Below are 72089 nucleotides of genomic sequence, written 5' to 3' on the forward strand. Positions count from 1 at the left end.
ACATATGCATTTGGATGTGTGCACATGCACATACACAGACTGAGACACAGCCACAAAAAAAGAGAAATGTAAACAGAGTCAGAGAAAGAGAAAGAGAAATATGGAAACAGAGAGCACTGTGAGAACCAGGAGAAATGCATGCACCATTGCTGTCTCAGAGGGCAAGACACACAGACAAGAACAAACAGGCCTGAGCCTGAGAACTTCTAGTCAAGCATTGAGATGAACAGTTTGGGACCAGGCCCCTCAGGCTGCTGCCTGGATCTTCCAGCACTCAGTCCCCTGCCTAGCACGTACAGAGTCTCACCATAAACTCACTGCAATTACAGTCTTGCAAAGCCACCAGCTGTCAAGGGCTTTGCAAATGCACACTGGACACTCACTCTCCCTGACTTTATCCCCGAATTCTTCATACAGACCACAAGTTCTGCTTTTCAATAAATGGAAGCAGATGAGTCCATTTTCCATCTTGCTCCTCAGGAAGGGTCAGGTTCTGGATCTCCTCTATATGGGAGATGAGGTTTAAAAAAGGGTCGTTACAGAGACACAGCTTTCTAGAACCCAAAACCTTGAAAGGATAAGATGAAGGTGACATTGAACACCCAGGAATGGAACAAGAGCGTTTGGAGCGATTCATACCTGTTCTTCATGGATCTCTCTGTCACAAACATCAGGCAATCTCTCAGGTCGTTTCGCTCCTCTGTAATGAGCTGCAGCTCTTAAATCCACCTCTTATTTTGCTTCTTGGCCTGCTTCTTGCTTAGCTCAGTTCCAGGGGATGATGTTTCTCTCCCAGCGTCTGTAGGTAGAACAACACAAGTGAACCTGCATGGGGAGAATGCATAGAGTGTACATAGTCCACAGTGAGGCCGAAACAGGAGAACAAGCCTGGAACCCAGTGTCACTGCTAGGCGATTGGTCTATGCTTAAGAGGCCTCCTCAGTGTATCTCAGTTCTCGCACTACTCTATAGAGACCAAGAGACATAAGCAGCCAGGTGTTCCCTATGCCGGACATCACGTGCCTACATGTACCACAGAGATGGCTTCTCCAGGATTATTATCAGCTGAACAGGGTACAGCTGGTTCAGGACCCTCACCCCTGTGGTTTCAGAACTCAGATGATAAATTCACCATTCACAAAACTTGAGTGATTGGAGACACTCAGATGCCCTACCCTGATATTCTAGGCCAATATCTTTGGATTTAAAATGCATTTCCAGGGAGGACATGGTCAACACACTTATCAATTCCCCTATTTGAAATACCAAACCCCCGAATTGCCAATGGGTTACAGGCTGAATCTTGGTCTACACGTTCCAAATAGTTTTGGTATTTTAGAAAAATGTTTGTAACACACAACCTCTAATATATAAAGCTAACGATGACCCTTCAATTAGAAGAAATCAGAGAAGGTCTAAGAACATAAGGTTATTGCCTGGAGCACAATTCTCCCCCTGTTCCTACTGTCAGATATCCACTGTATTAAAGAAGCAATGATAGTGAAATACATTGCTGCCCTGTCTAAACTCAGAAAAGGTGGACCCTCCATGACTCCTGATGGTGTTTTTATATCAATGTAACATAACAAATGAAGTGAAAAATAAAGACCAGAAGTTCACAGTATAATAGCATTGGCCTTACCATATCCTCCCAGTGGGGATGGGGAAACTAAAATTCTGAAATCCTTGATTTTAAGAAATTGTAATATTCATGGAAATTCAATTCCTTTTCAGATGCTCCAGTTGTTATGGCCCATTGCTAGAAAGGTCAGCTTAAGCCTGCAGCCCCCCTGACAGGAAGCTCAAAATATACTGCCCAGAACTTACTAAACAATCCCCAGAAGTGCTGTCTTTGTCCATCATTACTTTGAGACGAAAGGCCAGACTCTTTCACTCTAGTCTCTCCACAATCAACGTCCCCCCTCCCAAAACGGTTGCGAAGACGGGAAAACATGTTTAGGGTGTAACCGCCAGATTCAGACTGAGAGAAACTAAGGCACTGGTTGTCACTACAACACTGGTGACATAGCAGAGGATGCCAAGAACTCTCTAGGAGACAATAGAATGTCCAAGAAGGGACAGCTGATGTCATGGGGAACAGACTTTGGCTCCCTGCTAATGTTCTCCCTGTACTGAGCATAAGCTGAGGTGCCCTTTCCAGGAGAATTTCCTGGGGAGAGCCACTGAGCATCTCCTGCTTCCAAAGCCAAATTTTCCTCAAGGCTTGATTATAAAACCCTTAGTAATCCCTATGCATCTAAATGAATGTTTCCTTTCATATCTTGCCCAAAAATGTCTCATCCTAACTCAAATTGTCCTCATCCACCAATGTTAGCCATTAAACCTTCCTGAGATTTCACACCAGTTTGAATATGCAGTCAAAAGTTCTCTTTGTCTCATTTTGTACAGGTGCTTTAAATCACATCAAGAAATAGTCTGCATGGTAGTTTACAACATGGGTGTGTATTAGGGGAACACTCATGAAGTCGTGTGCTTAGCAATCGACAATTGCCAAAAAATTCCTTAGCTGAAAGATTTGAAGTCTTTATGGTGCTAGGAAAAGTGTGGAGACCAGTTGGCAGAGGAAAGTGCAATATTTGGAGCATGAGTGAAGGGAACCTTATGCTGCTTGTGGGGTTCTCCTCTCTGTACCAATGTCGCCAAAGGAGCACTGATCACAGGCCTGAGTAAGATACATCATTTGCTTTTATCAGAAAAATAAAATAGTCAAGAGATATAGGGGATGCACATAAATGGCTAAATGGTGCTTATCCATTAAGTGGATAGAGGAAGGTCCCAGCACCTGTACACTGGGAAATGGCCACTCCACCAAACACAAAACCATCTATCATAGTATATAATGAATACTTTATAGAATGCAGACATTAACACTGATAGATCACTTCCGTAGTTCAAATTTTGGGGGCAAATTCATATAGCAACTTATATAGCAAAAAACAAGAAAGAAAGAGAATAGAAAAAGTCAAAAGAAAAACTCAAGCTTCTCTCTCATATGAAGATTGCAGGAAGTGTTATATGGTAGTCAGTTCTGTTTCGGCCATTTTAGATAGAATAGTGCATAGTGACCCTTAATGTGATGGGCCCTATATAAAGCTTTTTGCAATATTGGAATTTTAACAAACCTCATCCAGAACATACAGAAGAGGCAAGGATGTGATCATCATGTCCTTGCTCTCTATCAGGGTATTTTTCTACGTCCTTGATTTTCAGGCATCTAACAGCAACAATCTGAAATAGCTCGTAGACATGGGAAAACGTGGCTAAAACTATAGTTGTGGGTTACACACCTCAACTGTCAAAGGCTAATGCTGTCCTCACAGTCCTTGGAGGCCACTCTTGTAAGCCTATGTATTGGAAAGTGGAAAGAGGTTCATCTGAGCTCAGAGTGAACCTGGCCAACCAGGGAGAGGGCAACATGGGATACTCGAGACCCTGTCTAAAACCAGCACAGAAACCCACACTTCATTCAAAGCATCATCTCTGAATTCTTGATTATTTACCATTCTCTCCCTACCAGTCTTTCCGTTTGGAATGGTAGAAAAAAACTGGAACTGATCTTCCTATTCTCAGGACCTTGATCTCTATTTCCTTAGGTCAATATTAAGAGTGCATACAAATCGATACCACCATCTGAACATCTTAGTATTATCTACTCTGTATATGTAGCATAATACTGTGCCTATGACAGTCTCAAGCTTCCTTGAGTGTTGCTGACCCATCAAGAAGTATGAAGTACTGAGGCCAATCCCCAGGGATTTTTTCAAGGGACTAGAAGAAAGCCATCAGAGATGCTCCACTTCTTTGTCCTTAGATTAAATCAAGTTGACACAATGTGAACCTGGTGTGCTATTTAACCATGCATCTTTCTCCCAACCCCTCTTTTCTGAGTTCAGTCCATGGCAGAATTCATTCCCCACCACCATAGATATTTCTTTGTATATTTCCACAAGAGCCAGGTTTCTTTCTCTTTTCTTAAATAGAATTAGTTGTAGTCAATCAACTGCTGCTCTATGTGAGAAATGATTAGTATCTATTGTATCTTACCACACTGTATTTGTGTATACAAGTACGCTATTGGAAATCCAGCATTACTGAGGGATTGGAAACCAGCACTGTGGCCTTGCCTTTCTGTGCTGAGTCCTGGCTCACAGGCAGCAGGGGGCAGACCTTGAGTTCCTCTTCAGGCACCGAGTGATGTTGAATGGGCACTGAGCAGGCAGAGAAACACAGCTGAGGCAGTTCCTTTCAGTTATCAAACACATCATCTCCTTCCCATCTTAAGGGCTACTGCTGAGGTCTTGCCCCCGTACCTACCTTAATAGCAGCAAATTTGTTACACAGCAGCCAGCTCTTTCCCATTGTTCTGTAATATGCCTCCACATCATGGATGCCAAGAAACAAACTAAGAAAAACAAAAAAATCTGACATTGAACTGTGTGGTGCTGGTCACATACCCTGTTATGTTCTGTATGTTATGAGATTTGTTAATCTTAACAAGTTCCCCAACTATGAGTTTCACGTAGGACCCATTAGAATCCAGGAAAATAAGAACAATTATGTGTAAAATGGCCTGAGTCAGGGCCATAGACAGCAGCATTTCCAGCACTTGTGCATGAGCCCATGTGGATCTTGCAATGAGCTGGGCCATAGCAATGTCCAGTACACAGTTGTGAGCTGTTGCTCTGGTTGAACTGTATTGGTGTGTGCATTCAATGAACTACACCTATTTAAATGAATTCAGTGTTGGTGTGGTTTGAATCAGACCCCTTGACACCAAATCTTCCCTTCAGCAGCATTTAGGAGAAGAAGCTAAGGTCAGGAAAGGTGACATCGTGCCATAAGTTATGTGACAAGAGGGATGGTGAAATGATCCCTTGTGATAAGAATCAAGGTTTCCTCTGTGGTACTTAGGTCTATACTGGCCTTTTGCAACAGCTTCAAGAACCCATTTCTGATTTCCCTTGGGATTCCCTTGATGATGCACTCAGACAGGATTGGAAACAACCAAAATGGTAGTCAGACTTGATTTAAAAAGTGTAGGGAACACTGCAAACTCATGTTTCAGGATACTTGATTACATTATAAGCCTCATGATTTTGTTATTTACTTAAAAGAAAATATATGTCTGGTGGTGTAGGTCAGCACTAACACAGACATTTACCTCTAGAGCTTGTTGGTTTTTATTGACAGAGAAACTGCACAGAATTGCTATAGGGACCTGTGTCTTAGGTCTGTTTCCCTAGTATATCCTCTACATCTCTCATGATGGTGATCCTGTTTCTGGCTAAATGTATGTCTGTTTACTGGGGAATTGAGTTTAGTGACATGCAAATATTATTATTATTTTTTTTTTTGGTTCTTTTTTTCGGAGCTGGGGACCCAACCCAGGGCCTTGCGCTTCCTAGGTAAGCGCTCTACCACTGAGCTAAATCCCCAGCCCCCGATTATTTAAAACTATGTATTAAATTTTGTCATTTTGTTAATTTTTGTGGTTTTTATTGGCTTCTTTTGATTGACTGTCATAGTTTTATTAAATTATTTCCTGTTTCCTCTGGCATTTTATCCTTCCCTTCAAACTAAAGTAATCCTTTTAGGATCCTCTACAGTGCTGTCTTACTGGTTATACACATTGTGTTAAATTTATGTATACTATGCCCTAATCAGCACAGTAGCTGGGCAGCTGCCTGCCCTCCATGGTACGAGATCTACTTTCCAAACAATAACGCTCAACTCTTACTGACTGTGTAGCATCTTGGCTGCTCTTTGTTGCACTTGGACAGCCCTCAGGACCAGGCGCTCCTCTCCCTTAACCATGGCTGCTGTCCTCTTCCTCTCTCCTCTCCATCACACATTCTTCCTTTATTCTTTGGCAGCTTCTTCTTCCTTCTTCCCTCCTCATGATCCTCTCTAGCAAAGCCCTCAAAGCTCACCTCCCCCATCTCTCTGCTGTGCAGTTGTGGGCTGTTGGCTTCTTCATAATCACAGTTAACTGGGAGCAGGGTCAGCTTCTTTGGGGTTAACTAGTCTTGAGTTCCACAAATTAGCATTAAATACAAGCAGAATTAGACCAATACACTACAGGGATTTCTTTAGTTTTGTTTTGGTGTCAGTTTTCTTTTACCTTTTCACTTTCTATTTTATTTTCGGATATTTTTTTATTAATTGGTTATTTTATTTATTTATATTTCAAATGTTTTCCCTCTTTCCAGACTCCCCTCATCAAATCTTACATCCCATTTCTGCTCAGCTTTGCCTATGTGACAGTGCTCCCCCACCCACACATACCCATTCCCACCTCACACCTCTAGGATCTCCTTTTGGTGGGCAACAGGCCTCAGTGTAGTCAATGGCCTCCCACCACATGGATGCCACTTAAGTCACTCCTCTTCTACACAGTTACCTAGAACCATAGACCCATCCTTCTATACACTTTGGCTGGCAGTTTTGTCCCTAGGAGCTGGGGGGTTGGTAACAGAGGGTCTGGTTAGATATTAAAGACCAATAGTTGCTGCTATCTCCTCTTTTTCTGGTTGTAGGTGAAATTATGTTTGTGTGCTTCTCTCTTTTTTTTTTAATTATTGTGAGGTGATTAATTTTTGGTTTTGTTCTTGGGTATAGTTTAGCTCATTTTCTTGGAGTTTTCCTCCTATTGTCCTCGGTTATGCTTTCTTAGAGAAAAAATATTGTTTAAATTTGGATTTGTCATAAAATGCCTTGGTTTCTCCATTCGTGGTGATTGCGAATTATGCTGGGTATAAGAACCTGGGTCTGCATTACATCTGTCCAGGATTTTTGGCTTTTTGAGTCTCCGTTGAGCAGTCTGGTGTAATTCAGATAGGTCTGAATTCATTTGTTACTGGATATTTATACCTTACCCCGTATAATATTCTTTCTTTTATCTGTGCATTTAGTGTTTTAATTATTATGTGAATGGAGGAAATTTTTCTGGTTAAATTAATTTGCGTTCTGTAGGCTTGCTGTACCTTTATGGCCTTTTATTTCTTTACCTTATGGAAGTTTTCTGCTATGATTTGCTGAAGATGTTTACTGGACCTATGAACTGGAAATCTCAATTCTCTTCTATGTCACTTATCCTTATGTTTGGACTTTTAATTGTGTCCTGAAATCCATGGATGTTTGAATTCAAAAAAGCATACATATTTATCTGAGATGGGTGCTTTGTGCTTTGTTAGTGACCTCCTTGACCCCAACTCTTCCATTTAGGAGCACGTTGGATAATGAGACATGGTCAGCAATGGTGACTTCTTGCCATAAAGTATATGAAAATAGGGAGGTGACTTTATGTGCATCAAGTATCAGTAGTCTCCTGGGTAGTTTTGGTCCCCAGGTGGCTGTATGCAACAGTTTCAAAAGCCCAGGATTGATGTTCCTTGGGATTCCCATGGTGATGAACACAGACATGACAGAAAAAGACCAGAATACACAGGATAGTACTTGACTTATGTAATAGAGAGAACATTACTAAGTTATGTTACAAAATATTTGATCACACTGTGATCTCCCTGAATGTATTATTTAATGAAAAACTATTGTGTGGTATAGCATCGCCAGGGCACAGACATTTAATGCAAGAGCTCTTTGTTTACTGTGAACATGGACTTTATTACTGTTCAGCTCACCTACCTCACACCTTTACTGCAAAGCTAAAGGGCACTTAGGTATAGAGCAGATCAAGGCACAACTTGATAGGAAATTAAGATAACTAGGGCAATGGAAAGTCTTTGAGTTGAAGGATTTTTAAGAAAGTGTGCAGAGGGAGCTACAATGCTCTTCTTCTGGGGGAACAGTGAATTAGGAAGGACAGTTGGGAGCTTTACTTGAATTCAGCATCTGATTCCTGAGACTTCATTGGTAAAATTGATGTCTGGAAATTTTGTGTTGTAAAACAACACATTGGCTCTGCAGCTTTTGGCAATGCCCATGGACAGAGAGATCACAGCAGCTGGGGACAATCTGAAAGGAAATCAGGTTTTCTTAAGTCACCTGAGAAGTCCTCAAGGAGAGAGGAAAGAATGGGTAGCACCATAAGAGAAGGCTTTAGGATCTCGTACAGTGCTACTCTAGATGCCTTGAAAATAGAAGCAGAAAATGTAAAACTAAATGACTTCCAGGAATTAGCTCATTTCTGTTTATGATTATTTCATATTGGCACTTTATACTTGATTATTTTTTTTAATTTAAAACAAGATCCTTTGGTTTTAATTCAAGGCTCTCTTGGAATCACAAAACCCTTACAACCCCTGTATGTCGCCTGACATCTAACACTATGGGGCTCGAGATTCTACTTTTAAATGCATCCCCATCGAGAGCTTCCATTTAACCAGCAGGTGTCCATGCCAGGCAGACACTGAGCAGGTTGTATGTTCTGTTAATCTCCACAACAACCCAATTCAGCAGAAACACGTCCATTTTACACCTGAAGAAACCACAGCTCAAAGCAAATGAGTATCAGGGTCCCCTCAGTCTCACGGGCTGTCACTTAGACCCACATCCTTCTTTGTAAAGGGAAGCCATGGGCCTGATGTGGCTGTGCAAGCTGACTCTGCTGAGATGATCAATGCTATTCTTGACCCTGGAAGAATTTAAGACAAGGTGACCCACAGACTCCTGGGATAGATTCTGCCTCTGGTTCCTAAGGTAGGACACAGTATCCCTTGCCATGGGTCTCTACTCACATGAGGAGTCTGCTCCCATGTGTCAGCTTCTATGGCAGTGGTTCAAATCCCTCCTACTGATGCAACCCTTTAATACAGCTCTTCATGCTGTGGTGACCCCCACCACAAAATTATTCCATTACTACTTCATAACTAATATTGCTACTCTTATAAGTTATAATATCTGATATAAATTTGTGAGTGGTTGCACCCCACAGGTTGAGAAACATTGCTTTATATATATATATATATATATATATTTTTTTTTTTGAGAAGCCTTCATCTGAGGAGGACCTGATGCAGGTGTGACAGCAGAGACACCCTGACGTACTGACAAGTTTAGGAGGCCCAAGGCTGCTTGACTTAATGGCAACAGAGATTTCTGGCTGAAGGCACAATCTGAAATCACTGTCCCCAGGACATTTCTTACCTCAGTTTTCCCCCATTACACGGTGTGTCTGCTTGGACATGTCTGTCCAGGAAGCCAGTCCCCGTCGTCTCTGATACAGACAGAATGCTAAAGGTGAGAATGCTTTCCCTCTGTTGGCTCCCAGTCACTACTATAGAAGTGAGTTCAAATCCCCTGTGGGTAAATGTGTGTCTCACATAGTGTGTGAGACTTGAAATTCATCCATTTGAGTTGTCAAAAACCAACTCTCACTTCAGATTTACACCTGACCAACACTTAGTTTCAGGAGAATGAAGAAGCTGGCCAGGCCTGCAGAGTCAGATCCCCTCCCTGCCTGGGACAATCCCACCCATAGCAGACTTCATCTTCACCAGCAGCTGTTATCAGAAAATCTGACCTTAAGGTTCTGAAGTCCACATATGCACAAACCCTAACGTTGTTAGATGGCGGATATGGGGTTTTTCTCCCATTTAAAATCATTCGGGCCTCTTCTCTCCCCTGAGATGCACTCTGTTCTCTCAGGTCTGTTGGTCCTGGAAGGACCTCGGTTCAACTGAAGGCCTGGGAGGGAGCGGGAGGACCTTTTGTTGTAGAATGAGCATTGATCAAGAATGTAGCCCCACACTGACTGGGCAACTAAGCTCCAGAAAATCTTTCCCAGTCACAGACCTGGGTCATGTGGGAGCCTACACTGTTTCATAAGAAGAGCTGGTTGCTTTCTCCTGAAAGAAGCACTTGGGGGTTGATTGTCACTTCTGAACCTTCTGTTCTAAGTCACTTCTCAGAAGGGGCACATTGCTCTGACTTATCCATGGGACCCACACAGCACTGGGAGTGGAGGATCCTATGGAGTTGCAGCTCTGAGCTGGGTGGGGTAGCTCACACTATCTTGAAGAAGCCTGTTTTCACAGCTGACCTGGATCTGAGGAACAGGTGCTTTTAAAGAAGCATGTGAAAGCATCTCCTGCAGGAGAGCTCACTATGCAGGGAAAGTCACACAGGATAGGGAAAAGTGGCTTCCCAACTTCCCCAGGGTACTCAAACCAGGGAGGATTGTTGAATTTGTTGGTTGTCTATTGTTATATCCCCCATTTATTTCTAATTTTGTCAGTTTAGGTATTGTCTCTCTGGTGTATAGTTTGTTTGAGGAAGAGGTTGTCTCTCTGGTGGAACTTCTCAACAAAAAAAAAGAAAAAGGAACCAAAAAAAAAAAAGCAAGCAAGCAAACAAACAAACAAACAAAAAACCAACACACAGCTCGTGGTTCCCTTGACTCTTTGTATTTTTCTCTTTGTTTGTAATTGATTGATTTGATTTGAGCCTTGAATTAATTTCCTGCTGTCAAATCCTACCAGACACTCTATAAGATGAGGCTTTGCCTCACCTTGGTAAAAGTAGCATGTAATAAATGAAGCTTTTGCTGCTCTCTCCAGTGGGGATGACATCACAATCTCACTGCAAACCATGCACACCCGGTTTAGGTTGTATTAACGTAGCCACCATTTCAGTGCTCCCTGCAAGGTGCCATGGGGCAGTAGTAACATGAGTCTGCATGCACCTCGACAGTTTCTACTATGGACCCTTCCCCATACAAACACACACACACACACACACACACACACACACACACACACACACACACACTTTACTGACATGGTGCACATTCTTTGCACACCAAAAATAAAGTGAGCAATAATGAAAACAGATCAATAATGGAATCAATGGAGGGAGCTGTGGGGAAGCTGGGGCTTAGAGTTACTTAAAGGCCCTATGCAGGCTCTCCTTTTGTTGGGGGAGAAATCAAGTGCAATGTCGTTCTTTATTTTTTTTTCTCTAAAGCACAGAGGGCTAGGGTAGATCATAGGGCTTTGAGAATGTTCGGCAAGTACAGTTACACGGAATTAAATCCTAGGGCTGGGACCTATTTAATCTTCTACAAAGTTACAGAGCAGCCTGGATGAAGACTCTCAGCTGAAAATGTGGACATCTCAAGACAGGCACTGGACAATGGCTGACAGACTTGACTGAAGAGTGGTAATGTTTTGCTATCTCATAGGAAAAGAAGGCCCCTCATACCACATTGTACTCTAAGGACAGTTTATTCAGGTTAGGATGACATGAACTATTGACTCATGTCACAGATGTCAGCACAAAGTATCCAAGGTATTGTATGCCAATGGTAGCATTAACAGGACAAAGCACACAGTGTCATGAAGACATAAATCATGAGTATGTGTAGCAAGACCCAGGCCTCTTCCAGGTTCTTAGATAGTAACTGAGAACCTCAAATACAGTAGTGATGTGATAGTGTGGGGTGAATCTAGTTACAACTAGCTTCTATATTGACACAGATGATACTTTTTGTGTCATGTTCAGCTTATAATGAATGACTAGACCTAAGCATGAGAATAACCAAATACTACATTGCTTCTCTAGCTGTTGAGCTTTCAAAGCCCTGGGGTGACAGCAAGTTTTTGTGGACATTCTGGATTGCTCCTTCTGTACTTTAACTCTGCGAGTCACCTCCACTCTCAGTAAGTTAGTTCAATTCCATAAATTGGAAATCAGTCACCTGGAAAAAATACATTCTCAATATGATCCCAGTTTGGCCATGGAAAAAGGGTAGCTTGAACTGCCCAACCTAGGTTCTGGGCCTGCACAGGCCTGCTCTCCAAAAGAAACCTGTGTTCACAGCTATAGGAAGCATTCACTATGTATGCTCTTGAGGTTTCCGCTAAACTGCTTAGATTAAGATACATTTCTTGCTATCAATAGAACACATTATGCCAAGCTGGCTTACAGGATCTAGTTTCTATTCTGTATTTTATCAGATGTGCATAATACATATGGTCATCATTGATAAAAGGTGAAAGATCTGCTCTAATATGAAAACTAAATGGTGCTGGAGGATGATCCTGACCCACAATGAGGAGTGGGAACACCAGAGCTCTGTAGGGATGCCTGGCAAGCTAACACATTGAGCATGTACGGCTCAGTAAGTTCCCTGTGAATACACATCTCCTGAGATCTCTCTATTTAATCATAGGTGATCTTGTCCACCTAATACAGCACCTCCTGTGGAATAACAAAAGCCACCTGCAGGAGCTGTGGTGATGACTCACAGGGTAGAGCATCTGCTGCTCTCTCAGAAGAACCACAAGGACCCTAACATTTGGGTAAAGCATGTCAGTGATTACATCATAAAGTGTGTGTCCGAGAAACAGCCACATTATCCACACAAAAGACACTGTCACACTGGGTACACCTTGGTGACTTTGAATTCACTTATTAGCCCAGGCTCCATGGAACATGCAGAGATCCATCTGTAGCTGTCAGTTCTAGGTCCACAGGAAGGGACAGAACCCTTGAGTAAGAAAGATGGTCTTAAGAGTCAAGAGATAGAATTCAATTTTTATTCATAACAAATACATTTTTACAACAAAACAGGATTAAAATGAATAAAAATATTTAAAAATATTTTAAAGTAAAAATAGTAACAAGAACATATAAATATGAAACAACAAAAAGAAAACTTCAATTAAAATCATAACAAAAATATTTCTAAAAGCATATTCTTAACGAACATTTAGAAGCACAGACGTATTGCTGTTTCTCCTCTAGCACACATAATGAAAGGCGGTCCCCCAAGTTGTCTCTCAAGTGCTGTTTTCTGAAGAAGAAAGTGAGTAAGACCTCAATCAGTCAGGCTGGCTCAGTGTTATATAAATTTAGGGTCTCTAAGAAATGACAAATTAACGCAGAGGATGAATACTCATCCAAAAAATGTTACCATTCAGGATGTTGGTCATCAGGGACTCCTGAGAAAGCAACTTATTCTTCAGGAAGCTCTCTTACTGGGGTGTGTCCAATTCCAGCTCTCTTGCACTTTCTGAGACCTGGGAGAGGAAGGCAGTTTTTCAGACACTGATTTGGTGGGGAAATGCAAGCCAGCTGTCAGAATGCTGCCTTCTACCACCTCAGTTCTATTGGACAGTCGACATGGACCTTTTAACTGATATCATTGTTGCTAACTCTGCAGGCAGGGCAAAATCTCCAGCAAGCCTCACAGTAATGTGGGCTGCCAATCTGGGACCCAGACTTATACCAGTGCAAACCAAGAACAGGGCAATGGGAAGAGACCTCATCGGGTTGCAGGAAGAAAGGAGATGTCCATTTGTCACCAAGGATAAAGCCAATGACAAGTACTAATTTGACACTTGCACTTGGTTCTTATCCCAAAGGTGCTTCCTACACAAGAGGTCACATGACCACAGAGTGTCAATTGTTCAAGAACCAAGAAATTGTTCAAAACTCTACATAGGATCCAATCTATCACATGGATATGCAATAATGAGATATGTTATTCATCTGTCACCATTTCTAGACTGCAGCTTCAAAAAGAGCAGCAAAATATGCTTGCACAATAATTCAGTTTCTGAAAAGTGTTTAACTTCCTAGAATACTTGTGCATAGGCAGAGCAATGAACAATTCCATTACATGAGGTGGTTGGCTGGTTGTGAGTGTAAATTAGAAAGGTGGTAAGAGAAGCAAAGATGTATCAAATTGGCAAATTTTATCAGATATTGTTAAGCTAACACATCTGCTCGTCCCTACCTGATAATGCTGGTTCTGGCCATTGATGGTCTTTATCTTTCTTGTTGAAGTCAACCAAATATTTCTGGTTCAGTGCACACTCAAGATGTCCCTCCTTGTTCTCCTGCTTCAGTGGGACCAACTTCTTCCTACATGTGTTCTCCATCAGGAGCTGGCTGAGCAGGTTTTGGAAATACAGTCTGCATAGTAAGATCATGCTGGCCCTTTCTCCCATTCCTACTCCCAAGTCCCACTAACTCTACCAGGTCCCAGATACCCATGAAGACTTAATAAAATGGATCTTGATACATATAAGGCTGCTGCACAAACCATAAAGAGTTAATTCGGGGAAGAATAAATTGTTTGCTTGGCCTGACACCAATTAGTGTACACACCTCTGAGAAAGAACATGGATCTACAACTATCCATGAAAGCCCAATGCATGGGGCCAACATCAATTAGTAGTGGGCCAACACCTTCAAAGGAGGTCAGTAGAACCAAGAGAAGGTCATGCTAACCATGTGTTCCACCCACTGAGTTTTGTAAAACCTGGTGTGACACCATAGGTCCAGGGCAGCCTAATAAACTTCTGCTGATTTCAATCAGTACTGTTCTCTCTAGAGCCTTCTGAAGATGCCTAGACAATCCTGGGATGAGGAACAGTCTTTTATGGAACTGAAAACTGAGTCCTAATGACCCTGGAACACTGATGGGTAAATAGCACAAGAGATAGAACCAGAGCTGAAGACCGTCCAATCCAGAACAAAGAAAGTCAGAAATGGCCATTCCACAAGTGATAGCCTATCTGACCAGGACTTACCTAGAGAAGGTAATCTCCTTCTTCAGCTTATGGTTGTTCTCATGGACCTCAGTGTTCTCCATCTCTAAGTTGTGCAGAATTGACATGACTGCCTCCTCCATTCTCTCCAGGTCTTCATAATATGGATTTGGCCTGAAGTGTGGCCTGGCCCCAAATGATAGAATACAATGAACATCGGCATTTAGGAATATATGAACTGGGGTGGGTCCTATATTACCCCAGGCTGCTGCCTGGATCTTCCAGCACTCAGTCCCCTGCCTAGCAAGTACAGAGACTCACCATAAACTCACTGCAATTACAATCTTGCAAAGCCACCAGCTATCAAGGGCTTTGCAAATGCACACTGGGAACTCACTCTCCCTGAATTTATCCCTGAATTCTTCATTCAGACCACAAGTTCTGCTTTTAAATAAATGGAAGCAGATGAGTCCATTTTCAATCTCACTCCTCAGGAAGGGTCAGGTTCTGAATCTCCACTATATGGGAGGTGAGGTTTAGCACAGGGTGGTTAGGGAGGCACAGCTTTCTAGAACCCAAAACCTTAACAGGATAAGAAAAAGGTGACCTTGCAGACCCAGGAATGAAACAAGAGCATTTGGAGCGATTCATACCTGTTCTTCATGGATCTCTCTGTCAGAAACCTCAGGCGATCTCTCAGGTCATTTCTCTCCTCGGTAATGAGCCGCAGCTCTTTAAGCAGCCTCTCCTTTTCCTTCATGGCCTGATTCTTGCTTAGGTCAGTGCCAGGGGATGATGTTTCTCTCCCAGCGTCTGTAGGTAGAAGAACACAAGTGAACCTGCATGGGGAGAATGCATAGAGTGTTCATAGACCTCAGTGAGGCCTAAACAGGAGAATAAGCCAGGAACCCAGTGTCACTGCTAGGCGATTGGTCTATGCTTAAGAGGCCTCCTCAGGGGATCTCAGTTCTCCCACTACTCTATAGAGACCAAGAGATGTAAGCAGCCAGGTGTTCCCTATTCCGGACATCACGTGCTTACATGTACCACGGAGATGGCTTCTCCAGGATTATTGTCAGCTGAACAGGGTACAGCTTGGTTTCAGGACCCTCACCCCTGTGGCTTCAGAACTCAGATGATAAATTCACCATCCACAAAACTTGAATGATTGGAGACACTCAGATGTCCTACCCTGATACTCTAAGGCAACAACTTTGGATTTAAAATGCATTTCCAAGGGAGGATATGTTCAATAGACTTATCAGTCTCCCTATGTGAAATACCAAATGCCCCAGAAGTGCGAATAGGTTACAGGCTGAATCTTGGTCTACACGTTCCAAATAGTTTTGGTATTGTAGAAAAATGTTTGTAACATACAACCTCTAATATATAAAGCAAACAATGACCCTGCCAGTTAGAAGAAATCAGAGAAGGTCTAAGAACATAAGGTTATTGCCTGGAGCACAATCTCTCCCTGTTACTACTGTCAGATACCCACTGTATTTAAAGAAGCAATGATAGTGAAATACATTGCTGCCCTGTCTAAACTCAGAAAAGTTGGACCCTCCATGACCACTGATGGTGTTATTATATCAATGTAACAGAGCAAATGAACTGAAAAGTAAAGACCAGAAGTTCATAGTATAATAGCATTGGCCTTACCATATACTCCCAGTGGGGATGGGGAAACTAAAGTTCTGAAATCCTTGACTTTAAGGAATTGTGATATTCATGGAAATTCAATTCCTTTTCAGATGCTCCAGTTGCTGTGGCCCATTGCTAGAAAGGTCAGCTTAAACCTGCAGCCACCCTGGCAGGAAGCTCAAAATACACTGCCCAGAACTTACTCCACATTCCCCAGAAGTGCTGTCTTTGTCCATCATTACTTTGAGACGAAAGGCCAGACTCCTTCACTCTAGTCTCTCCAGAATCGACATTCCCCCTCCCAAAACGCTTGCGAAGACGGGAAAACATGTCTTAGCTTGTAACTGCCAGACTCAGACTGAGAGAAACTAGGGCACTGGTTGTCACTACAACACTGGTGACATCACAGAGGATGCCAGAACTCTCTAGGAGACAATAGAATGTCCAAGAAGGGACAGCAGATGTCATGGGGAGCAGACTTTGCCTTCTTGCTAATGTTCTCCCTGTACTGAGCATAAGCAGAGGTGCCCTTTCCAGGAGCCTTTCCTGGGGCAGAGCCACTGAGCATCTCCTGCTTCCAAAGCCAAATTTTCCTCAAGGCTTGATTATAAAAACCTTAGTAATTCCTATGCATCTAAATGAATGTTTCCTTTCAAATCTTTCCCAAAAAATGTCTCACTAACTCACATTGTCCTCATTCAACAATGTTAGCCATTAAAACTTCCTGAGATTTCATACCAGCTTGAATATGCAGTCAAAAGTTCTCCTGTCTCATTCTGTACAGGTGCTTTATATCACATCAAGAAATAGTCTGCATGTAGGTTACAACATGGGTGTGTATTAGGGGAACACTCATGAAGTCATGTGCTTAGCAATCGACAATTGCCAGAAAATTCCTTAGGAGAAAGAGTTGAAGTCTTTAAGGTGCTAGGAAAAGTGTGGAGACCAGTTGGCAGAGGAAAGTGCAATATTGGAGCCACCAGTGAAGGGAACCTCATGCTGGTGGTGGGGTTCTCCTCTCTGCACCAATGTCGACAAAGGAGCACTGCTCACAGGACTGAGTAAGATATACCACGAGCTTCTATCAGAAAAATAAAATAGTCAAGAGATATAGGGGGTGCACAGAAACGTCTAAAATGAGGCTATAAACATCATTAAGTGGATAGAGCAAGGTCCCTGCACCTGTACGCTGGGAAATGGCCACCACACCAAACACAAAAGCATCTATCATAGTAAAAAATGAATACTTTATAGAATGCACACACTAACATTGATTGATCACATACATAGTTCAAATTTTGGGGGCAAATTCATGGCCTTAACTATCTTTGTCTCAACTTATATAGCAAAAAATAAGAAAGAACGAGAAAAGAAAAAGTCAAAACCAAAAGCTCAAGCTTCTCATATGAGGATTGCAGGAAGTGTTATATGGTAGTCAGTTCTGATTAGACCATTTTAGATAGAACAGTGCATAGTGACCCTTATTGTGATGGGCCCTATATAAAGCTTTCTGCAATATTGGAATTTTAACAAACCTCATCCATAACGTACGGAAGAGGCACCATGAGATCACCATGTGATCACCATGTCCTTACTCTGCATCAGGTTATTTTTCTGCATCCTTGATTGTCAGGCATATAACAGCAACAATCTGAAATAACTGGTAGACATGGAAAAACATGGCTAAAACTATAGTTGTGGGCTACACACCTCAACTGTGAAAGGCTAATGCTGTCTGCACAGTCCTTGGAGGCCACTCTTATAAGCCTATTTATTGCAAAGTGAAAGGAGGTTTATCTGAGCTCAAAGTGATCCTGGCCAGCCAGGTAGAGGGCAACATGTGATACTTGAGACCCTGTTTTAAACCAGCACAGAAATCCACACTTCATTCAAAGCATCATCTACGAATTCTCGATTATTTACCATTCTCTCCCTACCAGTCGTTCTGTTTGGAATGGTAGAAAACAACGGGAACTGATCTTTCTATTCTAAGGACCTTGATCTCTCTTTTTTTAGGTCCACATTAAGAGTGCATACAAATGGACATCACCATCTGAACATCTTAGTATTATCTACTCTGTATATATAGCATAATACTGTGCCTATGACAGTCTCAAGCTTCCTTGAGTGTAGTTGCCCCATCAAGAAGTGTGAAGTTCTGAGTTCAAACCCCAGTGATGCTTTAAAGGGACTAGAAGAAAGCGATCAGAGATACTCCACTTCTTTGTCCTTAGATTAAATCAAGTTGACACAATGTGAACCTGGTGGACTATTTAACCATGCATCTTTCTCCCAACCCCACTTCCACGAGTTCAGTCCATGGCAGAATTCATCCCCCACCATCCTAGATATTTCTGTGTATATTTCTATAAGAGCCAGGTTTCTTTTTTTTAATAGAATTAGTTGTAGTCAATCAACTGCTGCCCTATATGAGAAATGATTAGTATCTATTGCAACTTACCACACTGTATTTGTGTATACAAGTACATTATTGGAAATCCAGCATTACTGAGTAATTGGAAACCAGTGCTGTGGCCTTGCCTTTCTGTGCCTCTTCCTGGCTCACAGGCAGCAGGGGGCAGACCTTGAGTTCCTCTTCAGGGACAGAGTGATGTTGAATGGGCACTGAGCAGGCAGAGAAACACAGCTGAGGCAGCTCCTTTCAGTTATCAAACACATCATCTCCTTCCCATCTTTTTTTTTTATTTTTTTTATTTTTTTATTTTTTTTTTATTAACTTGAGTACTTCTTATATACATTTCAAGTGTTATTCCCTTTCCCGGTTTCCGGGCAAAAATCCCCCTCCCCCCTCCCCTTCCTTATGGGTGTTCCCCTCCCAACCCTCCCCCCATTGCCGCCCTCCCCCCATAGACTAGTTCACTGGGGGTTCAGTCTTAGCAGGACCCAGGGCTTCCCCTTCCACTGGTGCTCTTACCTGGATATTCATTGCTACCTATGGGGTCAGAGTCCAGGTTCAGTCTATGTATAGTCTTTAGGTAGTGGCTTAGTCCCTGGAAGCTCTGGTTGCTTGGCATTGTTGTTCATATGGGGTCTCGAGCCCCTTCAAGCTCTTCCAGTTCTTTCTCTGATTCCTTCAACGGGGGTCCTATTCTCAGTTCAGTGGTTTGCTGCTGGCATTCGCCTCTGTATTTGCTGTATTCTGGCTGTGTCTCTCAGGAGCAATCTACATCCGGCTCCTGTCGGTCTGCACTTCTTTGCTTCATCCATCTTGTCTAATTTGGTGGCTCTATGTGTATGGGCCACATGTGGGGCAGGCTCTGAATGGGTGTTCCTTCAGTCTCTGTTTTAATCTTTGCCTCTCCCTTCCCTGCCAAGGGTATTCTTTTTCCTCATTTAAAGAAGGAGTGAAGCATTCACCTTTTGATCATCCGTCTTGAGTTTCGTTTGTTCTAGGGATCTAGGGTAATTCAAGCATTTGGGCTAATAGCCACTTATCAATGAGTGCATACCACGTATGTTTTTCTGTGATTGGGTTAGCTCACTCAGGATGATATTTTCCAGTTCCAACCATTTGCCTACGAATTTCATAAACTCGTTGTTTTTGATAGCTGAGTAATATTCCATTGTGTAGATGTACCACATTTTCGGTATCCATTCCTCTGTTGAAGGGCATCTGGGTTCTTTCCAGTTTCTGGCTATTATAAATAAGGCTGCGATGAACATAGTGGAGCATGTGTCTCTTTTATATGTTGAGGCATCTTTTGGGTATATGCCCAAGAGAGGTATAGCTGGATCCTCAGGCAGTTCGATGTCCAATTTTCTGAGGAACCTCCTTCCCATCTTAAGGGCTACTGCTGAGGTCTTGCCCCCATACCTACCTTAATAGCAGTGAATTTATTACACAGCAGCCAACTCTTTCCTATTGTTCTGTAATACTTCTCCACATCATGGATGCCAAGAAAAACACTAACAAAGAACAAAAAACTCTGAGGTTGAACTGTGTGGTGCTGGTCACATACCCTGTTATGTTCTGTATGTTATGAGGTTTGTTAATCTTAACAAGTTCCCCAAGTATATTCTTCACATAGGACCCAATAGATTCAAGGAAAATTGGAACAATTATGTGTAAAATGGCCTCAGTCAGGGCCCATAGACTGAAGCATTTGCAACACTTGTGCATGAGCCCATGTGGATTTTGCAACGAGCGGGGCCTAGCAATGTCCAGTACACAGTTGTGAGCTGTTGCTCTGGTTGAACTGTATTGGTGTGTGCATTCAATGAACTACACCTATTTAAATGAATTCAGTGTCCTCTGGTTTGAATCCAGACCCCTTGACACCAGGTCTTCCCTTCTGCAGCACTTGGGAAAAAGGCTAAGTTTAGGAAAGGTGACGTCTTGTCATAAGTTATGTGACAGGAGGGATGGTGAATGATCCCTTGTGATAAGAATCAAGGTTTCCTCTGTGGTATTTAGGTCTATACTGGCCCTGTGCAACAGCTTCAAGAACCCATTTCTGATTTTCCTTGGGATTCCCGTGATGATGCACTCAGACATGATTGGAAACAACCAAAACGGTGGTCAGACTTGATTTATAAAATGTAGGTAACATTGCAAACTTATGTTGTAGGATATTTGATCATATTGTCATCCCCAATATTGCGTTATTTACTTAGAAAAATACCTTCTGGCTGTGTAGTTCAGCACTAGCACCAATATTTAACCCTAGAGCTATTTTTGTTTGTTTGTTTGTTTGTTTTTTGTTTTTGTTTTGGATGAACAAGTACTTTCCTATTTTGTGGCCCAGCCCTAGCTCTTACTTCTTTTCACAGTCATAGAGAGACTTCAAACATATACTCAGACAAAGCCAGGGGAGTGTATAAAAGGGCCTAAGGCAATACCACATAATGACATTGAAAGTGGGCTCTCTTCTTGATCGCACGCCTCCAGCTCTCCTGACATCTACATGAATTATAACTCCTAATGCAGTGTAAATGATGTCTGCGCTATTGCTGAAGGAATCATGAGAATAACAACTGTAAACATTCCACCATGGATAGAATTTGTGGAAAAAGGTGACTGGCAGCCAACAAGAGGGCTCTACAGTTAAAGGGGCTTGCTGTCAAGTCTGATGAGCTTGACTCAATCCCCAGGACCCACGTGGTAAAAGGGAGAGAACCAAGGGCCAAGCTGTCCTCTGGCTTCCACTCATGCGCTTACATGTATGTGAGTATATATGTATATGTCTGTATGTACGTGTGGATATGAATGTGTGTATGCATATGTGTATACGTGTATATGTATATGTGTGTATATGTCTGTCTATATGTGTGTATAGGTGTATTTGTATGTGTGTATATGTATTGTATGTGTGTATATGTGTGTATGTATATGTGTATGTGTGTATGCATGTATGTGTGTATGTGTGTATGTGTGTGTATGTGTGTGTATGTGTGTATGCATGTAGGTGTGTATGTATCTGTGTGTGAGCATGAATGTGTATAGTCATGTATAGGCATGTGTTTTCATGTACGTGTATTCGTGTATATGTACGAATGTATGTGTGTATATGTATGTATGGACACACAAACACACACAATGTTAAAACATAAAAAGCTCCTTGGAGTATTCACCGTGCCTGGATAAGTGGTGACCATGTGGGGGAAACACATGTCCATGTAAGCACACCTGTTCACATACGCTGAGCAATGCCCAGCCTGGTCTTGAGCTCACTACCTGCCCAACGATGAGTTTCTGCCCACCTGGTCTTCTCAGAGCCAGGCGACGATTGTTCCTGCCATTCCAGTTCTGTTCCAGTTTCTCATGCCACAAACCTTCTAGCTTGAATCTCACCTACTGACGCAGGAAGTTAACAGCCTCCAACCCAGTGAAGTAACTAAACTTCTTCCTGATATCCTCAGGCTTGGTGTCCCCCATGAGTCACAGGGAGGAAGGATGGCATGCACCAAGGAGAAGGGCCATGGGCAAGGAAGAAAGGATCATAAGTCAGTCATCCCTGACACCAGCAAAGTGTGTGCTTCAGAGCTGGCTCTGCTCACTCTTGTCCCAGTGGCAGGACTTAAGAGTGGTGCATACCTGTCACCCAGCACTCAGAGACGTCTGAGGCATGAGAACCAGGAGTTCATGGCCATCGTAACTAATGGTGAGATCAAAGCCAGCCTGGGCTGCATGAGACTCAGTCTCAAAGCAGGCAAGGAGGAACTTGCTATATTTGAGCAAGGAAGCTGGAATCCTCCTGGGTTCTAAACATTCACTGCAATACAGAAAGATGCTAGGGCTACTCTGGCAGAAAGTAGGAGACAGAGAAGCTAGGTTAACCCTCCCTAATCTTCTCATGCTGTGTGAGCTATGAGTAGATGGTGCCCTATACACTGTGGACAGGATGGTCTCTCAGACGGTTCAGAAAGCCATGGAGGACTCCAGCAATTCTCCATTTGGGTGTCACTTGAGTCTTATATGTGTGTGTTTACAAGCCAAAATATAAGATCCATAGGTGACTGTGTAAATTCAACATGGCACAGCCATGTGCTGGAATATTATTCAGCCTTACATAGGATTCAGATTCTGACCCTTGAACAGGAATGAGAATGGTAGCCATTCTCCTAAGTCAGACCTCCAGGCAGTGCAAAGACAAACTAACACTGTATGACACCACTGAGGGCTGCAATGTCACCAGTTATATAAAGACAGAAAGCAGGAATGTCTACAGAGCTCCAGGGGTGACATGGAGGGGGGAGGTTGGAGGGTAGGTGTGTAAGTGGGACTGAGCCTCAGAGGAATCAGACATGGCTGCAGAATATGCATGTGGCTGCCTCCCATACCTGTGAGTCCTGCCTCCTCAGAAAGGCAAATACAGCAAAAGAAAGGAACAGAGGGGACAGGCTCTGACCACCTGTAGACACACACAAATGACATAACAGAATGTGCACACTGATGCCTTGCTGCAGGAGTAGTTGAGCATCCAGAAGGGTTGAAAGAGGCTGGAAGGGCTGAGCATGGCACTTAGTTCAAGGACATAGCTTTAGGTCCTGGGGAACCTACGGTGCCCAGGCCCCATTATGCTGATACTGAGGGACATCGCTGACATTCAGGGTGATGGCCGGGCTGGGCTGGGGAATAGGTGTCCACTCTCACCTGCCTCAGCTTGAAGATGCGCTGGGTGAAGTAGGACTGCAACTGCTTGTTGGATTCATTGATGCAAATCTGCTGGAAGCTATTCTGTTCAAAGCCCTCAAATCTGAATATGGCCAAGACAACAATGGGCAAGCACTGGGAGACAAGGTTTGGTTATAGCCGGGGCCTCCTGGGAAGACTAGCCCTCCTGAGAGGAGTTGCAGCAGAGGGGTGTGTTTTCCTGACCTGTTTGGTACCCACTGTTTTTTTGCCAAGGGTCCCTTTATTACTTCTTGATGGAACCAGGCCTGCACATATCCAGTAAGCACTGGGGTGTAACCTAGGCTTGGTGCCCACATGCTGGCATCGCTGAGGGTGAAGCCTAGCCTATCACACTTCCAGACACCGAGTGCAGATGCCTGGGTTCCTATAGAATAGCGGTTCTTACCGTTCCTAAAATTGTGACTCTTTATTTCAGTTCCTCATGTTGTGATCCCAACCATAAACTTATTGGAGAGCTACTTCATGAGTGTAACTTTGTTATTGTGAGGAACTGTAATGTAAATGTCTGGTGTGCAGGAGCTCTGATGTAGAACCCACAGATTGAGAGCAGCTGCTGTAGAGGATCAGAGTCCCCTTCCAGCCCTGGTGTTTGCAGAGATCCCCTGGGTTCCTAGTCTCCATGGCTTTCCCAAGGACAGGGTTTATTCTTGGCCATCTCAGGGCCCGGGACCTCACAGAAACAGCCTCTCCCATGTCCTTCCTGTTGAGGAGAGCGTGGTTGGTCCTCAGCACAGACCAGTCAAACAGGGTGCTGTATAGACACTTGGCCAGGGGTCTCCTGCAGTTATGGCCTCTGGACAGAGGGGTTTCTTCCCTGGGGTGGGGCAACCATGCCAGGTACAGGCAGTGATGCTCAGAGTCAAGACCTAGTTTTGTCTTATTTTCATAGACAAAGTTGCCCAGGCTGGCCTCGAACTTGCCGTGTAGCCAAGGATAATTAAACAACTGATCCTACTGCCTCTACCCCCCATGGCCTGGCATTGCAGATGAGTGTCACCAGAGCTGGTTTGTCTCAGCTCCTATACGGCTCTAAGTCAGGTGCCTCATGTGCAGGAGTGTTATGACTGTGCCATCCCCACACTGCAAACAAGGTTTTCACCTTTCTCCTGCTGAAGTCTGCTTAATCCCACCCTGGACCCAGGACACAGCAGCTGTGGGAGACTCAAAGCCTGGGGCTTCAGCACAGCTGGGTACACAGCATGGCATGCAGCCTACACTGCTGTGAAAAAGCCAAGGAAGTGCTTCTCAGCTCACCCCCTGTAGGAGTGTCTAGTCCATCCTTCTCTCCATGGACGCAGACATCTGCTTCCAACTGCCCGACATGTCCCTCTGGTTTTGACTTTCCTGGATGCCATGTCAATGCCACCACACAGAGTTCTGCCTCTACTGGGGACACACACACAACCTCTCTGGGGGACATCTGAGCCAAGCAGGGATTGGGTGCACTGCAGAGAGGTCAAGTCATGTCGTGAAGTACCTTGTCCCACAAAGGCTCACTGTTCAGGGAGTTGACTGGAAAAGTAAGCTTATGCCCCTGGGCAGGGTTCCCCATAGGGAGTGTCCCACACCCTGCTATCAGGTCTATTCCTGGTGCCATGCAAATTCAATTTGCAAGACCCAATGCTCTGGAAATGTCAAGAGCTAACGGAAATGTACCAGGAAGTGCACATCATAGCAAAGGGACAGGATGGCACAGAGACCTATGCTATGGGTTAAAGGGCACAGAAAGGCCACCTCGAGCACGGGGGTCAGTCACCTCTTTCACAAACAAGGCAAAGGTCAATGCTCTCAGCTCTGGGAGCCTACAGGGCTCTTTGGCTCTTAAGCCCTGCAGCTGCAGCCAGAAGCAGTACTGAACAGGATGTAAATGCTGAGTATGGCGATGTCAATAAAACTTTATTTACAAAACCAAATTGGTGGTAGTGGTGGTGGTGGTGGTGGTGGTGGTGGTGGTGGTGGTGGTGGTGTCGGCGGACTGGTTCATTTCAAAGCACGCTGGAGTGGCATGGCCACTGAGCATCGGGAAACACAGAAAGGAATGCGACCGGACGCAGGGCTCCCAACACCCTAGACGTCGACCTATGGCACTGGAACAGGGTCCCTGAAGGTAAGTCTGGACAGTCATATAAGGTAAGTACAATTTATTACAAGGAAATGGGACAAGATAAATCTTCTCTTCATCTCGCTATGCTTAAGCATCTTTAAGAGTGCAGGGAATTCATGTCTATCAGTCTGGTTTAGAAAAGTGTTTAGAGACAGCAAGAGTAAACTCCATGGTTCCCTGACGAGGGTTCCAGGGATTCTGATATCTGGGTCAAAGTGAAAGTTAAGGTGAAAAAGGCTGTCAGGCAGAGCAAAAAGATTCCAATTTCTGGTCTCTTTGGGCTGTAATTTTTACTGTGTTCAAGGCCATGAATGCAGACAGGGTAATAACGAATACAGAACAAGAAGCTAGAGCTTCATTAAGACAAAACGAAAGTAAAAGTTTTGCCCTCTGCACCATTGCCTGAAGCAGGTTTTTCTAAGTCGTTTCCCGAGGATGGCATGTTGACCATTAGATTCACAAGATGATAATGACGAATTCACCTGCCTTTTCTTTTCCTATAATTAGGCCAGCATCGATTCAAGGTGTGGCCCAACCGACTTATTATAAAGGATGATACTGGTTGGTTGAAAAAGGTAGTAGCTTTCTATGAACCATATATTAAGTTTTTATGTATATTAAAATTAACATTGGAAAGAACAATGGTAGGAGAGGAAGCTGGAGGACAACTGCTGCAAATGCTTGCTTTTAAAAATGCTAATGAAGAGTACAGGAGAGCATTATTACCTATAAAGGAGGCTGGGGATATTAATGCTTATATGAAGGCATGCAAGGGTATCTTTTCTGAAAATGGAAAGATGCATATTTGGCACGTATTGATCCAGATAGAGTTATTAAATTATATGTTTAAATACTCTTGAATATCCTACAGGCGCTTTCGCTCAGGATGTGTTGCCTTTAGAATGGGTTTATATTAAATAAAACTTTAACCAAACATTAACAAATAATGAGGAACAAATTTCTTTAATTATTCAGCAAGGCATACAAAGACCTGTTACTCTGTGGGGATATGATTGTGCTGCTATTGTTTTCCCATTAAGCAAAGATAAAGGGGAATATTTAATGCAGATGTCTGAGGTTTTTCAATTAGCCATGATTTCTTACACTGGAAATATTGAATTTCATCCTCCCCATAGTAAATTGTGGGATTGCTTTAAAATACAAAAAAAAAATTTGATAAATACACTAATTTCTGTTGATCCATTACCATCAGCCTTTACTGTGTTTACAGATGGCTCTAACACCAAGATGGCTTATTGGACCAAAGATAAATTTTGGGGACAAGAATCTTCTTTTGGGTCAGTACAACAAAATGAATTATTAGCGGTAATTAATGTATTCCAGGATTTTACTCATGATGTAAAAATATTATAGCTGAGTCCGCTTATGTTGTAGGAGTAGTACAGAATATTGCGACTGCTGTTGTTTCTACATCTAAGCCTATATTAAATGTTATTCTCACATATTAAAGGACTATTGTTATTATGAAACTCTAGAATATTCATTACACATACTAGATCACATTCAAAATTTCCAGAATCTTTAACACTTGGCAATCCTATGGTAGATCAATTAGTGGCATTTGCTACCCCAGAAGAACACAGTCATAATCATGCCAATACAGGATATTTACATATTAAATATAAGCTTCCCTATTCTCAAGCCAAACAAATTATTGCTAATTGTCCTATGTGTCAGTCTTCACGTATAAAATGTGTTCCATCTCAAATTAATCCCAGAAGGATGCAACTTAATACATCGTGGCAGATGGATGGAACCCATATTTCTGAGTTTGGTCGCCTTTCACATATAGATGTAAGCATAGATAATTTTTCAAAATTTGTGTGGGCTACACCATTGCCAGGAGTACGCACTGCTCATGTTATACAGCATCTATTGGAAACTTTTGCTGTTATGGGACTGCCTTCTAAAATTAAAATTGATAATGGACCAACATATATTTCTTATCAATATAAACAATTTTGTCAACGATATCATATTGTACATATTACTGGTACAGAACACAATACACAAGGACAAGCTTTTGTTGAAAGAATTCACCATACCCTGAAATGACAAATTATAAAATTAAAAAGGGGGAAAAGAGATGGCCTTATGCAACCTGAAGGAGTTTGCAGACCAGTCCCAGAGCTATATTGGCACAAGCATTATACGTTATTAATTTTCTTAATTTACCACAAGGTGAAGTTATATCAAGAGCCGATAGACACTTTGTTGAACTTCCCCCCAGAAGGCATGGAACAGACAGTATGGATAAAAATTGCCCGGGATGCTGAATGGCAGGAAGGGACATCATTGTATATAGGGGAGAGGGTTTTGTCTCATTACAGGATGGGAGACTATTCTGGTTACCTGGGAGATGGATCCAAGCACAGAATAATAAGAACTGCTCCCTACCCTCAAAGGAATCCAGTTAAACCAGCTACATTTTCTCCTGATGGATGTTCTCAGGAGATGAGGAGGTGTCCTCCATTACTGAGGCCCTGGCTCCTCTTAGTGTCCACAAACAACAATGGATAAGGATCCATGTAGTGACAACCCTATTACCTATATGGGGTAAGGTGAAGCGATTAAGCACTGAAAGGAATAATTTTGTCCCCTTCAGGAAAGTCCTTTACTGCTGAGCACTTATTCTTAGCAATGTGTGTTTTACTCATGGTTTCTTCTGCGGCGGCCAATGCCAGTTATCGGGCTTATAATGCTTATCATGATGAAATCCTACTACTTTTCTGTTAGTAAATATATGGATAATGACACAGAACATGATTGGAAGTTAATTCAAGCCTATTTAGAGTGTAATGAAAGTGCTTCAAAAGTAATTAATGCCTTGAAATATGATGTTCGAATGTCTTTTGGTAAACAGCTAGAAGATACTACCCCTATGGAAATAGCGAAATTATTGGCTAATCAATTGACAGGATTAGATCCCAAGGCTTGGCTTCAAAGGATTTTCCATAGCATGGGAGGAGCTAGTTTTGCCATAATCTTATGTACATTATGTATTATGTTGCTTTATTTTTACCTGACTAAACCACTACAAGGACCTTTAGCTACGTTATGTAAAGTGTTACTTTAAAACAAAAGAAAAAAGAAGGAATTGTTAAGACATAGAGATGCAGCTCCAAGGCAGGGTCAAGAAAGACCTGAAGACAGATTCAAGTAGGGGCTGGAATGCCGCCCTGGAGAAGAAAATGTTTTTCTCACTTGGCCTTAAATTATGTTCTGCTGTGTCCCGTTTCTGTGGAAGTGGTTCTAAAGCTCTCTTGGTAATGGTGAGTATATTTTGATTATAATAAGAAAGGTGATTTTTTATATGAATATTTTTAGAAGAAGCTTTTGTTTATTCGTCTTTATTTGTTTAATCTTCCCTCATTGTTCCTGGTATCCTGGGAATAATGATCTTATGGTATCTTGACATAATGAAAATTGTAGTAATGCATATTCTTAGCTTAATAAGGATTAATAAAGCTTGCAACTGCGTACAGTTTCTTCTGCCTTTGCTCTGCACCCCCTGTGTCCTGGGGTATGCGACCATACCCAGGGCCCCAACTCACTAGACATTGACAATGGGTCACCCCACAAAACACAGAAGCATCTACCTTAGTCAAAAATGGACATTTTATTGAATGCATACACTAACACTGATTGATCATATCCATAGCTAAGATACTAGGGGCAGATCCGTGGCCCAAAATACATTCCTCTAAACCTATAAAGTGAAAGAAAGAAAGAAAGAAAGAGAGAAAGAAAGAAAGAAAGAAAGAAAGAAAGAAAGAAAGAAGAAAAAACACAAAAAACTTAAGCTTCTCATAGGAACTTCACAGGAAGTGTTGTCTGGCGGTCAGTTCTGATTAGGCCATTTTAGATGAAACAGTGCATAGTGACCCTTAATGTGATGGGCCCTATATATAGCTTTTTGCAATATTGGAATTTTAACAAACCTCATCCAGAACATACAGCAGAGGCAAGGATGTGATCACCATGTCCTTGCTCTCTATCAGGTTATTTTTCTGTGTCCGTGATTGTCAGGCATAGACAACAACAATCTGAAATAGCTGGTAGACATGGAACAAAGTGGCTAAAACTATAGTTGTGGGTTGCACACCTCAACTGTCAATGGCTAATGCTGTCCTAGAGACCTCGGAGGCCCCTCTTGTAAGACTGTCTATTGGAAAGTGGAAGCACTGACTTCAAAGTGAACCGGGCCAGCCAGGGAGAGGGCAACATGGGTACGTGAGACCCTGTCTAAAACCAGCACAAAAACCAACCCTTCATTCAAAGCATCATCTATTAATTCTTTATTATTTACCACTTTCTCCCTACCAGCCTTTCAGTCTGGAATGGTAGAAAAGGACTGGGAATGTTCCTTCTATTCTAAGGACCTTGATCTCTCTTTCCTTAGGTCCACATTAAGAACACATGCAAATGGGTATCACCATCTGAACAACTTAGTATCATCTACTCAGTATATCTAGCCTAATACTGTGCTATGACAATCTCAAGCTTCCCTGAGTTTCGCTGACCCACCAAGAAGTATGAAGTACTGAGGCCACACCCCAGTGATCCTTTCAAGGGGTTAGAAGAAAGCCGTGAGAGATGCTCCACTTCTTTGTCCTTAGATTAAATCACATTGACACAATGTGGGTGGACTATTTAACCAGACATGTTTCTCCCAACCCCACCTTTCTGAGTTCAGACCATGGCAGAATTCATGCCCCACCACCCTAGATATTGAGTTTAGTGATATGTAATTATTATTTAAACCTATGTATTAAATTTTGTCATTTTGTTAATTTTTGTGGTTTTCACAGTCTTCTTTGATTAACTTTCCTAGTTTTATTAATTTATCCCCTGTGTTCTCTGGTGTTTTGTCCTTCCTTTCAAACTAAAGTATTCCTTTTAGGATCCGCTACAGAGCTGTCTTACTGGTTACTCATATTGTGTTAAATTTATTTTTAGTGTGCATTAGTCAGCACAGTAGCTGTGAAGCTGCCTGACCTCCATGGACCAGATCTACTTTCCAAACAATAAGGCTCAACTCTTACAGGCTATGTAGCATCATGGCTGCTCTTTGTTCCCCTTGGACAGCCCTCAGGACCAGGCTCTCCTCTCCCTTAACCATGGCTGCTGTCCTCTTCCTCTCTCCTCTCCATCACACACGTTCTTCCTTTATTCTATGGCAGCTTCTTCTTCCTTCTTCCCTCCTCATGATCCTCTCTAGCAAAGCCCTCAAAGCTCACCTCCCCCATCTCTCTGCTGTGCAGCTGTTGGCTGTTGGCTTCATTATAATCACAGTTAACTGGGAGCAGGGTCAGTTATTTGGGGTTAACCAGTCTTGAGTTCTACAATTAGCATTAAAATACAAGCAGCATTAGGCCAATACACTACAGGGGTTTTGTTTGTTTGTTTGGTTGGTTTGGTTTAATTTTCATTTACCTTTTTACTTGTTATTTTATTTTTGGCTATTTTTTATTAAACGGTTATTTTATTTATTTACATTTCAACTGTTGTCCTGCTTTCCACACTCCCCTCATCAAACCTTACATCCCTTTTCTGCTCAGCTTTGCCTATGTGACAGTGCTTCCCCACCCACACATATCCATTCCCACCTCACACCTCTAGGATCTCCATTTGGTGGGCAACAGGCCTCACCTGAACCATAGAGCATCCTTGCATACACTTTGGCTGGCAGTTTGGCCTCTGGGAGCTTGGGGATTAGGGAAAGAAGATCTGGTCAGATATTAAAGCCAATGATTGCTGCATTCTCTTCTTTTTCTGGTTATAGGTGAAATTATGTTTGTGTGCTTCTCTTTTTTTAAATTATTGAGAGAAGATTAATTTCTTGGTTTTTCTTGGGTATAGTTTAGTTCATTGTCTTGGAGTTTTCCTCCTATTAGCCTCTGTTGTGCTTTCCTACAGAAAAGAATTCTTTAAATTTGGTTTTGTCATGAAATAACCTGGATCCTTCTTTTAAGGTGATTGAGGATTATGCTGGATATAGGAGCCTGTGTCTACATTACATCTGCCCAAGATTTTCTGACTTTTAGAATCTCTGTTGAGAAGTCTTGTGTAATTCAGATATGTCTGAATTTATTTGTTACTAGATATTTATACCTTACCCCTTTTAATGTTCTTTCTTGATCTGTGCATTTAGCGTCTTAATTATTATGTGAATGGAAGAATTTTTCTGGTACAATTAGTTTGATGTTCTGTAGGCTTGTTTTACCTTTATGGCCTTTTCTTTCTTTACCGTACGGAAGTTTGCTGCTATGATTTGTTGAAGGTGTTTACTGGATCTATGAACTAGAAATCTTAATTCTCTTCTCTATCTATTATCCTTAGGTTTCAACATTTAATTGTGTCCTGAAATTCATGGATGTTTTGGATTCAATAAACCATACATGTTTATCTGAGATGGGTGTTTTGTGCTTTGTGGGATGACCTCCTTGACCCCAGGCTGCATGAAGAATCTCAGCTGACAATGGGGACATAAATTATGAGTATGTGTAGCAAGACCCAGGCCTCTTCCAGGTTCTTAGATATTAACTGAGAACCTCAAATACAGTAGTAATGTGATAGTGTGGTGTGAATCTAGTTACTATTCTCTATTTTGATATAGATGACTCTTTTTGTGTCATGGTCACCTTATAATGACTAGAAGACCTAAGCTTGAGAATGACCAAAGACTACCTTGCTTCTCTAACAGCTGAGCTTTTAAAAGCCCTGGTGTGACAGCAACTGTTGGTGGACACTCTGGATTATTCCTTCTGTACTTTAACTCTCTGTGTCACTTCCACCATCAGTAAGTTAGTTCAATTCCATAAATTGGAAATCCATCACCTGGAAGAAATACTTTTTTTTTAAAGATTTATTTATTTATTTATTTATTTATTTATTTATTTATAGTATACAAGTACACCGTGACTGTCTTCAGACACACCAGAAGAGGGCATCATATCTCATTACAGATGGTTGTGAGCCACCATGTGGTTGCTGGGATTTGAACTCAGGACCTCTGGAAGAGCTGTCAGTGCTCTTAACCACTAAGCCAACTCTTTAGCCCAAGAAATACTTTCTGAATATGATCTGAGATTGGCCATGGAAAAAGGGTAGCTTGAATTGTCCCACCTAGGTTCTGGGCCTGCACAGGCCTGCTCTCCAAAAGAAACCTGTGTTCACAGCTGTTGGCTGGCTAAGAACGATTTCACGAGACGTGATACACAGCCCTCGGACTTCTGCTTCAGTCATCTGCACAATTTCTCCCAGACGATATCCTCATACCGCCAGCAGGCGGGTGATGAAGCTGTCCAGAACACCAGAGCTCTGTAGGGATGCCTGGCAACCTAACACGTTGAGCAGGCAAGCTCAGTAAGTTCCCTGTGAACACACATCTCCTGAGATCTCTCTATTTAATCATAGGTGATCTTGTCCACCTAATACAGCACCTCATGTGGAATAACAAAAGCCACCTGCAGGAGCTGTGGTGATGACTCACAGGTTAGAGCATCTGCTGCTCTCTCAGAAGAACCACATGCCCCTAACAATTGGGTAAAGTATGTCAGTGATTACATCATAAAGTGTTTGTTGGAGACACAGCCACATTATCCACACAAAAAACACTATCACACTGGGTACCCCTTAGTGAGTTTGAATTCACTTATTAGCCCAGGCTCCATGGAACATGCAGAGATCCATCTCTAGCTGTCAGTTCTAGGTCCACAGAACCCTTGAGTAAGAATGATGGTCTTAAGAGTCAAGAGATAGAATTCAATTTTTATTCATAACAAATACTTTTTTATAACACAACAGGATTAAAATGAATAAAAATATTTAAAAATATTTGAAAGTGAAAAATAGTAACAAGAACACATAAATATGAAACAACAAAAAGAAAACTTCAATTAAAATCATAACAAAAAAATTTCTAAACATAAGCATATTCTTAACGAACATGTAGAAGCACAGACGTATTGCTGTTTCTCCTCTAGCACACATAATGAAAGGCGGTCAAACAAGCTGTCTCTCAAGTTGTGTTTTCTGAAGAAGAAAGTGAGTAAGACCTCAATCAGTCAGGCTGGCTTAGTGTTATATAAATTTAGGGTCTCTAAGAAATGACAAATTAACTCTGAGGAAGAATATTCATCCAAAAAATATTGTTACCATTCAGGATGTTTGTCATCAGGGACTCCTGAGAAAGCAACTCATTCTTCAGGAAGCTCTCTTACTGGGGTGTGTCCAATTCCAGCTCTCTTGCACTTTCTGAGACCTGGGAGAGGAACACAGTTTTTAAGACACTGATTTGGTGGGGAAATGCTAGCCAGCTGTCAGAATGCTGCCTTCTACCACCTCAGTTCTATTGGACAGTCGACAAGGACCTTTTAACTGATATCATTGTTGCTAACTCTGCAGGTAGGGCAAAATCCCCGGCAAGCCTAACTGTAATGTAGGCTGCCAATATGGGATCCAGACTTATACCAGTGCAAACCAAGAACAAGGCAATGGGAAGTGACCGCATTGAGTTGCCGGAAGAATGGAGATGTCCATATGTCACCAAGGTTAAAGCCAATGACAAGTACTAATTTGACATTTGCACTTGGTTCTTATCCTGGAAAGGTGCTTCCTACACAAGAAGTCACATTAACACAGAGTGTCATTTGTCAAAGAACCACGAACTTGTTCAAAACTCTGCATAGGATCCAATCTATCACATGGATATGCAATAATGAGGTATGTTATTCATCTGTCACCATTTCTAGATTGCAGCTTCAAAAAGATCAGCAAAATATACTTGCAATATAATTCCATTTCTGAAAAGTGTTTAACTTCCCAGAATACTTGTGCATAGACAGAGCAATGAACAATGCCATTACATGAGGTGGTTGGATGGTTGTGAGTGTAAATTAGAAAGGAGGTAGGAGAGAGCACAGATGTATCAAATTGGCAAATTTTATCAGATATTGTTAAGCTAACACAGCTGCTCGTCCCTACCAGATGATGCTGGGTCTGGACGTTGCTGGTCTTTATCTTTCTTGTTGAAGTCAACCAAATATTTCTGGTTCAGTGCACAATCAAGATGTCCCTCCTTGCTCCGCTGCTTCAGTGGGACCAACTTCTTCTTGCATGTGTTCTCCATCAGGAGCTGGCTGAGCAGGTTTCTGGAAATACAGTCTGTATAGTAAGATCATGCTGCCCCTTTCTCCCATTCCTACTCCCAAGTCCCACTAACTCTACCAGGTCCCAGATACCCATGAAGACTTAATAAAATACATCTTGATACACATAATGCTGCTGCACAAACCACAAAGAGTTAATTCAGGGAAGAATAAATTCTTTGCTTGGCCCGAGCACCAATTAGTGTCCACATCTCTCAAAAAGAACACAGATCTACATCTATCCATTAAAGCCCAATGCATGGGGGCAACATCAATTAGTAGTGGGCCAACACCCTCAAAAGAGGTCAGTAGTACCAAGAGAAGGTCATGCTAACCATGTGGTCCACGCACTGAGTGTTGTAAAACCTGGTGTGACCCCAGAGGTCCAGGTCAGCCTAATAACCTGCTGACTTCAATCAGTGCTGTTCTATCTAGAGCCTTCTGCAGATGCCTAGACAATCCTGGGATGAGGAACACTCTTTTATGGAACTGAAAACTGAGTCCTAATAACCCTGGCACACTGATGTGTAAACAGCACAAGAGATAGAATCATAGCTGAAGACTGTCCAATCCAGAACAAAGAAAGTCAGAAATGGCCATTCCACAAGTGATAGCCTTTCTGACCAGGACTTACCTAGAGAAGGTCATCTCCTTCTTCAGCTTCTGGCTGTTCTCATGGATCTCAGTGTTCTCCATCTCTAAGTTGTGCAGAATTGACATGACCGCCTCCTCCATTCTCTCCAGGCCTTCATAATATGGATTTGGCCTGAAGTGTGGCCTGGCCCCAAATGATAGAATACTATGAACATCAGCATTTAGGAATATATGAACTCAGGGTGGGTCCTGTACTACCCCAGTCCTGGAAGGACACCTTCTGAATTGTACATATTGGGATCTTCTTCAGCTTCAGAAACCTGTTTTTCTGCGTCCAGGACACCAGAATCTCAGCATCCAGATGGAGGGCTCCCTGGCTCCCTTTGTTCAATCAAGAGGAAATCTGCAGTCAAGCCAGTTAAGCTATCACATGCCTAGGCCACACCTCTCCATGCTCCCCCACCCCAACACAGCCAGAAACCTGTGATTTCTTTTCTCCTGTTTTGATAACAGACCATATATCAAAACAAAATTATAATCTGCACAAAGAATAAAAATAAACAGACAAAAGTGGTCACATAGTCAAAGAACTGTGTTGTTGACAGTGGGGCTCCCAGAACAGAGCATTCACATCACCATGAAGGTGTTACAAGTAAATACTCAAGCCAAGACATAGACCACTAGATTCCTATGTGGAGGGAAATAAAAACATTTAAAAGTTGTCCATATGCATTTTGATGTATGCACACACAGACTCACAGACTAAGACACACCCAAAAAAAAGTGAAATGTAAACAGAGTCAGAGAAAGACAAATATGGAAACAGAGAGCACTGTGAGAACTAGGAGAAATGCATGCACCATTGCTGTCTCAGAGGGCAAGACACACAGACAATAACAAACAGGCCTGAGCCTGAGACCTTCTAGTCAAGCACTGAGATGAACAGTTTGGGACCAGGCCCCTCAGGCTGCTGCCTGGATCTTCCAGCACTCAGTCCCCTGCCTAGCAAGTACAGAGCCTCCCCATAAACTGACTGCAATTCCAATCTTGCAAAGCCACCAGCTGTAAAGGGCTTTGCAAATGCACACTGGGCACTCACTCTCCCTGACTTTATTCCTCAATTGTTCATTCAGACTACAAGTTCTGTTTTTCAATAAATGGAAGCAGATGAGTCCAATTTCCATCTCAATCCTCAGGGTCAGGTTCTGAATCTCCTCTATATGGGAGGTGAGGTTTAGCACAGGGTGGTTAGGGAGGCACAGCTTTCTAGAACCCAAAACCTTAATAGGATAAGATGAAGGTGACCTTGCAGACCCAGGAATGAAACAAGAGCCTTTGGAGTGATTCATACCTGTAGTTCTTGGATCTCTCTGTCAGGAACCTCAGGCGATCTCTCAGGTCATTTCTCTCCTCGGTAATGAGCCGCAGCTCTTCAATCAGCCTCTCCTTTTCCTTCTTGGCCTGATTCTTGCTTAGGGCAGTTTCAGGGGATGATGTTTCTCTCCCAGCGTCTGTAGGTAGAAGAACACAAGTGAACCTGCATGGGGAGAATGCATAGAGTGTACATAGACCACAGTTAGGCCTAAACAGGAGAACAAGCCTGGAACCCAGTGTCACTGCTAGGCGATTGGTCTATGCTTAAGAGGCCTCCTCAGTGGATCTCAGTTCTCGCACTACTCTATAGAGACCAAGAGATGTAAGCAGCCAGGTGTGCCCTATGCTGGACATCACGTGCTTACATGGACCATGGAGATGGCTTCTCCAGGAGTATTATCAGCTGAACAGGGTACAGCTTGGTTTCCTCACCCCTGTGGTTTCAGAACTCAGATGATAAATTCACCATCCACAAGACTTGAGTGATTGGAGACACTCAGATGCCCTACCCTGATACTCTAGGCCAACAACTTTGGATTTAAAACGCATTTCCAGGGAGGACATGGTCAACAGACTTATCAATTCCCCTATTTGAAATACCCAATGCCCGAGAAGTACCCATAGGTTACAGGCTGAATCTTGTTCTACACGATCCAAATAGTTTTGGTATTGTAGAAACATGTTTGTAACACACATCTCTAATATATAAAGCTAACAATGACCCTGCAATTAGAAGAAATCAGAGAAGGCCTAAGAACATAAGGTTATTGCCTGGAGCACAATTCTCCCCCTGTTCCTACAGTCAGATATCCACTGTATTTAAAGAAGCAAAGATAGTGTAGTACATTGCAGCCCTGTCTAAACTCAGAAAAGTTGGACTCTCCATGACTCCTCATGGTGTTATTATATCAATGTAACATACCAAATGAATTGAAAAGTAAAGGCCAGAAGTTCACAGTGTAATAGCATTGGCCTTACCATATCCTCCCAGTGGGGACAGAGAATCTAAAGTTCTGAAATCCTTGACTTTCAGGAATTGTGATATTCATGGAAATTCAATTCCTTTTCAGATGCTCCAGTTGCTGTGGCCCATTGCTAGAAAGGTCAGCTTAAGCCTGCAGACCCCTGACAGGAAGCTCAAAATATACTGCCCAGAACTTACTACACATTCCCCAGAAGTGCTGTCTTTGTCCATCATTACTTTGAGATGAAAGGCCAGACTCCTTCACTCTAGTCTCTCCAAAATCAACGTTCCCCCTCCCAAAACGCTTGCGAAGAAGGGAAAACATGTCTTAGGTTGTAACCGCCAGACTCAGTCTGAGAGAAACTAGGGCACTGGTTGTCACTACAACACTGGTGACATCACAGAGGATGCCAGAACTCTCTAGCAGACAATAGAGTGTCATAGAAGGGACGGCTGATGTCATGGGGAGCAGACTTTGCCTTCCTGCTAATGTTCTCCCTGTACTGAGCATAAGCAGAGGTGCCCTTTCCAGGAGACTTTCCTGGGGCAGAGTCACTGAGCATCTCCTGCTTCCAAAGCCAAATTTTCCTCAAGGCTAGATTATAAAAAACCTTAGTAATTCCTATGCATCTAAATGAATGTTTCCTTCCATATCTTGCCCAAAAATGTCTCATCCTAACTCAAATTGTCCTCATTCACCAATATTAGCCATTAAAACTTCCTGAGATTTCACACCAGATTGAATATGCAGTCAAAAGTTCTCCTGTCTCATTCTGTACAGGTGCTTTATATCACATCAAGAAATAGTCTGCATGGTAGGTTACAGCATGTGTGTGTTTTAGGGGAACACTCATGAAGTCATGTGCTTAGCAATCGACAATTGCCAGAAAATTCCTTAGGAGAAAGAGTTGATGTCTTTATGGTGCTAGGAACAGTGTGGAGACCAGTTGGCAGAGGAAAGTGCAATATTGGAGCCACCAATGACGGGAACCTCATGCTGGTGGTGGGGTTCTCCTCTCTGCACCAATGTCGACAAAGGAGCACTGCTCACAAGCCTGAGTAACATATACCATGAGCTTCTGTCAGAAAAATAAAATAGTCAAGAGATATAGGGGGTGGACATAAACGTCTAAAATGAAGCTATAAACATCATTAAATGGATAGAGTAAGGTCCCAGCACCTGTACACTGGGAAATGGCCACCACACCAAAAACAAAAGCATCTATCATAGTAAAAAATGAATACTGTATAGAATTCACACATTAACACTGATTGATCACATCCGTAGTTCAAATTTTTGGGGCAAATTCATGGCCCTACCTATCTTTCTCTCAACTTATATAGCAAAAAATAAGAAAGAAAGAGAAAAAAAAGTCAAAGCAAAAAGCTCAAGCTTCTCATAAGACGACTGCAGGAAGTATTATATGGTAGTCAGGTGTGATTAGACCATTTTAGATAGAACAGTGCACAGTGACCCTTAATGTGATGGGCCCTATATAAAGCTTTTTTCAATATTGGAATGTTAACAAACCTCATCCAGAACGTACAGAAGAGACAAGGATGTGATCACCATGTCCTTGCTCTCTATCTGGTTATTTTTCTGCGTCCTTGATTTCAGACATAGAACAGCAACAATCTGAAATAGCTGGTAGACATGGAAAAAGGTGGCTAAAACTATAGTTGTGGGTTGCACACCTCAACTGTCAAAGGCTAATGCTGTCTTCACAGTCCTTGGAGGCCACTCTTGTAAGCCTATTCATTGGAAAGTGGAAGGAGGTTCATCTAAGCTCAAAGTGAACCTGGCCAGCCATGTAGAGGGCAACATGGGATACTTGAGACCCTGTCTAAAACCAGCACAGAAACCCACCCTTCATTCAAAGCATCATCTGTGAATTCTTGATTATTTACCATTCTCTCCCTACCAGTCTTTCAGTCTGGAATGATAGAAAAGAACTGGAAATGATCTTCCTATTCTCAGGACATTAATCTCTCTTTCCTTAGGTGCACATTAAGAACCCATGCAAATGGGTATGACCATCTGAACAACTTAGTATCATCTACTCAGTATATCTAGCCTAATACTGTGCCTATGGCAATCTCAAGCTTCCCTGAGTGTTGCTGACCCAGCAAGAAGTATGAAGTACTGAGGTCACACCCCAGTGATCCTTTCAAGGGTTTAGAAGAAAGCCATCAGAGAAACTCCACTTCTTTGTCCTTAGATTAAATCACATTGACACAATGTGAACCTGGTGGACTATTTAACCAGACATCTTTCTCCTAACCCCAACTTTCTGAGTTCAGTCCATGGGAACCTGCATGGGGAGAATGCATTGAGTGTACATAGACCACAGTGAGGCCTAAACAGGAGAACAAGCCTGGAACCCAGTGTCACTGCAAGGAATTTGGTCTTTGCTTAAGAGACCTCCTCAGGGGGTTGGGGATTTAGCACTTGCCTAGGAAGTACAAGGCCCTGGGCAAGGCCCTGGGTTCAGTCCCCAGCTCCAGAAAAAAAAGAACCAAAGAGAGAGAGAGAGAGAGAGACAGAGAGAGAGAGAGAGAGAGAGAGACCTCCTCAGTGGATCTCAGTTCTCCCACTACTCTATAGAGACCAAGAGATGTAAGCAGCCAGGTGTTCCCTATGCCTGCCAACACACGCAATAAATGCAGTAAATTTTAATTTCTGTTCAATTGTTCAGTAACTTACTTACACTTGCATATGCTTTGGAAGTGGTGGGGCTTCATGATCAGCATTGCATTTAATAATACATAACCAATCATCCCTCCTAGAATGACTCTGTATATAAAGAAAATTTATTAGAATGGCTTATAGGCTGTGGTACAGCTAATTCAACAAGGAATGGAAGGTCTAAAACGCAGTAGTTGCCCCTGTTGAAGCCAATCCCCCAGCATAGCTGTAGCCATTTTGTTCCATGCCTGCCAGATAGTTCATATTCTTGCTGTAATATGTCTGCCTGTCATGATTGTCTGAAAATAATTTAACTCAGAGCAGGGTCAGGAATGATCACATAACTTGTGTATGTTTTTTTTTTTATTGGTTATTTTGTTTATTTGCATTTCAAATGTTAACCCCCTTTCCAGTTTCCCCTACAATAACCCTGCATTCCACCCCCTTCCCCAGCCTCCTCGAGGGTGCTCCCCCACCCACCCGTTCCCAAACCACTGGGAGGAAGTTGTTTATGTTGTGAGGTTTCTTAATCTTAAATTCCATAAGTATAAGCTTCATGTAGGACCAATAAAATTAAAGGTCAATATGAGGGCTGCAGTGATGGCTCCATGGTTAAGAGCACTGACTGCTCTTCCAGAGGTCCTGAGTTCAAATCCCAGCAACCACATGGTGGCTCACAACCATCTGTAATGAGACCTTATGCCCTCTTCTGGTGTGTCTGAAGACAGCTACAGTATACTTTTATGTAAATAAATAAATCTTTAAACAGATAAAAAGTCAGTATGAACCTTTGTTCTCTAAAATGGCTTGAGTCAGGGCTGACAACCAGACAGCCCTTCCAGCACCTGCCTATGACCTCACAGATTTAGACTTTATAAATTGACATAGAAAAATGTCCAGGGTCCTAGCCTGACAAATTCTCAGCTAGGTCTCTGATGATCAGTCTTAGGGTGGGCATTCAAAAAACCATCCCTCTCTAAGTGAGGTCAGAGTTTGTGTGGTTTATGGGGCAACTCCTGAACCCCAACAGTTTTGTCCATAAGCCTGGATATTTCAGCTGGTCTTCAGTACATGCAGGAATCCTGAAGAAGTAGGCAAATTAATAAAGCAAACTTCCTTCTTCCATGTCCTTGATATGAGCTGCCAGCAGAAGGTGTGGTCCAAACAACAACCTACAGATTGGGTAAAGATCATTACCAATCCTACAACAGACAGAGGGCTTATATCCAAAATATACACAGAACTCAAGAAGTTAGACCACAGGGAGACAAATAACCCTATTAAAAAATGGGGTTCAGAGCTAAACAAAGAATTCACAGCTGAGGAATGCCAAATGGCTGAGAAACACCTAAAGAAATGTTCAAAATCTTTAGTCATAAGGGAAATGCAAATCAAAACAACCCTTAGATTTCACCTCACACCAGTCAGAATGGCTAAGATCAAAAACTCAGGTGACAGCAAATGCTGGCGAGGATGTAGAGAAAGAGGAACACTCCTCCATTGTTGGTGGGATTGCAGACTGGTACAACCATTCTGGAAATCAGTCTAGAGATTCCTCAGAAAATTGGACATTGAACTACCTGAGGACCCAGCTATACCTCTTTTGGGCATATACCCAAAAGATGCCCCAACATATAACAAAGACACGTGCTCCACTATGTTCATAGCAGCCTTATTTATAATAGCCAGAAGGTGGAAAGAACCCAGATGCCCTTCAAAAGAGGAATGGACAGAGAAAATGTGGTACATCTACACAATGGAATATTACTCAGTTATCAAAAACAATGACTTTATGAAATTCATAGGCAAATGGATGGAACTGGAAAATATCATCCTGAGTGAGGTAACCCAATCACAGAAACACACACATGGTATGCACTCACTGATAAGTGGATATTAGCCCAAATGCTCGAATTACCCTAGATGCACAGAACACATGAAACTCAAGAAGGAAGACCAAAACACTCATGCTTCACTCCTTCTTTAAAAGGGGAAGAAGAATACCCTTGGCAGGGAATAGGGAGGCAAAGCTTAGAACAGAGGAAGAAGGAACACCCATTCAGAGCCTGCCCCACATGTGGCCCATACATATACAGCCACCCAATTAGATAAGATGGATGAAGCAAAGAAGTGCAGGCTGACAGGAACCAGATGTAGATCTCTCCTGAGAGACACAGCCAGAATACAGCAAATACAAAGGCGAGTGCCATCATTAAACCACTGAACTGAGAAGGTACCCACGTTGAAGGAATCTTAGAAAGGACTGAAAGAGCTCAAGGGGGTTAAGACCGCATATGAACAACAATTCCAACCAACCAGAGCTTCCAGGGACTAAGCCACTACCCAAAGGCTGACCCTGGGCTCCAACTGCATATGTAGCAATGAATAGCCTAGTAAGAGCACCAGTGAAAGGGGAAGCCCTTGGTCCTGCCAAGACTGAACCCCTAGTGAACGTGATTGTTGAGGGGAGGGCGGTAATGGGGGGAGGATGGGGAGGGGAACACCCATACAGAAGGAGAGGGGGAGGTGTTGGGGTATGTTGGCCCGGAAATCGGGAAGGGGAATAACAATCGAAATGTAAATAAGAAATACTCAAGTTAATAAAGATAAAAAAAAAATAAAGATGGTGTGGTCCAGATTAGAAGTGGGCCTTTCCATCTCAAAAGATCTGAATTAAAGATTTATCTCCTCATCTCAAAGATTTGGATCAGAAGTAGGTCTTCTTGCTTCAAATAATTTAATTAAGAAAAAAAATCCAATGGTGCTCATGCCTTTAGCCTCAGCATCCAGGAGGCAGAGGCAGGTGGATCTCTGAGTTCAAGGCCAGCCTGGACTACAAAATGAATTCCAGGACAGCCAGAGCTACACAGAGAAACCCTGTCTCAAAAAAAAACAAAGAAGAGGAGGAGGACTAAGAGGAGGGGGTTGAAGAGAGGAAAACAGAAAGAAGGAAGGAGACAGAGAGAGAGAGAGAGAGAGAGAGAGAGAGAGAGAGAGAGAGAGAGAGAGATAAATCCCCCTCACAGGGCATCAAGCCATTTGGCATTAGTTAATTCCAGGTACACTCAAGTTGACAACCAAGAACAGCAATCCCATTACCCGTGGTTGTGATCTCACCCTGGTAGGCTCCTGAGTAGGAGGCTGAAGCAGGAGAATTGCCGTAAGTCTGATGCCAGCATGAACTACACACATGTTCCAAGCCAAGCCAATCTCAGCTACAGTTTGAGATTCTGTCTGAAAAATATGAAAGAGAAAGAAAACATAATTTCCTAGAGCAGTGTTTCTCAACCTTCCTATGGCCTCAACCCTTTAGAACAGTTCCTCATGCTGTGGTGACCCCAACTACAAATTATTTTGTCGCTACTTCACAACTGTAAATTTGCTACTGTAATGAATCTTTATTGTAGTGTAAACTGTCTGATAGGAGACCCTGTGTGGGTCACGACCCCCAGGCTGAGGGCCTTTGCCCTAGAGGTGGTCTTGGCCTAGTTTATATAGTTCATATTATAATGGGCTCTCTCAGCGTTTGAAGGTCAAGTATATTCACTTGTAACATCAAAACTTAAAAATTCAGTTGAGCTGCTGGCTGGTACGGTCTGACATCCCCCAGAATAGCTTTGCCATTTTGTTCCATGCCTGCCAGCCATTTCATATTGTTGCTGTAACACGCCTGCTGTCACTGACGAGGAGAAGGGACTTGGCTCAAGGACATGCTGACCACACACCTTGTTTTGTTCTGAATGTTCTGTATGCGGTTTGCTAATCTAGAGAAATTCTACACCTGAAGGAGTGGTTCCCTGAAGTGGACACAGGTGAAAGGCTAAGGCAGATGTGTGAAGGAACGTTTCACTGAAGCAGACGCAGGTAAAAGGATATTCTGCTAAAGCACGCATGTGAAAGGACACGTGATGAAGGGTTCTGCACTAAGGACACACATGCATTGGTCTGCCTTGCATTCTGTAGTTGAGCTGCATTTGTTGGGACTTCATAGAACCACAGCAAAAACCCTTCTGGTGGGCTGCTGTAGTTTCTCGCTGTTTCCTGGGGCTCGGGCTGATGGGCAGAGTGATGTCAGCTGAGACAGACACATGTGCTGACGCAGGACACACACTGAGGCCAGACCCATGGAGGACACGGGATATTGAGAGGGAGTTTGGATGGAGTTATGCTTTCGTATCTTGTTGGTCTGGGGTCTCTGCTGATCTCTGCTCGCCTGAGAGCTGCTCTACTGACTGTGTAGCATCTTGACTGTTTTTGTTTCACTTGGACAGCCCTCAGGAACAGGCTCTCCTCTCCCTTAACCATGGCTGCTGTCCTCTTCCTCTCTCCTCTCCATCACACATGTTCTTCCTTTATTCTTTGGCAATTTCTTCTTCCTTCTTCCCTCCTCATGATCCTCTCTAGCAAAGCCCTCAAAGCTCCCCTCCCCCATCTCTCTGCTGTTGGCTGTTGGTGTTGGCTTCTTTATAATCACAGTTAACTGGGAGCAGGGTCAGTTATTTGGGGTTAACCAGTCTTGAGTTCAACAAATTAGCATTAAAATACAAGCAGCATTAGGCCAATCCACTACAGGGGCTTTTGTTTGTTTGTTTGGTTGGTTTGGTTTAATTTTCATTTACCTTTTTACTTGTTATTTTATTTTTGGCAATTTTTTATTAATCGGTTATTTTATTTATTTACATTTCAACTGTTGTCCTGCTTTCCACACGCCCCTCATCAAACCTTACATCCCATTTCTGCTCAGCTTTGCCTATGTGACAGTGCTCCTGCACCCACACATATCCACACATATCCCCACCTCACACCTCTAGGATCTGCCTTTGGTGGGGCTACAGGCCTCACCTTGAACCATAGAGCATCCTTGCATACACTTTGGCTGGCAGTTTAGCCCCTGGGAGCTTGGGGATTAGGGAAAGAGGATCTGGTCAGATATTAAAGCCAATGATTGCTGCTTTCTCTTCTTTTTCTGGTTATAGGTGAAATTTTGTTTGTGTGCTTATCTTTTTTTAAATTATTGAGAGAAGATTAATTTCTTGGTCTTTCTTGGGTATAGTTTAGTTCACTGTCTTGGAGTTTTCCTCCTATTAGCCTCTGTTGTGCTTTCTTAGAGAAAAGAATTGTTTAAATTTGGTTTTGTCATGAAATATCCTGGTTCCTCCTTTTATGGTGATTGAGGATTATGCTGGATATAGGAGCCTGTGTCTGCATTACATCTGCCCAAGATTTTCTGACTTTTAGAATCTCTGTTGAGAAGTCTGGTGTAATTCAGATATGTCTGAATTTATTTGTTACTAGATATTTATACCTTACCCCTTTTAATGTTCTTTCTTGATCTGTGCATTTACCGTTTTAATTATTATGTGAATGGAGGAATTTTTCTGGTACAATTAGTTTGATGTTCTGTAGGCTTGTTGTACCTTTATGGTCTTTTCTTTCTTTACCTTATGGAAGTTTGCTGCTATGATTTGTTGAAGGTGTTTACTGGATCTATGAACTAGAAATCTTAATTCTCTTCTATATCTATTATCCTTAGGTTTCAACATTTAATTGTGTCCTGAAATTCATGGATGTTTTGGATTCAATAAACCATACATGTTTATCTGAGATGGGTGTTTTGTGCTTTGTGGGATGACCTCCTTGACCCCAGGCTGCATGAAGAATCTCAGCTGACAATGGGGACATAAATTATGAGTATGTGTAGCAAGACCCAGGCCTCTTCCAGGTTCTTAGATATTAACTGAGAACCTCAAATACAGTAGTAATGTGATAGTGTGGTGTGAATCTAGTTACTATTCTCTATTTTGATATAGATGACTCTTTTTGTGTCATGGTCAGCTTATAATGACTAGAAGACCTAAGCTTGAGAATAACCAAAGACTACATTGCTTCTCTAACAGCTGAGCTTTTAAAAGCCCTGGTGTGACAGCAACTGTTGGTGGACACTCTGGATTATTCCTTCTGTACTTTAACTCTCTGTGTCACTTCCACCATCAGTAATTTAGTTCAATTCCATAAATTGGAAGTTCCTCACCTGGAAGAAATACTCTTTTTTTTTTAAAGATTTATTTATTTATTTATTATATACAAGTACACCGTGACTGTCTTCAGACACACCAGAAGAGGGCATCATATCTCATTACAGATGGTTGTGAGCCACCATGTGGTGGCTGGGATTTGAACTCAGGACCTCTGGAAGAGCTGTCAGTGCTCTTAACCACTAAGCCATCTCTTTAGCCCAAGAAATACTTTCTGAATATGATCTGAGATTGGCCATGGAAAAAGGGTAGCTTGAACTGTCCCACCTAGGTTCTGGGCCTGCACAGGCCTGTTCTCCAAAAGAAACCTGTGTTCACAGCTGTTGGCTGGCTAAGAAAGATTTCAGGAGACGTGATACACAGCCCTCGGACTTCTGCTTCAGTCATCTGCACAATTTTTCCCAGACGATATCCTCATACCTCCAGCAGGCGGGTGATGAAGCTGTCCACTCTCAGCTCCCCTTCAGCCATCTTGTGGGCACCAGACTCTCCTCCCTGCAGCAGGAACAAGGGCTTCTCCATGGTGGCTGCAGCAGCAGTGGCAGTTTGACATTCTCACCTAGGAGACCCTATGCCTTTCTACCCCAGTTCCAACTCACCTCAGGCCCGGGCTTTCCCCCTATCCACTTCCCACAGAGCAGGGAGAGCAGCACCCACTAGAAATAAAAGGGGAAGCCCTTGGTCCTGCCAAGACTGAACCCCCAGTGAAGGGGCTTGTTGGGGGGAGGGTGGTAATGGGGGGAGGATGGGGAGGGGACACCAATAGAGAAGGGGAGGGACAGGGGTTAGGGGGATGTTTGCCTGGAAACCCAGAAAGGTAATAACAATTGAAATGTAAATAAGATATACCCAATTTAATAAAGATGGAGAAAAAAATAGAAAGAAAAGGCACACATTTAAAACAGAAGAATATGGACCCTAATTTTAAACCACAGCTCTGTCAATTAACTATACCTTAAGGAAGCTCAGAAAAGCAGGCCAAACAATTAATATTTTCTCGGTTTAAGTAAATAATAATGTCCGTTTCTTGCTATTGTGGAGGGAATTAAATAGATAATATGTAATCATGGAAGTTTTGAAGTTCCATCCATTTTTCTGTTCATTAAATCAATCTTACTCATTTCATTGATGAAATATGTATGTTTTCCGTTTCATAGTTATATGTATAATAAAACCATTATAAAACCTTCAGAATATTCAGTTATTATAGATATTTGTCATTTCTTACAGAGGGCAACTATGATTGACTACACCCAATTCTATAAAAAACAAAACTCAGGAAACCTGGCCCTTGGCAGCAGTGAATGAAGAAATATCTAGGATGGTGGGGCATGAATTCTGCCAAGCAATGAACTCAGATAGGTGGGGTTGTGAGGAAGATGTATGGTTGAATAGCACACTAGATTCACGTTGTATCATCTTGATTTAATCTAAGGACAAAGAAGTGCAGTATCTCTGATGGCTTTCTTCTAACCCCTTGAAAGGTTCACTGGGGATTGACCATAGAACTTCATTCTTCTTGCTGGGGCAGCAACACTCAGGGAAGCTTGAGATTGCCATAGGCACAGTATTAGGCTAGAAATGCTGAGTAGGTGATACTAAGTTGTTCAGATGGTGATACCCATTTCATTTGTTCTTAACGTGGACCTAAGGAAAGACAGATCGAGGTCCTTAGAATACAAAGATCATTTCCAGTTCTTTTCTACCTTTCCTGAATGAAAGACTGGTTGGCAGAGAATGGTAAAAATTCAAGAATTGGTAGATGATGCTTTGAATGGAGGGTGGGTTTCTGTGCTGGTTTTAGACAGGGTCTCAATTACCCCACCTTGTTCTCTAAGTTGCTCGTCCTGTTCACTTTGAGCTCAAATAAAGCTGCTTCCACTTTCCAACAGGTAGTCTTACAAAGGGGCCTCCAAGGACTGTGAGGACAGCATTAGCCAATGAGAGCTGAGGTGTGTAACCCACAACTATAGCTTTATCTGAAAGACCCTCAGACAGAGGAGACTCTCGCTCCAGTCCTGAGGACAATCACCACCCCATGAACACACAGGACTCAGTCTTGATGTAAAAACAAGAGGTTTACTTTGGGATACCAATGCACTGGGGCTCGACACGGTCCTCACGCAGGAGGGATGTGAGGAGCCTCAAACAACAGAAATATACAGCTTAAAATGTCAGTTAAGATTACACAGTTTCCTTAGCTCAGCTATTTCGTGCCAAGGATAACTAGGCAGATGTTTCTCGTCCTGGAATTCCTGGGATAAGGCCGTAACCACATCAGTGCAGCTATTTCAGTACGAAGGACATCTGACTTGATATATGTTTTCTTATCCTGGGGTTCCCAGGACAAGGACCAAGGATATCTGTCTTGGCAGGTGTTTCTCTTCTGGAGTTCCCAGGACAAGGCTATAGCTATGTCAGCCTATAGCACAGCTGCATTCAGTACCAAGGATATCTCACTTCTATAGTGGTCAGTCAGCTTCCCAGAGATGTTTCCTGTCTAATTGCCCTGCAGTGAATATGTTCTGTACCCTCTGTTCTTATGGTCCGGCAGCTTCCTAGAGAGTGGGTGGGAATGTGCTTTCTGTACTTTCTGGTCTATTGTCTAATGTGGAGGGGCTAAGCGAGGGCCAGCTTAAAAGATTCTCATTCGTAAGAAATGGCTGTACTGATATCAAACGGGGATCTTTCATATCCACTTTCTTCCAAGTCTACCAGCCATCTCAGATTGTTGCTGTAAGATGCCTGACAATCAAGGACATAGAAAAATAACTTGATACACAGCAAGGACATTGTGATCATATCCTGTGTTGTTATGTATGTTCTAGATGAGGTTGGTTAAAATGACAATATTGCACAAAGCTTTATATAGGACCCATCAAATTAAGGTTCACTATGCACTGTCATAGCTAAAATGGCCTGGTCAGAAGTGACCACTGGATCACTCTTCTGTAACTTCACATGAAAGGCTTGTGCTTTTTGTGTTTTTTTATTTTTCTGTTTTTTCTTATTTATTTATTTATTTATTTATTTATTTATTTATTGTTTTATATGTTGTCAGGAAGATAGTTCAAGTCATGGATCTGCCCCCAAAATCTGAGCTTTACTACCAATACCAATGTTTACAACAGTATTAGTGTATGCATTCAATAAAATAACTTGTTTTTTTTTTTAAGTAGGATAGATGCGTTTGTGTTTTGTGGGGTGATCCATAAAACAGGAGTGAAGATGCTTGTTTCTTACTCTGTCCACTGAGTTATGTCTCTAGGCTTGTCCAAATCCTTTGGCTGCACCATCCCACACACACACATCTGCTGACTATTTTATTTTTCAGATGAAATCACACGTTATAGCTTAGAGAGGCCTGTAAGCAATCCTGCTTTGGTAACTTAGGTGCAGAGAGGAGAGCCCCACACTCAGCCTGAGGGTGCATTCACTGGTGGATCCAATATTTCAGTTTCCTCTGCTAACAGATCACCACATTGTTGCCAGCACCATAATGAATGCAATTCTTTCTCCTAAGGAATCCGGTGGCAACTGTTAAATGTTAAGCACAAAGCTTCAGGTTGTACCTATAACACACACCCACATTGCAACCTACCCTACAGGCTATTTCTGGGTGTGACTTCATGCACCTGCACATGATGAGACAGGAGACCTCTTTGGCTACTTATAGGAACTGGTGTGATTTCTCAGTAATCTTTAATGGGTAATATTGCTGACTGAGGAGAATTTGAGGTAGGATGAAACATTTCTGTGCAGGGATTGGGGAGGAAGCACTCATTTAGGTACATAGCAATGACTTAGGTTTTTCCAATCAAGCCTAGAGCCAAATTTGGCTTTGGAAGCATGTGGTGCTCAGTGGCTATGCCACAGGGAAGTCTCCTGAAAAGGGCACATCAGCTTTTGCTCAGTACAGGGAGAACATTAGCAGGGAGGCAAAGTCTGTTCTCCGTGACATCAGCAGTCCCTTCGTGGACATTCTATTGTCTCCTAGAGAGACCTTGGAATCCCTGTGATGTCACCAGTATCGTTGTGACAACCAATTCCCTACTTTTTCTCTTAGTGTCCAAAGGATATATCCACAGACATGTTTGCCCGTCTTCTCAGGCGCTTTGGGAGAGTTGATGTTGATAGAGAAGAGTCTAGAGTGAAGCAAACGAAACCTAAAGGTAATGATGGACACAGGACATGGGGAATGTGGAGTAAGTTCTGGGCAGTGTATGTTGAGCTTCCTCTCAGGGGTGAGTGTGGGGGCCTTCAGCTGGCCTTTATAGCAATGGGCCACAACCACTGGAACATCTCCACAGATATTGAATTCCATGATTATCACAATTCCTGAAAGTCAAGGTTTTCACATTATTAGTTTCTCCATAACCACATGGAGGATATGGCAATGACTATGCTATTATTGGGTGAACTTCTAGTCTTTACTTTTACAGTGCATTCGGTATGTTAAATTGATATAATAACACCATAAGTAGTCATGGAGGGTATAACTTTTCTGAATTAAACAGGGCATCAATGTACTTCACTTTCATTGCTTCTTTAAATTCAGTGACTATCTGACAGTAGTAAGAGGGAGAGAACTGTGCTCCTGGCATGACCTTATATTCTTAGAACTCCTTTGACTACCTCTGGCTGACGGGGCCAATCTTAACTTCATATATTAGAGGTTCTGTGTGGCAGATATTTTTCTACAGTAGCCAAACTATATGGAGCAGGTAGAGAAAGAGCCTGTAACCTATTGGCACTTCTGGGGCATTTGTCATTTCAGTAGGGGGAATTAATAAATCTGTTGACCATGTCCTCCCCCTACATGACTTTTTAATGCAAAGTTATTGGACTAGAGTAACAGTGTAGGATGTCTGAGTATCCCTGATCAATCAATTCATTGTGGATGCTGAATTGATGATCTGACTTCTGAAACCAGAGGGGTGAGGGTCCTGAAACCAGGTTGTAGCCTGCGTACCTGATAATAATCGTGGAGAAGGCATCTCTCTGGTACTTGTAAGCCTGTGTGGGCGGGCATAGGGAACACCTGGCTGCTTACATCTCTTGGTCTCTATATAGTAGTGGGGGAACTGTGATCCACTTAGGATGCCTCTTACACATAGACCAAACTCCTTGCAGTGACACTGGCTTCCAAGCATGTTCTCCTGTTTGGACCTCACTGTGGTCTGTGTATGCTCTATGCATTCGCCACATGCAGGGTCACTTGTGTTCTTCTACCTACAGCGGCCTGCAGACAGACGTCATCCCCTGAAAATGTCCTAAACAAGGTGCAGGCCAACGAGGAAGAGGAGAGGCTGAATAGAGAACTGGAGCTAACTACCAAGGAGAGAAATGAGCTGACAGATCGCCTCCTTTATGTGACAGGTGGATCCATGAGCAAGAGGTATGCATTGCTCCAAACAAACGACCTTGTTCTAAACCTCATCTCCCATAGATAGGAGATTCAGAACCTGACCCTTACTGAGGAGTGAGATTGAAAATGGACTCTCTGATTCTGCCTGTTGAAAATCTGAACTTGCAATCTGAGTGAAGAACTCAGGGATAAAGTCACTGGAGCATGAGTTCCCAGTGTACAATTGGAAAGCCCTTGACAGGTGGTAGTTTTGCAAGGTTCTAGGTGCTGTGAGTTTGTGGAGAGTGTTTGTACTTGCTAGGAAGGTGACTGAACACTATCATCTCCTGGCAGCAGCCTTAGGTGACAGGTCCCTGTGTTCATATCAATGCTTAAGTAGAAGGCCTGAGGCTCTGGCCTGCTCCTTCTTGTCTCTGTGCCTTACACTCTGAGACAGTAATGGTGCATGCATTTCTACTGATTCTCATTGTGCTCTTTCCATATTTGTCTCTCTTTCTCATTCTCTGAGTCTGTTTACTTTTCTTTTCTTCTTTTTTTTTTTTTTGGTTCTTTTTTTCGGAGCTGGAGACCTTACTTTTCTTTTCTTGTGGGTGTGCCCCAGTTTGTGTGTCTGTGTGTGCAGAACAGCACAGTTCTTTGCCTGTGTAGTCACATTTGTCTATACATTTGTATGCCTTGGGCAGATTTAAGTTTGTGGCAATATCTGGTCTCATCTCCAGAATTATGTGTACTGTCTGCCTCTAGAATATTAGTTATTCGGCTTGTAGCATTCCATTTGTCAAAACAGGAAAAATGAAATCAGAGGTTTCTGGATGTGTGTGTGTGTGTGTGTGTGTGTGTGTGTCTGTGTGTGTTTGTGTGTGTGTGTGTGTGGTTGGGTAAGCTCTGTGGCCTAGGCTCTTGACAGCATAACAGGTTTGAATGCAGATCCAGCCCTCCTGATTGAAAAATGTGAGCCAGGGAACCCTTTATCTGGGTGCTTAGTTTTTGTTGTCCTGGGCACACAATTCCAAGTTTCTGAAGCTGAAGAAGATCCAAATATGTAGAATTCAGAAAGTGTCCTTCCAGGGTTGGGGTAGTACAGGACACAGCCTGAGTTCCTATAATCCTAAACCTCGATGTTCATTGGGTTCTATCTTCCTGGGGCCAGCCCCTACTTCAGGCCAAATCCATTTTATGAAAACTTGAAGATAAAGGAGAAAGAGGTCATGTCATTACTGCACAACTTAGACACAAAGAACATTGAACATCGTGAGAAATTTCAGGAGCTCAAGAAGGAGATTAACTTCTATTGGTAAGTACTTGTCAGAAGGGCCCATCACTTGTGGAATATCCATTCCCGCCTCTCTTTGTTCTGGACTGGAGAGCCTGCAGCTCTGGGTCCATGTCTTCTGCTGTTTAAATATCACTGTGCCGTGGGTCTTTTGGACTCAGTTTCAGTTCCATAAGAGACTGTCAGTTATCACCACAGTGTCTATGCATCTTTAGAAGGCTCTGGATAGAACTACACTGATTCAGGCATCAGAGTGTTATTAGGCCAACCTGCGGCTCTGGGGTCATACCAGGTTTAACAAAGCTCAATGTGTGGACCACATGGTTTGCATGACCTCCCTTGGTTCTACTGTCCTCTTGTGGTTGTTTACTGCCTACTAATTGATGTTGCCCCGATGCATTGGGCTCTCATGGGTAGTTGTAGATCCCTTGTTCTTTTGGAGAGACATGGACTCTTATTGGTGCTTGGGTCACAGAAACAATTTATTCTTCCCTGGATTGGCCATTTGCTGTTTGTGCAGCAGCCTTACATGTATGGAGATGTACTCTATGAAGTCTTTATGGTTATCTGGGTCCTGGTGGACTTTGTGGGATTTGGCAGTTGGAATGGGAGGAAGAGGCTTCAGGATCTTACTATGCAGAGTGTGTTTCCAGGAACCTGCACAGCCGGCTCCTGATGGACCAGGCATGTATGAAGAAGAAGTTGGTCACATTGAAGCAGGAGAGCAAGGAGTTACAGCGATATTTGTTTGAGTTGAACCCGAATGATGAAGACAAACAGGAGAATACCAGCAACCTCCAGACCCAGCAAAATGTGGTAGGAACAAGCAGCTGAGTCAGATTAACAATGTCTGATACCATTTGCCTATTGGATACATCTTTGCTTCCCCTATCACCTTTCTAATCTCCCCACACCCAATCAGTCATCCACTTCATGTGATAGAGTTATTCATTGCTCTGTCTATGCACAAGTATTCTGGGATGTTAACCACTTTTCAGAAACTGAATTATGGGCAAGTACACTTCTCTGCCCTTTTTGTAACTGCAGTCCAGAAATGGTGACAGAGGAATAACATATCACATGACTGCATCTCCCTATTACAGATTGGATGCTATGAAGAGTTTTGAACGAGTTCTTGGTCGTGTGACAAAGGTCATACAGGGGTCATGTGATGGTTGGAAGCACCTTGTAGGGATAAGAACCAAGTGCAAATGGCAAATGAGTCCTGGTCATTGGCTTTGATCTCAGTATCATGTGGCGTTCTACTTTCTTCCTGCAACCCAGTTAGGTCTCTTCTCCTTTCCCCGTTCTTGGTTATCACTGGTAGAAGTTTGAGGAGCAGCTTGTTCTCCCACAGTACTGTGAGGGTTGTTGGTGACTTTCCCCAGGCTGCAGAGATATCAGCAATGATTTCAGTGAAAAGATCAGTGCTGTCTGTCCAATGCAGCTGAAGGGACAAAAGGCAGCAACTTGACACCTGGTATGCGTGTCCCCACCAAATCAGTGTCTTAATAGCTGCCTTCTCCTCCCAGGTCTCAGGAACTGCAGGAGACATGGAATAGGACAGATCCCAAGAAGACAGCCCCCTGAAGAGTGAGTTTCTCTGTCAGGAGTTCCCTGCTGACGACAATCCTCAACAGTCAAAGACTTTTTTGGGGAGAATATTCTTCTTCTCAGTTAATTTCCTCATTGTATAGAGACCCTAAATTTATGTATCCGTATGCCAGCCTGTCTCATTGAGGTCTTTCTCCTCTCTCATACCGACAACACCATTTGAGAGACATCTGAGGGGACTGCCTTGACATCTCCCTAGAGGAGAAACAGCACTACAACTGTGTTTCTAAATGTTCATTAAGAAAATGCTGTTAAGAAATATTTTTGGTTATGATTTTCATTGAAGTTTTCTTTTTGTTATATCATAGTTATATATTCTTCTTACTGTTTTTCATTTTTTATACCATTTTAGTTGTTCATTTTATGCCTGTTTTTTGTAAATTGTATTCCTTATGAATAAAAATTGATTTGTAACTCTTGACTCTTAAGACCATCTTATTCAAGGGTCCTTTCCCCTCCTGTAGACTTAGAACTGACAGCTGGATATGGCTCTTTGCATGGTCCAGGCAGCATGAGTAAATAGGGAATTTAAAGCCACCAAGGTGTACACAGGGAGATAGTGTCTTTTGTGTGGATAATGTGACTTTTTTTATGGACACACACTTTATGATGTAATCACTGACATACTGTATCCATGCTGTCATGTATTCTGCTCATCCTAGTCTATATCAGTCTACAACACCCATTCCTTATTGACTGTTTGCCCAGATATTGAGTAACACACACTCATGCCTGTAGAGCTGCAGAAAAAATGACAACTTTCACAAAGGAATATAGAATAATCCTAATCGAGAACAATGTGCCTCGGTTTTTCTTACAATACAGCATTAGTATTAAACCACAAAGATAATAACCATCAACGTCATTTTGGGAAATAGGTTTTTATAGGTGCTGTTTCACTTGATCATTCATATGCTGTGTTTTTTATTGTTGCTGATTATATTTATTTTTATCATGTAACTCAATGGATTTTTTTTTTCAAATGTATGTCTGGGCCACTCCTGAGTGCATTTCCCTCATGATCCAAAAGAGGGAATAGCATTCCCCATTGTAGATGATTGTTAGGGACCATGTGGTTCTTCTGAGAGAGCAGCAGATGCTCTAACCTGGGAGTCATCACCACAGCTCCTGTAGGTAGCTTTTGTCCTTCCAGGGCATGTGCTATACTAGATGGACGCCATCATCTCCCATTAAGGAGAGAGATCTCAGGAGATTTGTATGTACAGGTGGTTGAGGGGTGCCTGCTCAATGTGGTAGCCTGCTAGGCATCCACACCGGGCTCTGGTGCCTCCACTGCTCATTGTGCATTCAGCATCATCCTCCAGCATCACTCAGTTTCAATTCCAAACAGATCTTTCACTTACTATCGATGATCATATAGATTATGCACATCTGATAAAATACAGAAGAGAGTAGCCTCCTTCTACAGGCCAACTTGGCATAATGAATACTTTTGATAGAAAGCAAGATAATTATCTTAATCTATGCAGTTTAGGGAGGTCCTCAAGAGCATCCATAGTGAATGCAGACTGCAGCTGTGACCACATGTTTCTTTTGCAGAGCAGGTCTGTGCAAGCCCAGAACTTAGGTGGGATAGTTCATGTTTCACCTTTTACATGGAAATCTGTGATCGTATTGAGAAAGTATATTTTCCACGTGACTCATTTACAATTTATGGAATTAAACTGACTTACTGAGAGTGGAGGTGACTCAGAGAGATAAAGTGCAGAAGACTTATCCAGTATGTCTGCAAACAGATGCTGTCTCATTAGTGCTCTTCAATGCTCAGCAGCTAGAGAAGCAAGGGAGAGGCATTGGTGACTCTCAAGCTTAAGTCCTCTAGTCATTATAAGCTGAGCATGACACAAAAAGTCATAGGTATCACACTAGAATCTAGTAACTAGATTCTATCACATTAATGCTATGTTTGGTGGTATTTTTTGCTCTCTTAGGACCTGGAAGAGGCTTGGGGTTTTCTAATCCTACTCATAATTTATTATCCTTCCCAACACTATGTGCTTTGTTCTGTTAATGCTAACAGCGCCATCCAATACCTAGGATATTTTCTACTGACATGTGTGACATGAGACAAAACAGTCCCTGTCATCCCTCACCTGAATAAACTTCCTTAGAGTTCAGTGTAGTTGGAGGGTCCTTCTTTCCTCTCCAAGATCGAGAAACATTTCCAGTCTTCAGACAAGTGTGTCAGCCATTGTCCAGTGACTGTCTTGAGATGTCCACATTGTCAGCTGAGTGAGGGGAGGGCAGGGGATTGGGGCAGGGCAGGGTAGGGCAGGGGATTGTGGCAGGGCAGGGCAGGGCATTGGGGCAGGGCAGGGGTTTGGGGCAGGGCACAGCAGGGCAAGGCAGGGAAGGGCAGGGGACTGGGGCAGAGTTCATGAGATGTCAGTAGGCAACAGGCCAGCTGGGGCTAGTGTGTGTACAGGGCTTCTAGTGTGGGTGTGAGAGGAGGAAATTAGGAATGGTCAGATTCTGAGGCAGCACATAGGCCGGAAGCAGCTTAGATCATCTCAGTGCCATATAGGGACATTGTAGACACTGATGGGCAGTGTGGGGATGGTAGGGTCCCATATACTGCTCTCTGCAGGTGTCAGGAGAGCATACAGTGGCTCTGTCAGACTTATGACAATCAGGCAGGCACTGGGTGCAAGTGAGAATCATGGGACAAGCCCTGTGTGCAGCCTGGTTTTGGGACATTCCCAGGTGCCCCATGGACTGCAAATTAAAGGCAAAGGACACAGGGAAGCCAGCAATTCCCATGCACAGGACATAAATACCTGTAGAACTTTCTAGAATTTCCATAGACTATCTGTTACTAGTCCTCATTATAGAAGGCACCAACATTCTGCCCTCTACTTCAACTTGGTGAGACAGCTATTCTAACTCCAGCAGGAAGGCCTCAGGGAAGACAGTAAGAACTCGCAGGTGACCCCTTTTATATTGAAACAGGGTCTTCCTATGGAGCCCAGAGTGGCTGTAGGATACTAATGCTCCTGCCTCACAGTGACTAGAATTCCAATCCACCCTCAAGAGCAGTTGATTCATCACTAGATCAGACTAAGGACATGTGAGGCCCCAGGGTGCTAGGATTACCAGGGTCCTAGTAAGTTTCTCCAGCCTAAATTACAACCTGAGTCAGTGCTGCTATTTGGGACACTGCCTGATGCCCAGTGACATCACACCTTGGAACTCTTTGTCAAACATAAGCTGTTATGGGAATGAAGTAGCCACACAATAAACACTGGTCTGGACACTCCTAGGTCAAGAATCCCCTGTTGGAAATGCCTTGGACCGCAAAATTTTAAATTCTAGATCCTTCTGGGTTTTAGAAGATTTATAAATACAAAAAAAGAAAGATGGGCATAGTAATTTAAGCCTGTGATCCCAGTCATGGGAAACTGAGTAAGGGTGATGGAAGACTGTAAGTTCCAGGCCAACCTGTGTTTCAAGAAAAAAAAAAAGGCATGGGGAAGATTCCACTCAAGTGGAAACCAAAAGGGTTTCACATGGGCCCTGCCATCCACTGGTCACTACATCCACTCTCATCACCACAGCCACAGGCAGACACTGGGGAACATTTCCCACTGTCTCTCTTTGGGATGCAATCCACCCCATGATTCTATGTGAGGAATCCCCCAAAGGTTGCATCATGTGAGGGACCTAGAAAGTTCCAAGATTGGGAGAATTTAGGAGTTTATAATTAGGGATGATCTACAGCTGTGGCAAAGCCTTTTTCCAGCACATGGCAGCCCTAGGTTTGCCCCCAACAGTAAAAATAAAATCCCCCAAAATAATTCAAACAAAATGTCCTGAAGCCTGCGCCCTGACCAGTCTCTTCAAAAGTGCCAGGAACCTGGGTCCACATTTAGGACCCAGCACGACCTCTGTGACCCATGAGAAGGGATCTAATATGGGAATTAGTACAGTATGACTTATCCTTGTGGATACCTTTGGTGACAATAACCACCTGACCCCTGAAAACCCATCTACCTGGGGGGCTCAACACTCATGTCACCCAAAAAGCCCAGATCCTAGGGCCAGCATGGGCAGGAGGTGAAGAAAGTTTGTCTCTCGAGAACATCAGTTGCCGCTCCTGACCTGACTCTATCCTCAGGAGACAATGTCACCCCAGAAAGTGTGGGTGTCAACGGCTCTTCCCAGGCCAAGGCTGGAATACTCCTTAAGGTCCACAATGCACAGCAGTGCTCACTCTAGAGCTAAATGTTCTACAGCTGAAAGGGGTGGGTGCTCTGCTGGCCACGCCCCTCCCCTGCAGTATTTAGTGCACTCAGAGTGGTGCTTCAGATGTGAGGGACTTCTTGAGGCTACTCCCGTGGAGAATGGCAGATTCATCAGAACGGGGCACAGGGTGAGTTCAGAGCACAGCTGGGAGGAATTTAGGGATGCCAAGCCATGACTAAGACCAGATCCTGGGCTGACAGGCAGTTGAGCTGGAGAACTGGCATCCAAAGTGTGACTGCCTAAATTCCTCTTAGACCAAAAGCCCTGGATCTGAGCTACTTTGGTGCGTGCTCCTAAGTGGGGTCCCAGACACAGCTCAGAATTGGGGCTGTGCATGGACTTTGGTGCTGGCAGCAGGTGGCTTAGCCATAAAGTGCCGAGCTTTCCCATCTGTGCCCACTCAAACTCCTCTGTTTCATTTTAGGTGTGTTTGGTATAGTTTTGAGACAGGGTATCTTGTAGCAGCCCAACTCGCTTTGAGCAACACTGTAACATAAAAATAACCTTGAATTCAAGATCCTCCAACCCCTCTGTCCCAAGTCCTGGAATTAAGACCTCCAGCTGTGACCATTTTACTGCAGCATAGGATCCATCTGTATTAGAGTGAGCTTTGGAAATACTGGAGCTCCGACTGTTCCTTAGAATTCAGGTTTCCTTAATTCTTAGCAGGAGTTTTGTGATGATGCTAATGAGTCAGGAGTTACACTGGGAGAGGTAACAGTCCTGGCAGCCCTGAGTGCTCAGTGAAAGTCAAGACAGAAGCCTGCTGATTAGCACCTGAGTGAAAGTGGGAGGATTCAGAGTTCAAGAACAGACTCAGTTACATTCCTAAGACCATATTGCAACATTTTTGTTTCATTTTTGGCTTGTTTTCTTTGAGACAAGGTGTTAATTTATAGCCCTGGCTGTCCTGGAACTCACAATGCCTCTACCTCCCAACGGATGGAATTAAAGGCAAGTGCCAACATGCACTGCCACTAATTAATTTTTAATTAAACATGCTGGCACAATCCAGTAATCCCAGTGCTTAAGAGGCCGAGGCAGGCAGATATCTGGCTTCCTGACAAGTCTGATCTACAGAGAGCCTGTCAGAATAGCCAGGGCCAAACAGAGAAACCCTGTCTCAAAAAATAAACAACAAAATGAATTTGTTTTAAAGAAGAGAGGAACTATTTAACAGAATTAGAGGGAGAGAACCAAAAGGTAATGGGCAGTGCAGAGTCTAGCTTCTGAGATGAAACTGGACACTATGGGGTTAGGGTGGGGATTCTCATCTTGGACTGGGAGACAGAGGGTGACTTCAGGCATGGAAGGTTCAGTCAGTCATTAGTCAGGATTCTCAATCAAGAGGGTGTTGTAAGTTCCAAAATGTGTGAGCAGTGTTCTGCATGAGACTAGAAGAACCCGCCTACCTATACAAAACAGCCAATGAAGAGTAATCACAAGCATACGTCTGGAGGTCCACAAGAGGTTAACGTCCACCTTAGTGTGGATTATTCAGAGCACAGGTGGAGAGGAGTAGAAGAGCTGATGGTGGCTGAGGCAGGAGAGGAGTTCGGGTGTGAATTTGAGCCAGTAAAGGAGCTTGTAGGTTGGGCAGAGCAATGAGAGGTCTAACAGCATAGCTGTTGAGATCCTTCAGATTAATTTGTCTTAAGAGCCTCATGCCATAGCCAAGGACAGGAGTAGATCTGACTATTGGGTGGCTGGGCTCATATAGCCCAACAGGTTTGTCCTTGCATCTGTGGGATTCCAAGTCTCTCCCTTTAGACACAGCCATGGAGAAGGTGTAGCAGTGAAGGTGCAGATGGCTTTGCAATGCTTGGCTTATGGTGTTGAGTACTTCATGCTCCACAGAGCTAGGGAATGTCCTTGAAGCCAGGGAGGCCGAGCCATGAGGAAGACAGGTCTCCAGGAGAGAGAAATGATAACCAAAGTCACTAAGAACTTCCTGAATCACAGTGTCTGTTAACCATATATTTTATTTACTTATTTTTATGGGCCTGAGTGCTTCACCTAATAAATGCTTGTGCACCATGTGGTATGTGTGGTGCCCGTGAAGTCCAGACTGATTCCCTAGAATTGCAATTACAGGTTAATAGGAGCCACCATGTGGCCACTGGGAACTGAACCTTGGTCTTCTGCTCTTAGCCACTAAACCAACCATCTCTTCAGCACCACCCCCCAACTGTATAGTCATTAAGATTTAACCATTTGGCCTTCAGTATTTGAATTAATACAGATGTGACAAGAGTTATAGTTAACATGGTGGTTCAGGTATAGACAGGCAGGCATCTCATTGTATACAAAATATGAATCCTTCCTTCCTTCCTTTCTTTCTATCTTTCTTTCTTTCTTTCTTTCTTTCTTTCTTTCTTTCTTTCTCTTTTTGATTTACTCTTGGAGACAGTGTTGTTTTTTGTGTAGCTGACCTGGAATTAGCTCTGTAGAGGAAGATGGCCTGGAATTCAGAAATCTGTCTGCCTCTGCCTCCCAAGTGTTAGGATCAAAGGCCTGTGCCACACCACCACACATCCTTCTGTTTAAAGGAAAAATGTAGTCTTACAGGTCAGCATGAGTTTAGCCCCGGTATAGACATTTTCCTAGGCCTTAGGAGCTGTAGAGTTCATGAAGGATTTGCTGCCTTCCCCTTTAGCCTGGCTAACTATGAGAGCTGCACACCCATGGGTGTTTGCTTCACAAGAGTCTGGAGGATGAGGGTCACAGGCTGAGGTAACTGTGTAGAGCAAAGGATGCTTGGTGAAGGTCAAGTGGGTAAAATGCTGAAATGCTGAGAGAAGAGGCCTATGGTAGGCGCCTCCTACACCTGAGACTTCCAACCCCGAAAAGCAGGGGGTAGAGAGTGAGGATGCACAGTGCACACAGGTCAGGAAAAAGCCATGTTCCCGAAGCCTCCATGAGTGGTGGACAGGCTCTAGGGCACCATGAGGGACCTCAGGAGCTTCTGCACTTTGTAGAATTACAGGGTTATATGTTTCACATGCCCATGATTTGCCCCCTGCAGCAGGGAGAAGCCAACACCAGAAACCTCCAGCTCCCAGCCCTGCTTTTGCCATGTAGGTTTATCCAGAAAGAGGTTGGAAGTCCCTGGACCTGGAGTCTCAGGTGGTTGTGAGCCACCTGACCCGGGTGCTGGAGACTGAACCCAAGTCTTCTGCAAGAGCAGCAAAGACCTGTGCGCTGCCTGGCCCAGCCAGGGCTGTGAAATGGGATTTATTTTCATGCTGAACAAGCCCAACAACAGTTTAGGTCCCTAGAAGCCACGTAAACCTGGATGCAGTAGTGTCTGTCATCCTGCCCTTCCTACTGGGAAATATGAACCTAAAGTGGACAGTCTCTAGGATTAGGGGGAAGGGCTAGCCTAGCAATCACAGCCATGGATGAGAGGTAGGTGAGGGCCTGTGCTCAGTTTGTCTCTGACCTTTACACAGGCACACACACACCTGTACTCACAGAAACGCCATACAGACATACGTGAAAAAGGAAATAAAAACAAACAACATTGAAAATACAGTATACTGGGGCTGGAGGGATGGCTCAGTGGTTAAGACCACTGACTGCTCTTCCAGAGGATCTGAGTTCAATCCCCAGCAACCACACATTGTGTCTCATAACCATTTCTACTCTCATATACTACCCTTTACTGTTGTGTCTGAAAACAGGGACAGCGTACTCAGATGGACAAAATAAATAGTTTTTTAAAATCCTTTTCTTAAAAAAAAAAAAAAAAAACTCTTCTGTGACACATGATCAATGTGTGATTCCAAATGTCGCTAAGTCAGTAAAGTCCTATTGCTACATGGTGCACCAGTTGTGTCAGCCTTGGTAGTAGAATGGCACAGTTGAAAATTTGCTGGTCACAGTGACCAGGCAGCCTAGAAAGCTAACCATGTGCAGAGAAGGCTGTGCTGTGTCCTAGTCCTCTACCCACACTGCCCCTCATCCCTATGAACATAGCACAAAGAACAGATGAGGAATGTTCCAGGATTCTTTCCTCTTTGATTGCCTTACTAACCTAGCCCTGTGCTACATGTAAGCTTGTCACATCCTCTGTCCCATCCCTAAGCCCTCATACCTGTCAGATAAGACAGGGATCTTGCTTTGGGGGAAGCTCTGGTCCCTCTCTGTCCTAACAGGCTCTGAGCCATCGCTGAAAGAGAGTCCTCTGAGGACTGAGGGACATCCATAGCCAGTGCTCTGACTTCCAGGAAGGTTTGAGGAAGGGGGTCCTCTTCTTGTGGTGCCTCTAGTAGGAGCAGCCCACACTTGGGCCCAGCTCCCACTGTCAGAAAAAGGAGGGTGGCTCTGGTCTTTGCACAGCTCTCTAGCTGAATGAACAGTGCATCTCTCCTCTCTCTCTTGCAGGAAGTCTCCAGTCTCTGGTGCAGGTGCTGTTCCCAAGACAAAGGAAAGGAAAGTGCTAAGTGAGGGTTCCCGGGATCCTTTAAAACATTATCTGCATTGTCTTCATTAATGTTTCTGTTTAATTTTTTATTCCATGTGTATTGATCTCCTTGTAGGGGTGTGCATGCCAAAGCATGAGTGTTGAAGGTGGAGGAAAAGCCATGGGAGTCACTTTATCCTACTGTGCGGGGTCCCAGGCTCTGAACTGGGTCATTGAGCTTGTTTACAAAGAGCTTTCATGCTGAATTTCTTGCTGACTCTGATTTCAGGGAGAGCATCTCATACAGCCCAGACTGGCCAGTAAACTACTGATCATCCTACCTCAAGCATTACCATCTAGTTCATGAAAGGTTGAGTTATTGACATGAGGAACTGGGGATGGGCAGAGGTGCATGACTGAGGCTATCTCTGCTCAGTGGCATGCCTTTGGGGACAGATAGTTTTCATCACTGAGGTGTCATTTGAGTGCAGTGCTCCTCTGGAGAGAAGGAGTCTCTTTTGCCAGGGCATCAGGCTCTCCAGACAGGACTTGAAGGTGGAGGTCTGGAGGCCAGGCCTGCATTCCTCTTCAGAAGCTGCATTTACCACTCTGGACAGTGCTATAGCACAGGGTCACATATCCAGTTCCACCCTGAGACCTGCTGAGTCACATGCAGTTTGTGCTGAGAAGCAAACTGGGGTCTCCTGCAAGGGCAGTGTGTGCCTCTCAACCACTTACTCATGCTTTCCTTAATTGTACACTCGAAGTGGGGCGGGCATGACACATGTGGGGGTCAAACACAAATCAAGGGAGTTTTTTTCTCTTTTTGTATCAGAGAGGGCCTAAGGATCAAACTCAAGCCCTCAGGATTGACAGTGATGCCTGGACCTGGTGAGTTCAGGGTAGGGGATGAGGGTTTAGTCCTAGGGATGGAGCCCAGGACCTCACATACGCTAGGCAAGTGCCTAATCACTGAGCTACATCCCCAGCAGATGTTGGTTGCAAGAGAACTTGGGCCCTCACCATGCCAAAGGAGCACTCTATCACTAAGTGGCCCCAGCCTGGTAGTCTTGTTTGTAACCTCTGCTGTGTTTGCATGCTGCCTGAGCTTATTAATATAGCCATATCCTCAGGGTGACAAAAACTTCATGGAGACTCCCACTGTCAGATACCTGAAGACAGGTTTCAAAGAGAACAGGTAACCAGTGCAGAAGTCTCAGAGTGTTCGTGTGAAGTACATGGAATATAAGTCCCAGATGACAGAATGCTCAGAACACTGGTGTCCCCACTCTTGGAAGTAACCAGGGCCACAGATCCCAGTCTTTCATCACACCTGAAGACCCCTAGCTGGCATGGTGGCACATACTTCTCATCCCAGCACTTGGGAGGCTTAGTCAGGAGAATCTCCTGAGAACAGGAGTAGGAGGACAGCCTGGCCAACCCATCAGGTGTTACCTGCAGGTCTAGTTCCAGACATAATCCTAGCATGCAGTCATCCCCGGCCATGCAGGGAAAGCATCATGGCACACCAGGAAGCCAGTGAGGCCCATGTTGCTTGACTGGGCAGCTACTTGTTAGCCATAAGGACTAGGGCTCAGAGTGCCCAGAGGCTGTGAGACTGAGGGTTTCAAGGACCCAGCAGCAGGCCAGATGGTCTCAGCCTGGACTCGATACTGAAGAAGGAAGGAGCCCTGAGTCCTGGGCCAAAGCTGTTAGTAGCCCCATGACCTGGGCTGCTGGTGGCTGCTGGGGTCAGGAGCAGTGTCTTGGTGGGTCCTGCTGTGGTGAGAGAGAGCAGCAGAACTTCTGGAGGACAGAGAGGGAGCAAAATAGAACAGGAATCCAGTGTAGAGATCTTAGAGTGTTTGTGTGAAGCAGAGCTAGGAAGTGGGTTGCAGGGGCAAGGGAGCAGCAGGCTGTGCCTGTAGAGATGAGTCCAGCAGCATGGGGTGGGAGAGTATCTCAGGGGAGTGGCTCCTGTCCTTCCAGGACAGTCTCCATCAGAGACTGAAGGGCTGGGCCTGAGAGGCGAGGGGAATTAGGGATGAGGGAGAGACTGGAGAGATGTGGGAAACGGATGCACCTAGGAGTGAAGCAGGGCCCCCAATGTGGGATGGCTGAGGCCCAACAGAGTTAGATGTTGCTGATCCTACATTAGGCCAGGCCAGAGGGCCCAAGCTCCAGCAGCCAGAAAGGAAGCCAAAGTGTCTGAGGAGGCCTGCATCAGATTGCTGCATCTCATGAGGGTCCCACCAGTGGCCAAGGCAGGATTTGTTGAAAGCAAGGTTGTGTGTATAATTGTTCTCACCTCAGAAGGGAATAGGTGGCCATGGCTCTCACAGGTACTGAGGGTACAGGGACAGGAGACCTATGGACTGACCTTACTGCCACAGGGCGGCTGAAGGCTCTTGCTGCCTTCAGTTAGTTGTTATATTAACCTGGTAGCTTCATTTCTTGAGAAGCTTGGGTGGATGAGGTGTAGCAGATCAAGGTCCAGCTGTGAGGAGGGATCCAGAGTGTTCCATGGTTGGCAAACAGGTTCTGAGATCTGGCCTGTGCACTCAGGCCAGTGTAACTGTTTGTCTTAGCTGCAGGCTCAAGAGGGTTGAACTGTCCCAGGATCAAACACCACATGTGCCCTGTGTTTTCCAAGCTTTCTCATGGTTGCAAGCGCTGGGCGATCTCACATGGACTTTTCCATCATTCCCTGAGCTCTAGGTGACTCGGATGGATCATGGAGATATCTCTAAGCCAATGCCAGCACAGCAGTGACATCATGGCAGTGTCCTCTAGGGTTCCAGGACTGGATCTTTTTTTTTTTTTCTCTCTCTGCTGATACAAGGAATAAGACATCCTATAAAACAAGGCCAAGCCTTCCTAGAGTTGAAGCCCAGAACACACAAGACTCCCCCAGGGATGGGCCCATCCAAGAAGGTGTGGGATGTTTTGTGGCTTAGGTTGTTTCACGGTGAGTGAGAAGTGTCTAAGACGCACACATGTAGCTGCTTGGGAGCTGGGGAGGTCATGGGACCCCCTAGATCTGATTCTGGAGATGACTGTGAACATCCATGTGGGTGCTGGGATCTGAACTCTGGTCCTCAATCACTGAGCCATCCCACTGGCCCCTGGCTGTCCCTTCCTAGAATGTTTCTGTATTTCCTCCTACTTGATGCCTTGATGCTGGCTCCTAGCCCAATGGCCTTATATACAAGATGAATTCTATAAATGTCTTATAAACACTAAGTATCCTGTGAAGGGTACTAGTGCCCTGTTCATAACAGGAAGGCTGAGGAATCCAGTCTGCAACAAAGAGAAGGCTGGGTGCTTTTCCTGTCATTCAGCATGAAGGGCCAGTCATGTTTTCATTGTAGCGTCCTGGTTATGCTCTGGGTCTTCCTGGTGCAGCAGTCCTGTTCTGTGACAAATGATGTGTCTCCTGCAGGAGGAAGAGTGGTCGAGTCACAGTACCTGCAATATGAGAAGAAAACGAAAAAGGTGATGAAGTCCTTGACTCCCAGAACCACAGGAAGTGGGTTAGGTGGAGGGCAAGTAGGGAGACAGCTGAATCCTGAAGGACACTGTTGGGACCTTTGCCAGGTGCCTCTGTGACATCCAGACTTGGACACAGGGATGAGTCTGGGTAGTCTAACATCAGCATATATCAGTCTCCATGGTCTACGGCCCCTGCACCTCCTCACTGCTCCTCTGGCTTTGGAGACCTCAATTTTGCCAAGCCTTTTCTTCAGGACCATCCCCTGAATCATCCAGGTGGCTCCTAAGAGACAGGCAGTGACAGCAGACATTTGGTATGGATCACAGGCGAAATTGTCATGGGGCTTTGTGCCATCCTACCCAGAATGCTGTGAAAGGCCCCACTTTGGTGGTGTTCACTTCTGGAATGCCCTGTGTGATAGTTTCAGCTGTGAATAACAAGGCTAGCAGTTTCTACTGCTGCCCACACAGACCTTCAGCACCCTGAAAGCTGCAGTGCTCACCTAGAAGGGAAGCACATTCAGGACAGGGAGAGCCCTGAGGAGCTCAGTCAACTTCCTGGTCATCCCTGCAGAGACACCTCACCCCTGCAGTGTGGTCATCCCCGCAGTGACACCTCACCCCTGCAGTGTGTGGTCATCCCCGCAGTGACACCTCACCCCTGCAGTGTGTGGTCATCCCCGCAATGACACCACACCCCTGCAGTGTGTGGTCATCCCCGCAGTGACTCCTCACCCCTGCAGTGTGTGGTCATCCCTGCAGTGACACCTCACCCCTGCAGTGTGTGGTCATCCCCACAGTGACTCCTCACCCCTGCAGTGTGTGGTCATCCCTGCAGTGATGCCTCACCCCTGCAGTGTGTGGTCATCCGCGCAGTGACACCTCACCCCTGCAGTGTGTGGTCATCCCTGCAGTGACTCCTCACCCCTGCAGTGTGTGGTCATCCCTGCAGTGACTCCTCACCCCTGCAGTGTGTGGTCATCCCTGCAGTGACATCTCACCCCTGCAGTGTGTGGTCATTCCTGCAGTGATGCCTCACCCCTGCAGTGTGTGGTCATCCGCGCAGTGACACCTCACCCCTGCAGTGTGTGGTCATTCCTGCAGTGACTCCTCACCCCTGCACTGTGTGGTCATCCCTGCAGTGATGCCTCACCCCTGCAGTGCAGACCTTTGGACCTGTGGCCTTCAGGTTCCGGATTATCTGTTAAACTCAGTTCATAATCAGAATGTTTTGTGTTCAGCCTCTGCCTGGACTGTACTCTAAGAAGAGTTCAAGGGTTTCTGTGGCAACATCTAGCGATCAAGCCTTAGCAAAAGGATTCCCACATCACCCTGCAGGCAGATTCCCATAGTCATCCCTAGTCCATTTAAGCTGCTGCTGAAGATGCCTTGAAGGCATAGCCACATCGACCCTGTGTGTTCAGAGGTGATGTTTTCATTCAGGAACCTGATGCTGAGTCTTCTCCTAACCCAGCAGGCGGTCCCTGCATCAGGCTGGAGTCTTGAGTTTCTGTGTTGTCCTGATAACACCTGCTGTGTTCTCCTGGGGCAGAATGGATCTCAGAAGGTCTGGGCCAGTCTCACTGGTTGAGGATTCCTGCAAGGCCTCATCTCCAATTCCTGAGGGAAGGTGTAGGTTAGGAGAACGCCTGGATTTGAAATTCAGTGTTTTCAGATTTCAGGATTGGATGAGGGGAACTCAGCGTGTGCATGTGTCCATGTGTCTGTATGCATGCATATGCAGGCCAGGGATGGACACCAGCAACCTTCCTCAGTCACCCTATGCCTCTCACACAAAGGAGCTCTCACACAGAAGCTGTGGCTCACAGATGAGGTTGCTCAGGCTTAGAGTCCCAGAGATTCTTCTGCTGTGCTTCAAAACTTTGAGAGAGAGAAAGAGAGAGAGAGAGAGAGAGAGAGAGAGAGAGAGAGACAGAGACAGACAGAGAGAGACAGAGAGAGACAGAGAGAGAGTGTGTGAGAGAGAGAGAGAGAGAGACAGACAGAGAGAGACAGAGAGAGAGAGAGAGAGAGAGAGAGAGAGAGAGAGAGATTCTACCAGCTTGTACAACCATGCATGCACATATGGATGCCAGAGGGAAATATCCTGTATCTTCCTTTTCGAACAGGGTCCTAATCAACTATCAGGTCTCTATATCTTAATATCTAGCAGGGGTCCCAGCGTGAGCATAGCCAGGGCATACACATGCTTGGCTGTCAGGCAGGCAAGAGGCAGAGATCTTGCTCTATTTTTCATGGTTAATGCTCTTAGTGCCCTTGAGGGCCTGGTGGACACCTGCCTGGAGACGGCTGGATCTGATGCTGGCCTAGACAGCCAGGGCTATTGATGATGGATGTCCAAAGTGGCCCTCATTCTTGGCAAACTTCTCTCCTCTAGTCTAAATGTGCTTGGGTGTTTAATGCAAGGACTGGGTTGTAGTTTTCCTCTTCCATCCTGCTGCCTCCTTGTTTTCTTCAGTGGGTCACCTGCCCTAGTGAGGAAAGAGAAGTGTGTGAACCACAGCACCACCTGCCCATGCTTCTGCTTGCTGGTCTGTGGTATCTGTTGATGGAGAACCGTTCCTGTGGCGGTCAGTCCTGTTGCTGTTTGTGAGTTTTGAGGATTTACGTCAGTGTAGTAATGTGCACAGTCATCCTGGGAAACCCCACAGGAAGTTGGTCCCCAGGTTTCAGCACACAGAAGCACAGGCCAGAAGAGATGCCCAGGTGTTGAAGGAGGTCCGGTAGATGTGCTGTTAGTTTCCTGTGCCTGATGCATGATTGTCCCTTGCTTAATAAAATGTATACACAAAACTCTTTAAGTGTCCCACTGACCTCTGAGAAAGAACATCAAAGCGAAGATGGCTTTGAACTCTTAACTCCCTGTTCCTGTCCTCATAACAGGTTTCTGTAGCAACCAAAGGAGAGAAGCCACCTGAGGGAAGGAAGTCCAAGACAGTGCCTAGGAGCAGAAGTAGGGTCTGGCTGTAGAGGGGACAAGTGGCTGGGTATAGGGACTCTAGGATCAGAAAAGAGGCTGCCTGGCATCTCCCACAGCAACGAAGACAGTCACGCATAGTCATGCTCAAAGGCCAGTCTGATCCAGACTGTCCCTCATTTCCCAGGCGATTATAGATTGTGTCAGGTAGCAGTTGAAAACTGGCCATCAGGGCATGATTCAAGTGTTTATTAAGGTATCATGGCATCAAGAGTATATGAGGACATAGCCATATGTACACAGAACGACATGCAGATGCAGAGAGCAGGGAGGGAATAGCCAGGAGCTCCTGCTTGCTGCTGCCTTAGGGGTTCTACAGAAATCACAGTGGCACTTGGGAAGTGGAGGCAATATCAATTAGGGATTGTGGCCACATGGGGAGATTGAGACCAGCCATGTGCTGTGGCATCAGAACACTGACCAGCGATGACAAAATGGAACATAAAACACAAAGCTCAGCTTTGATACTGCTGACTGCTGATGTGGCCAGGGGCCATCCGGTTCACCAAAGGCTCAGCCAACAGTTGTCTCTCTACTCACCAAATGTCAAAGAGTGGCCCAGCTCCACAACCAAATGTGTGCCCACATTGCAATGGCTCCGGTACTGTTTCACCTCAGCTGCGGAGATCTCAGGATCCATGAGTGTCCAGCACACACACACCCAAAAGAGACAGTCTTAGGGGTCGTAGGCAGAACTGAGGGTGGTAAGCCTCTGCCTCACGGCTCAATGGCCCTGACCTTGGCATTGTTTGGGCACAAGAGAGCAAAGTAATGGGGACAGACAACCTGCAGTCTACCACGCTGGAAGGGCATGACTAACACTGATTGATCACATCCATGTGACTACTGAAGCTTTTCCTGCTCTCTGTAGTGGTGACCTTACAGAAACCATGCACACCCGGTTTAGACTGTATTGAAGTAGCACACCATTTCAGGGTTCCCTGCAAGGTACCATGGGACAGTAGTAGCATGAGTCTGCATGTATCTCGACAGTTTTCACTAGGGACCAAACACACACACACACACACACACACACACACACACACACACACACACACACCCTTTACTGACATGGTGCACATTCTTTGCACACAGAAGAAAGTGAGTAGTACTGAAAACACACCAATCATGGAATTGATGGAGGGAGTTGTGGGGAAGCTGGGGCTTAGAGTTACTTAAAGGCCCTATGCAGGCTCTCCTTTTGTTGGAGGAGAAACTTCAAGTGCAATGTGGTTCTTTATTTTCTTTCTCTAAAGCACAGAGGGCTAGGGTGGATCACAGGGCTTTGAGCATGTTCGGCAAGTACAGTCACAGTGAATTAAATAATAGGGCTGGAACCCTATTAATCTTCTACAGAATTACAGAGCTGCCTGGATGAAGACTCTCAGCTGAAAAGGTGGACATCTCAAGACAGGCACTGGACAATGGCTGACAGACTTGACTGAAGACTGGAAATGTTTTGGTATCTCATAGGAAAAGAAGGCCCCTCCCAATACACTGTACTCTAAGGACAGTTTATTCAGGTTAGGATGACATGAACTATTGTCTCAGGTCACAGATGTCAGCACAAAGTATCCAAGGTGTTGTATGCCAATGGTAGCATCAACAGAACAAAGCACATAGTGTCATGAAGACATAAATTATGAGTTTGTGTAGCAAGACCCAGGCCTCTTCCAGGTTCTTAGATAGTAACTGAGAACCTCAAATATGGTGGTGATGTGATAGTGTGGGGTGAATCTAGTTACAACTAGTTTGTATTGTGACACAGATGACACTTTTTGTGTCATGGTCAGCTTTTAATGAATGACTAGACCTAAGCATGAGAGTAACCAAATACTACATTGCTTCTCTAGCTGCTGAGCTTTTAAAAGCCCTGGGGTGACAGCAAGCTTTTGTGGACATACTGCATTGGTCCTTCTGTACTTTAACTCTCTGAGTCACCTCCACTCTCAGCAAGTTAGATCAATTCCACAAATTGGAAATCAGTCACCTGGAAAAAATACATTCTCAATACGATCCCAGATTGGCCATGGAAAAAGGGTAGCTTGAACTGTCCCACCTAGGTTGGGCTTGCACAGGCCTTCTCTCCAAAAGAAACCTGTGTTCACAGCTGCAAGCTACACTCACTATGGATGCTCTGGAGGTTCCTTCCTAAACTGCTTAGATTAAAATAATTTTCTTGCTAACAATCAAAAAACTGATTATGCCAATCTGGCCTACAAGAAGCTAGTTTCTATTCTGTATTTTATCAGATGTGCAGAATACATATGGTCATCACTGATAATAGGTGAAAGATCTGCTCTAATATGAAAACTAAGTGATGCTGGAGGATGATCCTGACACACAATGAGCAGTGGGAACACCAGAGCTCTGTAGGGATGCCTGACAACCTAACACGTTGAGCACGCACGCATCAGTAAGTTCCCTGTGAACACACATCTCCTGAGATCTCTCTATTTAATTGGAGGT

General features: G+C 43.9%; 1 protein-coding gene across 3 annotated transcripts; it reads right to left on the reverse strand.

Annotated features, from left to right (window-relative positions):
• Positions 1 to 12504: 12504 nt before the first annotated feature.
• LOC134483266 (disks large homolog 5-like) lies at positions 12505 to 37858 on the reverse strand. 3 transcript variants are annotated; one of them, XM_063278557.1, is made up of 6 exons: positions 16325 to 16481; positions 15131 to 15290; positions 14520 to 14663; positions 13721 to 13875; positions 12896 to 13001; positions 12505 to 12775 (listed from the first exon to the last, which is right to left on the reverse strand). In XM_063278557.1, exons 1-5 carry the CDS (start codon positions 16449 to 16451, stop codon positions 12937 to 12939), a joined length of 651 nt encoding a protein of 216 aa, XP_063134627.1. In that variant the 5' UTR covers positions 16452 to 16481; the 3' UTR covers positions 12505 to 12775; positions 12896 to 12936. The 3 variants fall into 3 exon arrangements, with proteins under 3 accessions (XP_063134627.1, XP_063134629.1, XP_063134628.1); XM_063278559.1 differs by lacking the exons at positions 12505 to 12775; positions 12896 to 13001; positions 13721 to 13875; positions 15131 to 15290; positions 16325 to 16481 and adding exons at positions 36500 to 36659; positions 37685 to 37858 and having other exon boundaries at positions 14297 to 14663; XM_063278558.1 differs by lacking the exons at positions 12505 to 12775; positions 12896 to 13001; positions 13721 to 13875; ... (1 more) ...; positions 15131 to 15290; positions 16325 to 16481 and adding exons at positions 34880 to 35332; positions 36500 to 36659; positions 37685 to 37858.
• Between the last annotated feature and the right edge of the window lie 34231 nt (positions 37859 to 72089).

Source organism: Rattus norvegicus, chromosome 19 (assembly GCF_036323735.1).
Source record: "Rattus norvegicus strain BN/NHsdMcwi chromosome 19, GRCr8, whole genome shotgun sequence".
NCBI classification, from domain to species: Eukaryota; Metazoa; Chordata; class Mammalia; order Rodentia; family Muridae; genus Rattus; species Rattus norvegicus.

Coding starts and splice junctions, on each gene's coding strand:
- LOC134483266 (XM_063278557.1), bottom strand. CDS start 16,451: ATGTTTTCCCGTCTTCGCAAGCGTTTTGGGAGGGGGAATGTCGATTCT. Junction 14,664..15,130: donor GAGAGATCCATGAAGAACAG/GTATGAATCGCT, acceptor ATTTGGGGCCAG/GCCACACTTCAGGCCAAATC. Junction 13,002..13,720: donor GCCAGAACCAGCATTATCAG/GTAGGGACGAGC, acceptor TTCCTCTCCCAG/GTCTCAGAAAGTGCAAGAGA.